Consider the following 71,633-nt stretch of genomic DNA (forward strand, 5'->3'; position numbering starts at 1 on the left):
GAACAACAGGCATTTTGTTGGAGTCTGTAGGCAGGTAGGACTTGAGGACACATATGGCTTTATGTGTCCTCAAAAGGTACAAAAAAAAAAAGCCAATACTGTGGAAGCCAGGTCGATCTACATGATGACCGCAATGACTCAGTTGAAAAAGAAAATATATTTTGTACCTTACGTGGAAAAGTAAGTATATTATTATATTTGAGATACACTTGTTATATATGTAGCATTATAATTAACATGGTTCGTATTTTGCAGTTATCATTGGACTCTAATTGTTTGCGCCCCTTTTGAAAACAAAGTCTACTAGTTCGATTCCCTCCGTGGAAGTCCAATCGAAGAAACCAAAGATGTCATTGAAACGTTAGTTTTATATATTTATTACATATAAAGTTTATAAAAATGTGTTCTAATGTTCTAATATTTGAATGTTCATAGGGCTTTTCCCACTTTCAATTTTATGACCAGGTATCAAAATATGCAACCACCAACATGGTTTCTCCCACAAGTATGTTGTTTTGAGCTAAATATGTAGTTATAAATCTTTTCAATCATCAAATTAGTTGATGCTTATAAATTTTTTATTTTTTCAGTATCGTTGTCAACCTGGGAAAATTGAATGCGGATATTATGTCATCCGTTATATCAATGACATTATTGAGACAGGGGTAACTGAAAAATTACACAAGGTAATTAAATATAACTTATGTTGCATGTAATTCTGCCCATTTTTTCACATTTTTAATCAAGTTGACTAATGAATCCATTTTTGATTTACAGGCATTCGAAAATGTTATGCCATACAGCATGGACGAGATCAATTTGATAAGAGACTCTTTGTCAACCACGTTGTTAGAGAATCTTTAAAATGTCAAGTATTAGGTCTCTTAGCTTCCTCGCATATTGGTTCATTTTTTGATTGTTAACTATAGTTGATGTTCATATATGGTAATATTCAAATAGTTTTGTTGAGATAATGCTTTGGTGTTCATCTGGTAATCTTCAAATGGTGCTGCATATATATTCTACCGATTTGGGTACCTAAACTACAGGGAGGTGGTAAAATATAAAATGACGAATGAAAAAAAAAATAGAACACTTAACGGCGGTTATTCAAAAAACCGCCATTAAATTAATTTATAACGGTGGTTTTATTAAAAACCGCCATGGAATATATTTTATAACGGCGGTTTATCAAGAAACCGCTGCGTAAAATTTGAATTTCCATGGCTGTTTTTAATAAAACCACTGTGGAAATTTTATTTTCAACGGCGGTTTTCAGTAAAATCGCCGTTGAAAGTTTATTTTCCACGGCGGTTAATAACCGCCGTGTTTTCTAATCCTTTTAACGTCGACTCTTTTTACTCTGATTCCAAAACCGCCGTTAAAAGCCACAATTAACCGCCTTTAAAAGTCATTTTTCTGGCAATACAATATACATTTGCACGTTGCTATATACAGCCACATTCATGCATAGTCGTTAAAACGGTTCATTATATATTATTTTATATTTACTTTTCTAACAAAATTTTAACTCGAACATGGTAAATACATTATTTTATATTCATTAATTGAAAATTACCCGTTTAATCAATATAATTAAGAAGAATACATTTGTCATGCATGTAATCCATGTCATTATTGGGGGAAAAAACATATACATGTATGGTGAAAAATATGAAAATTGTTATGAAATTAACTAACAAAGAAAGTAGATTAGAAAAGAGATGTGGACAAAGAAATGAGAGAATGATATTGTATTCCTTCACTTGCTTCACTTACATCACAATACAATGGCATGCCTTATTTATAAGTATAGTCTTACACATAAGTTACATTTGTATTTAAATGATAAATACTGGACAAAAAACCACATGAATATGAGTAGGGAGAGTTGCAAGATTAAAGGCATAGTGGAAAGATAATAGAGTAGTGGAAGATTAATGCCTAGTGAAAGTAGTGGGAGTTGATGAAGTTGAAGAGGAAGAGGAAGTGAAAGAAGAGGAGATGGACATCCACATGTTATAATATTTACAACACTCCCCTTTGGATGTCCATTATATAAGACATGTGCCTTATTAAAAAACTTCAACTAGGAAAAACCCTGTGGGACAAAAACCTGGCAGAAGAAAAAGAGTACACATTCATTGATAAACTATTTAGTGCTGCCTCATTAAAAACCTTGTTAGGAAAACCTAATGAAAAAAACCGTAGACAAGGAAAAAAGAGTACAGCGTGTATTAACTCCCCCTCTTGATAACATCAATTGATATTCCTGAGTCTATGGTACCCGATATCATGAACAAGCTTTTCAAATATTGTAATTGGAAGTGACTTGGTAAGTAAATCTGCTAGATTTCTATTTGAACAGATTTGCTAAATATATATTTCACCATCTCTTGAATATTATGAGATAAATACTCCATTTGAAATTACTAGCATGTGGATCATAAAGAATGTAGAATTTTATTCTAATGTCTTTGGTGAAGAACTATGTCTTAGTAATAAGTTAACAGCAAATGATATGTCAAGTCATGAGTAACTGATAAGATATGATATGGTACTTCTGGACCTATGATTTGGTACTTTTGGAGCAAGTAGGTATTCATCACCTTCTCGAAATATATAAGGTTCTTTATTCACCTTCACAAATCTCACAACCATTAAAGTACATAATGAATGTGATTTATCTATATAAAACACTTTTAGACCTTTCTTGTATCAATTATTTGATACACAAAAGTTTTCATTTCTCAAGTATTCAATTTGCAATCCGAGACAAAATTTTGTTCTTTCCGAGTTCTTCATTTCAAATTCTTTCTTTAAGCAATCTATAGCTTTGTAAGCTCTTCAAGAGTTTTAATAATATTTATGTTACCAACATAAACAACAATTATAGCAAACTTATTTTCAGATCTTTTCATAAAAATGTGTGGGCAAATTGGATCATTTTTATATTATTTCTTCAACTGGTATTTACTTAGTCGGTTATACCACATACACCTTGATCGCTTCAATTCTTATAGAAACTTATTTAGCTTAATTAAATATTGCTCTCAAGAACTTGAATTGTATGCTTCTGGCAAGTGAAATCCTTCGGGAAATTTCATATATTTTGATCCAGAACTATAAAATGAATGATACATACTGAAATTATTTTAATCTTCATAATATTTCATATACTGAAAGATTTTCTTATATATGCTCCTAGCATATTTTGGATCCTTCAAGGATAATCATGTAAATTTCACTATTTAATGATACTCATCCATGGGTCATAATAATATTTAATAGGCACATTTCATAACTGTCAGACTATTCAAATATGTAAAATTATATCCACCACAAAGTAATATGTCTCATTATAATTATTTGTGAAAATTTTTATTTTCATATAAACGTCCATATATTTTATAGAAACTTTATATTTCATGTGTTTGGACTGCAAGTCCATTTTTACATATCGAAATAATATTTTCATCATGTCTTTTCCTTTTTATTTTTGTTCTTGGCCAAACTTATGTCTACTTTATGTAATAAATCTATGTGCATGATCCTTTTTATCACATGATATTCTTATGAAAATCATTGTCGACAACTTTACCTTTTCGGTTCTATTTTTTCTTTTGTGACATAACTTGTTGAGATCTCTTTCTTCCTTTTCAGGTACCTGAATCTCTTCCGGGGTTTTACAATTAGTTATGTCTTAACACTCTTCTAGAGTATATGCCTCCTCAAATATAAGTTCTAAGTTGTATGCTCCTCTTTATTCAAGATATTTATATTGGAACCGATTAACCTCTCATGCTTCTGGTATGTCTTATTTTTATTTATACTAATTGGAGCATTTTCAGCTAGAATAAGAGATTTAAAAATTTTCATTTAGGTCAGTAAAATATTTTGTAGCATTTCATGAATGCAATTTCGATGAACTTCTGGTCCATACTAATATATTTGAGGATTTATATTTGATAGTAATAATGCGTTCCATGCTATCTCTTTTCCAGTTAGTCAATTTCTCCCCCTCATGTTAGGATTATGCAATATAAATCTCTTAAATTCATTTGCTTCTTTTAGGAACATAATTGTGTTCCATTTAGAGACAATCAAGAAGAAGGAGGTTCTTACCTAACATATGTCCAAACTGTTTTTTAAATATCCATCTATATGCAATGTGGTGGATTAGCAGGAATAAATATTGCATATTTCAAATTTTAGATGGAAAATATCTGGCTCCTAACCAAAAGCCAATTTTATTGGGAGAATTTTGTTGCCTTGATACGTATAAGTGCTGCAATATATTAAATTAAATATGCCAACACTAAAATGGAAAAAACTTGTTCTCATAAATATTGATCAAGCTGTTCACAGAGGCATTAACAAATAATTTTGCCAGATCAATTTGTTAAGCAGGCTTTTCAACATTAAAAGCCTTATATATAAATTCACTAGTATCTTTAAAATCAAGTTTTTAGGTTCACATAGTCCGAAAATATTTATCTAAACAATTTTACAAGCTTCAGGTTGCAAACTAATATTAGTCACACGTTACCATTTTATATAGATGCATCTATCAAATATTGAATACTTGTATGACTTATATGCTTCTAAATAGGCCCAATATATTTCCAAAAATGTAGTGATCCATTCTAAAACAAAACATAACTAGAGATATTTTATAATCAATTTTTTTTTTGAAAACAAGCAGCACATACGAATTCTTAAAAATGTTGGCTATTTGGAAGAATCTTCTAGTTTTTCAATGGATATCAACACATAATCTTTAATAATTTGTTGCATCATATAGTTTAAAATGATCAAACAAGTCATGTCAACAATAAATCTAATTATATGAATAAACGTCTGGTTTACTATACCATTTTTCGTTACCAATAATAAGCTTTTCAATATAATATATGATTGTTGACATATATTTATGAAATTGATATGAAAAATATATCCAATATCAACTCATACTTGTATTCCAACAAACTCCCCCTCAACATTGAGTCATTCAAACATGATTAATTTATTCATATATTTCATAAACAGTTACGAGCATATAATAGGCTAAGGTCAATAACCTGTCTTTTGCTTGGAAGCCTAAGTACTTCTTAGTTCATATATAGTTACAGACTTTAATCCAATTATACTATATCATTTACACTCTTTGGAGAATTAAAGTTGTGATGTAGATCTATGGGTCATATTTTTCATTATCAATACTTTGTTTGCTCATAAAGAAAAATCAGTATTAGTTCTTCTGGAACTATATTAATATTATTACATCTAGTTTTTCAGGAACTATATAATTTAAGAGGAATATGAAGCACAACTGTATTTCAATATATCATTAACATAATAACAAATAATTATGAGTATCACAGATTTAACTTGTAATACACATAGAGAACACCGAAATATAAAAGAACATTTAAAAATAAGCTTTTGAAAATAAAGTACAAATAAAAAATAACGTTCAAAACTTCTCAATATAGACATCTAAAATATTTAACACTAATATTGAATCAGATCATATTAATGAGATATAAATAAATAAAATATAACTAGTAACTTTTGGCTCTATTTGATCTATTTAGTTTTATATCACACACTTATCAATATCCTAATATCAAATTCTTATAACAATTTGTTTCTCACAAATCATATTAAATTTAAAGACTGATAAAAATTAAGCATTATCCATGGTCTTTTTGATTCCACAACCATTTTTTTTAACATTTGCTTTTTAATGAATTGATACATATTTATCTATATGATTTATGGTCATATTATAACAATTGTTCATAATTTTATCATATTGATCATAGAGCTATTACTGATTCTTCTATTATGATTCAATAGTCAAGCCCCAAGATTATTGCCTTTTTAGTTATCAGTTCCACTAATACAATGTGATCATATTCTTTATTACTCTTATGGATATATTCTTTGCTTTCAATAGCACACCATCATTTTTCTCAAATATTAGTCTTTCGGACTATAACAAAATTTTTAGAACTACGAAGTTCTTTTGTATCGTTTAATTTTTAAATCATCAATCTTCAGGATTTTGATATATTGACAATCTTATCATGTCATCTGTTACAACCACAAGATGATCTTTTATCAAAGAATCATTAAAATGTGATGTGGCTTCTAGTCATCTAATCACAAAATCAAGAGTACAATAGCTATTAGCTATTTATTTATATGTTTAACATTTTACTTTCTAATGCAATAATTAAGTAATATCGGAGATGATAATCATATATAGTAATATTATAGGTGAACATTAACCTCATAGTAAATCAAGAAGTATAAGGATAGTAGAATTATGAAAAAGTAAGAAATAAAAATAAAAATTTTCATATCTCAATATGATAAATAAAATATTTGGCTACCCATGAATTAATAAGGTTGATATACAAAACCACCATTTCCTCTAAATAAATTGAAGAAATCTTATCAAACTGTTCGGATCAAACTATCTTCATTCAACGAACAAAACATCAATGTGTATTAACTAGAAGCCATGAACTCTGATAGTAGAATATCATGCTGATAACGTGTTATGAAATTAGCCAACAAAGAAAATATATTAGAAAAGAGATGTGCACAAGAAAATGAGAGAATGATATTGTATTTTTTCACTTGCATCACAATACAATGGTATGTCTTATTTATAAACACAGTCTTACACATAGGTTACATTTGTACTTAAATAATAAATAGTGGACAATAAACCACATGAATATGAGTAGGGAGAGTTACAAGATTAAAAGCATAGTGGAAAGGTAATGGAGTAGTGGAAGATTAATGCTTAGTGAAAATAATGGGAGTTGATGAACTTGAAGAGAAAGAGAAAGAGGAAGAAGAGATAGACATCCACATGTTATAATATTTATAACAAAAATAATTCCACGATTGGACAAAATTATTTTTTTCTTTTTTAGACAATAACCTGATTACAAATTTTCCATATATATTGCATGCTATGGCATACAAATAATACGCCCAAGTTCCTCCTAAGTGCAAAATCGATCTTATACACCATAATTATTCCAAATTACATTGCCTTTTATTATGGCTCCAGCTGAAGAGAAAGTAAAAGTCCTTATGGTATCAATGGCCTTCCAAGGCCCCATGAACCCCATGCTCAACCTAGCCAAACTCCTCATTTCAAGGGGTCTTCGCGTCACTATCGCCGCCACTGAAATGGCTCGACATCACATAATAAACTCAAACCCTATTGCCCATAATTCTCAAATCCAGATCGAGTTTTTCTCTGATGGTCTTAGCCTTGACTTTGATCGCCTCAAGTATTCTGATGATTTCTTCGATTCTCTCAAAACAAACGGTCCCAAAAACTTATCAAGTCTCGTCATTACTTCGTCTCACCACTATTCTTGTTTAATTATCAATCCCTTCATGCCTTGGGCCATCGATGTAGCTCACGAGCATGGCATCGCTTGGGCAGTACTTTGGATTCAGGCGTCTTCTGTGTTTTCCATTTACTATCGTTACTAAAAAAATGTTTAACTTTTTTCCAAATCTTGGAGACCCCAATGGGATTTTGCACCTGCCGGGACTTCAACGTTAGAGATTAGAGATCTTCCAACCTTTATGCTTCCTTCCAGCTCTGCAGGTTCCTCCATCAAGAACATTCTTCAAGATCTTTTTCAATCTCTTGATAAAGCACAATGGGTTCTCGCCACTTCGTTTGACGAAATTGAGGAAGAGATTGTGAAGGCCATGGATTATCTAATCAAGAATCGGTCCATTGGACCGTTGGTGTCGCCATTTCTTGTGGGACAAAAAGAAACCGATGATCTCAGTATTAACCTGTGGAATAACGAAGATTCCTGCATGGGGTGGCTAGACGACAAGCCAGATTGCTCGGTAATATATATCTCATTTGGCAGTGTGATTGTCTTCACTCAAAAGCAGATAGATAATATAGTTATGGCTTTGAGAAATACCGAGAAATCGTTTCTTTGGGTGGTTAAGCCAGCTCGGAAACATTGCGAGGAAGATGATTCTGCAAAATTGCCAAATGAATTTCTGGAAGAAATGAAAAAGAAAGAGACAGGCTTGGTGGTCACGTGGTGTCCGCAAGAGAAAGTGCCAATGCACCGTTCTGTGGGTTGCTTCATGACTCATTGTGGATGGAACTCGACGGCGGAGACGGTGGTTGCCGGAGTGCCGGTGATTGCTTATCCAAAATGGTCGGATCAGCCAACAAATGCTAAGCTTTGTGGAAGTGTTTTCGAGAATAGCGTGAAGGTGAATTTTGAGGAAGATGGAAATGTTAGCGCAGAACAGTTGGAGAGATGCATCAGAAAAGTGATGGAGGATCCAGAGGGTAACAAGATGAAGAAGAAGGCATTGAAATTGAAAGACGCAGCAAGGAAGGTGTTGCAGGAAGGTGGCTCATCTCATAATAATGTTAATCAGTTCATTGGTGAATTAGTTCTTGCAAAGAACCAGGCTTCAGCTTAAACTTTCGCTGGGGGGAAAAAAAAAAAATCAACGGGCCTATTTTATTTTTACCTTGCAGAATAAATTTAATTACACATTTTGGAGTACTCTCCAGATTCTTCCCGCAAGCTAAGCTTGAACTTGGGAAGAAGTAGAGAGGCTGAAGGAGTTGTTTTCGAGGACTGAGGGGTTCTATGTTTTGGAATATCTCTTTCATGTCTTCATTATATCTTCTCTGCCCAATGTTACAGAAAATTTCAGTAATAATAGGGATACTGTTTTCCTTCGTTATATCAATTTATAATGTTTTATGCTTTTATATTACAAGTTTTAAATTTAAGCATATCAACAAATCTAAATTAAGGTAGTTTTTCCAACATGTTTTGCTCTCTCATAACGTTCAAACAATGAAATTATTAACCATAAACAATATTTTGACTCCCTTTCTCTCAAATCTAAAAATTTTAAATTAATTTGAAATAAAATGGACCATATATAAAAATCAATCTTTTAAATTAATGTCAGTGATTTTTCTGTTATTTAAATCACCATACATTAATTTTAAATCATATTACTGATAAACAGTAACGTACCCAGTAAATCATATATGATACTAATTACTAAACAATAAATTACCCTCAGGGTTTATTTCTTTAGGATAAGAAATAAAAAAGACCGTAAGTATTTGAAAAATCTTGAAATGTTTACTTATGGATTTAAGTTAAAGTAATAGGAAAATTGTAAATAGATCTTAGATAACAGACTTATTTCCAAATATGTCCAGCAAATTTGCTAAAATACAGTGGACGCTCCTATGTCCCGAATAATTGTCGTTTTTTTTACCCGTGCAAAGATCAGATTACTCTTTAACCAATCTATGAAGTTGACTTGTAGATCAAGAAAACTGACTTACTAAAAATTATTATTTTTTCTTTTTGTGTTATGACACATATATCTTTTTATTAGAAATAATCATGTTTAAGACATTGTTGGGTATGAGATGTGGGCATCTCTCCCAAAAGGTTTTGAATCTTTGTTTACTACATTATAGAATACTAACTCTTTTTACTAGACCAATCTCCTTTAATTGAGAGATTGGTTTATGAATAATGAATCTCTTGTTTAAAAATTATTCGTAATTTTTCCCAGCATAATTCAAGGACTTGCGGACTCAGGCCTATCAGGTACCCAAACGTCTGGATCACTTGCAAGTGCGCTGCTCAAGGACGAAATCTTATTACCTGGCCCACAGATAACCAACTTGGCCCAATTCACTATCTACAAAGTTTCAGAGAAATTCGATTCAGCCGTATCTTCATATTGTCCATGACTTCTTCTAGTTTTGTTATTCACTATTATACTTTCGCATAGCTAAATGTTATGTGCACAGTGTGTGTATGGAATGTGAAGAATAAATTATAGAGTAAAATACATCAACGTCCCTCCTATTCAATCTAAATTATAAAGACCTCCCTTTTATTTTGAAAACTTATATGGACCTCCCTTAAAATCAAAATATATATTACACAAACCTCCCTTTTAGTTTTGAGATTCAACTCCTATCCACCCGTCTGTCAGTTCACTGTTAGATTATAAGATTAACTCATTATTTTGACCAAATTGTCCCTTCTTAATACAAATATCACTTAATAATTATTATTTAATGACATTTCATACATCTTTATTTAAACTTAAAAAATAATTATAATAAATATTTTAATATTTTTTGTTATATGAATTGATTACCATAGTATAAATTTTATTAATTTTATAAATACAAATTTTTATTTTACAATAAATCTTGTTTATTTATTTAAACTTACTTGTGATGTAATTTTTTAAATATATATTAGTAAAAAGTGTTTTGTAATTGTATACATGTATTTTCAATAAAATTATAAAGTTATGTCTTAATTTATTAAATTTAGTAAAAATATTAAATAGATTATTAATAAATATTATATTAAAAGATAAACTACATATTTAAAATAATGAGGGGTTAAGTAGGAAACAAGGTTTATTCTAATATTTTTTTAATTAAAAAATATATATAAAGAATCTTTTCAAAATATTCCTTAACAGTGTTAATGGTTTGGGCTAAAATGTATGTTATCAAAATAGAGGGGATGTCCGTGTAATTAAGGCAAAATAGAAGGGAGGTCAGAGTATTTTACTCTAAATTATATTATTGCCAGTATATGAATAATGAACCTTACTATAGATTTTATTTTGATAATTGATTATATTTGACAAAAACTATTGTGATAAAGTGAGACTTATCTGAGATTCAAGTTTTTTTCTCGGTCAAAATCCAGTATTAGAGAATTAGGAATCGTGAAAAATCATATCGAAAAAGTTGATTTTATTTAACACTTGACCATCACAGTATTTGGAAATGTTTGATTCAAAGGGCATGGGCAACGGCGTAGAATGGTCCAATGCAAAGAGAAGAAAAGAAAGATGGTTGGTCTGTTGTGGAAGGAATCCCAAGTCCCAAAAAGTAGCCACCCCCCTTAACACACTTTCAGCACCCACACTATCCATTTATGTTTCTTTCTCTTTTTCTCTTTTCCTTGTAAGAAGCCGGAAATATTTTAATGGCCTCCAATACAAGCATTAAAGCGGGGAAAAAAGAACAAAAGGATGAAAGTTTTTATGAACCATAAAAAATTTGCCCAGATTCTACAAACCTCAATCTAATTAAAAAAAACAAAAGACACCGGCATTTGGAAACCACCGCCTGCAAGAGATTCTTGTTCTTTTGTTTTGTTTTGTTTTGAGCTCAAATAAATGCGCCATTGTGTCCATCGGTTATCAAAAGTGAAAAAGGAATAAGGTTTCTCACACCTCCACCTACCATTTCCCCCCACTCTTTTGACCACCCCCAAATTGGCCTTTTCATAAGCTATATGGTTAAAAACTCCCTCGATACCCTTCCTCATCAAATTTATTCTCCATCCTTAATAATAATAATAATAATTACTAACAGTAATAGTGTTTATATAACTAATTTTGACCATCCCAGTTTTATTCATACATTCCGTTTCATTGCCACAGAAAGGTGACACTTTTTTTTTTTGGAGAGAATCTTGCAATCTTTTTCGAATGAGAATGTGAAACCAGGTCAGTTTTGCATCTGGTATACCCAGTCTCTATTCAAAATATAGGCACTAGAGGCTTTGGAATGCTTGGATCCAGTGAGTTCCCAGAGTTAGCAAGTCATATTGTAAAGTCAAATTTTGGAGTTTCTTAATGGGAACACCAGAGCTGGGTGGGGGTGGCCATTACTGCGCCTGATTCTAATCCATTATCAAATGTTTCAGTCAACTACCCCCTTCCACAGGTCCCACTCTTTGAAAATCCCAATTTTAAAGTTCTTTATTATCATGTTCTCATATTAAATCTGCCACAGAGTGAATAACTCGATAGAAGGTTGGGTTAATCTAAGGATTAAGGGCTATATTTTTATATTAAAAGTATTCACAAAGGAATTATATGGGTATTGAGAAGTTTTTTTTTTTTAAAAAAAAAAAGCTTAATGTCATCTAGAAAGTATTAAAAAGGTAATCTTACCATAACCATTGAAAAAACTAGGTTTGATTATTAACATTTTCTAATGACAAGGGCAATATTGCTCTATTTTTATAACACTTCCAAAATAATATTGAATCGAAAAAATATTTCGAATACTTGTAATTCCTTTGCTAATACTTACATGGCAAAAATGACTCACAATCCTTAAATTAATAGTAATATCAAATTTAAGGGGATGTTTGGATAAGCCAACAAACACTTTTCGGAATCATTTTTTCACAAATCGAGATAAATTTCTTCATATATTTACTTCGTATACCGTAAAAACATTTCTGAAACTATGCCCCTTAAGTCCTACATATATAGCTATGTTAAGAATTTGTAGACATTGAGTAATTGGATAAAATTAAATATTCTTTTATTCCCGGGGGGGTGGGGGAGGAAAGAGAAATTGAGGGGGAGAAAAATCTCTCAGCACATGATGACCTCTCCACCGTCCATTTGCCCTCCGACCTGCTCCGTTTAGACGAATGTAAAAGAAGTCCCTATTTGCTTTGCATACTCTTTGGAGATTCTGAGCCATTCTTTTCACTCTCCACTACCACCCGTCTTTCTCTTGTATAAAACATTTCAACCATTTCATTCACCGTTAAGTTTTGTGAAACAATGAAGCTCTCCGTCGTGCTTGTGGTGGTTCTCACAGTGCTTCTCGTCACAAGGCCAGGAGTTGCAGAAAGCAGAGCATCTCCATCACAGACAAGCCTTAAGTTTCAGAACAGAGCTCTCGTGAAAGAGAAGACCAACCCTAGAGATGATCTCAGAAGGCGAGCTCTGATCCAGAATAAAGTCTACACGACGTTGTCTTCTGGGCCTAGCACAAAAGGTCCCGGCCATTAGCCACAACACAAAGCATCATATTGTCTCGAGTTTCATAATATTTCAGCTCTCTCACAGCTTTCTCTCTGTAATATCCTCTGGGTATATCATATACATTTTGCTTCATGACACATATAGCTGCTTTGTACATGAACTATACATATAGATAGGGTGATGTTTATCTACCAGAAGTTCAGCTTTTTAGATTCGTTATTATGTTTTCTCATAATTTCAAAGTTTGCGGGTTCTATGACAGTTTGCAAGTTTAAAAGCACGTAACCAGTGATTAGAAGGTGATTTTAAAATGTTAAAGTTGTTATATATTGAGATTATCATCAAGATGAAGATGAATGATATCAAATAACCCCCAAGGAGAAAAACAACAAAAAGGAAAAACAAAGGCGTAGATTAAGGTGAGTTTTGGGGACTTCAAGGTGGAGATTGGTACGTGCACAACAACGTTAAAATGGTTTTTTTTTTTTTTTCCAACTTCTGTACCATGAAGAGTCAGGTATGTAACAGTAATTTTAGGGTCTTGCAGTAAAGTTTCCTTCTGCCTTTACACTGGGGGGCTAATCTTTATTTAACCTGAAAAAAACCTTTGCACGCCTTTGTTACCTTAAAAGTGGCTTCCCCTTCTTGTTTTGCAAAAGGCAATATAAAGCACTTGTGTCTTTTTCTCCTTTTGTCTTCCGCAATTCGCATAGCACTGGTGGTTGTTTACCAACAAAATAAGAGGTAGTTGCAGACTTGCAGTGACATCCAATTAATTTTGTTAGGGAATCTGCAACGGTCTATGGCTGTGGACAAAAGTCAACCAAATATCTCCCCAGTAATAATTTATTTACATTCAAAAGTCAAAACAATAATTTGATTTGTGATATGGAATGGTAATTTTGTGTGTGTGTGTTTGTGTGTATATGTGTATTTTGCCATAGTTGATTTATGCGTGTGATCGTATTATTGATATCTATAAATTTGCAAAAAATTTTAAGTTGCTTATTTTATTTATATTGGCTACATACATAACTAGGTGAACTTCTGTGCTTCATAAAGTCTAGGTAGAAAATGTAAATGCCTTGCTACGAATTTATATATTTTAATGTTGTTGATTGATACCGATCCCTGAATAATTAATATATAAATCTGTTTCATCCAAACAAGTGTGATCACTAATAATTAAGGTCAGCTTTGATGATCAGAATAAAGCAGACTATAAACAAAAGTTAAAAGTTCAATTCCAACAAATATACGTGAGAAGGGGGAGATTACCTTCGCACAAAGTAGCATAACTATATTATTTATTTATTTACAAAAAAGAAAGTACAGTATATCATTTGATTTTAAAGAACGCGAGTCTATAAAGTATGCATCTATCCCATCATTTATTTTTACCATACGATTCAAGCTTAATTACTCTATAAATAAATTATACTACCTCCGATCCTAATTATAAGAGTTAGTTGACTAATTTGAGAAAATTAAAAAAAGAAGTTAAGTTAGTTATTTGTAATAAATAGTGTTATCTTTCTTAAAATATCCTTGCTAATCAAGTGTATTGGCTAGAACTACTATTGTTAGAAAGATTATCTTGGAAAGAAATACATAAATATGATAGACAAAGTAAATTAGGGTATTATATTTAGAACCAAAATAAAAATTAAACAAGTTCTTATATTAAGAATAGGAAGTAGTAAATTCTTTTTTTTTTTTGAAGAACAATTAAATATATACCCTAATGTCAAACTTGACCTAAAAGTAGAACTTCCTTTTCACATGACAACTTCTTAAAGAGTTGGACACCATTATGGCAAAATAATGAGTCTAGTTGAATGCTGTACTTTCAAACTCGCCCCGCTTTGACATGCCAGTGGATCAATCCCAATATTGACAGCACAATAGTCGTCAATCTTACAATTGCGTCCAGCACGGCAGCACTTAATCCCACTTTTCAGTGAGTATGGAATATTAACAATTTCAAAAAGAAACTCGCAAGGAAGAGAAATTAACTGAAGCCAACGATAATTATTGTAATTTGAGAGGCTTAAGCTAAGATTTGATCATACGGAACCATCAATATGCGACGGAGAGAAAACAGAATGGGCTGCACTATCATCGTTCAAAATTGACATGACTTCTGAGTCTGCTTGTGTTGACAGAGTAGGAAGACGCCTTACGTTGGACAGTTCAATTGATGCCGTAGCCCCACTTGAAGTGTCCTCTCGTGAGTTCCTCTGTCTGGCACCTCTCTGAAGTTGGAGCGAATACTCCAAGTCCCACAACACATCACTCATAGTTGGCCTGTCACACCCATCCTCCTGCAGACATTTTTCCACTGTCTCACTGAATTTTCTTAGTGAGTTTGGATCTATTTGGTACTTTATCGTCGGGTCTATCAGTTGTTCCAGTGTCCCTCTTTGCTTGCAGAACATTCCCCATTCAGCTAAGTTCACTTGGTTCCATGGAAGCGTAGGATCAAGTGCTGGTCTTGCACATAGCACTTCGAGAAGAACCACCCCAAATGAGTAAACATCAGATTTGTCTGTTAACTGTTGGGTTCTGAAATACTCAGGATCAAGATACCCAAATGTGCCTTTACACCTGTGGTGATAGATGGTTGTTGATCAAGAGGACCTGTCTTGGAAAGGCCAAAATCAGCAACTTTAGCAACATGGTTTTCGTCGAGCAATATGTTGGTGGACTTCACATCACGGTGAATGATTCCGCCAGCTGTTCCTTTATGAAGGTAATTCAGACCTCTTGCTGCTCCAATGCAGATTTCGAGCCTCAGTTTCCAAGGCAAGCTGGGGAGATCTGTATTGTACAAGTGATTTTTGAGTGTGCCTTTTTCCATGTACTCATAAACCAGTATCATCTCAGACCTCTCGTCACAATACCCAATTAAGGACACAAGATGACGATGGCGAATTCTGGACAAGACCATGATCTCAGTTTGAAATTCTGGGAATCCTTGTCCTGACCCTGGCTCACTTCTCTTCACAGCTACTTTCACACCATTCTCGAGAATTCCCTTGTACACATTGCCAAATCCACCCTTCCCAATAATCCGTTTTGTGTGGAAATTGTTTGTTGCGGATTGAATCTCTTTAAAAGAGACCTTGAGTCCCAGTTTTAAGTTACCAAGAGACGAGCCATGGCTGCTTCCCCATTTGCCGTGGGAACTTCCTCCTCCCCTAACTGAAAGTGGCGCCCAATCCAGAGTTCTAATAATCTTTGGTTTCCCATATTTCCGGATGAAACAGAGAACAATAACCGTAATGCAAATCAGGGCCGATGCTCCAACCCCCACGTCTAGAAGAAGATGCTTATGATTCTTCTTACATCCGTAGTTGGCCTCTGCAGATGGAGCTCGAGTTTTAATGATTTCCATCACTTCAAGACCATTCAGGAAAGCATTTTTAACAGTAGACGCTTCGTCAGGCCCAACGCTGATGCTCAATTTTCCAGATTCATCAGAATCGACAACAAAATCACGATAAAAAGGAACAGAAGCGGCCATGAATCGGCACGAACCGACCAATTGAAGAAGTTGTAGATATAAAAATTGAAGTATGTAAGGCCTTGGCCCATACTGATAACGTCACAAAAGTGAGCTCGAATGAAATAACTAGCATTCCTCTTCACCCGAAGCGTCCATGTTATGTTAAAAGATCTACCACGATTGCCTGAATCTGAAGCCATCGCTCTGGCTGTCTGGTAAACATTTTCTGGGGCTGTAACATTATTTGAAGCCAGACCATATTCTTCCGAACCATTATTATCTCCTCCTCCGTACTTAATACCAACGCCTTGAGTTAACGTCTCTCCGGTTTTAGTGTATTGATCATCTTTCGTCCATCTTCTCCGCAAGATATCGTTTTCCTCAGAGCCACCAACGTCAAGCATGGAGCTACCAACATCAAGCATGTAGCTCGTACGTAACACAGAGGAGAGAATGCCCTTGTAGTCACTGGCATTTCCTTTGCTAGTAACATGTGTTGTCATATTGGGGATAAAATTATCGGGGAGTCGAAACAGTTCTATGGCGTTTACAAATGCGAATTTCGATTCCACGGGGAAAAAATCGATTCGCAAGCTCATGCCGCTACCGATGTTCAGATAAAACTCTTTTACTATAGGAGAGTTTGTTTGATTTTCGGCGCTGAAATTACCCAACAACAAAAATCCCGCACTCCAAACATTGAATCGAGCCCTAGATAGATTTTCTGGAGACGAGAAAGCATAGAAATGGAGACGTACCACATAATACCCGCCTTCATTTTCGCCGATTTTGAACTTGTAACCAGATGGACCATGAAAGATTCTCGCGGTTTGATACAGGGAAGGTGTAGTTGACGATTTATTAAGTTCCTTCAAGGTGGAGCTGTGCTTCAAAAAGCAAACGGAAGCAGAAGAGTGGTCGCCAGAGAAAACCTGACGAGAGTCGCTTACGCTGGAATCGGACCCGCAATTGATGAAATACTTAGCGGGAACAGCGTAGGCTAGAGCCAAGGAGGAGAATTGAAGAAGGAAAAAGAAACGAAACATGGAGATACAAAGAACTTCCATGAAAGCAAAGCGGGGGCACTTCCAGAATCCGGCGATAAATAAAGTTGAGTTTAATTTGAAGGTGATGATGAAGGAGCTATGAACGGATAGATGAGTCGAAGGAACATGGAAGCTGCATAAAGTGGAAGACCTGAGAGTGGTCAACTATTAATGAACTCAAATGCAAGTATCTTTAAAAGGTGCGTGTGGAAATTTCGGAAGACGTCCGGGAAATTTCAACCTGTCACTGGCTCACTGAGAAAAGGAATTTGATTGAGCGTTGTGGAAGAAGGCCCCATGAAAGAAACGTTCTTGGCAGATGCCATGACAAGTCAAAGAATTACATCACTGAATAGTATATATACATAAACTAGCAGCACTACTACGTTGGAATTATTCGCTGTATACTTGAAGTTCCATTCACGGTCTGAAGTCTAACCCCGGTCTGTACGTTGGTTTTGATGTTCCAGCTAGCATAGAAGTTTTCTTCTGAGATTAATATCTCTCCCTTCTCTCTCTCTCTCTCTCTCTCTTGCCATTTCATTTCTATGGAAAAAGTGAACGGTGAAATTTAATGTTTTATAAAATCATTATCTTTCTATTTTCATTCGCAGATACTGTCAACTGTTCAAGTCATGTTTTAAAGTCTAAATTTAATTGCTTAATTTTTAATAAAAATGAAAATGAGAGAAATGATCCGGGGATTATGTAACAACTATTCTCTGAACTATGCAAAATACCATATAAAACTCGTTTGATTTTAAGGTCTCAAAAAAAGAGTTAACACTTAAAAACTCATCCTTTTAACGATTGTATCAAATAAACATGAGTAATAAAACCTATAATATAATTCGAATATAAATATCCAAGTCTGTAGTCTCAAAGTCTAATATACCAAAAACAGTGGGGGAAACATGAAATAAAGCTAAAGTCTATCAGTTCAAGAAATTAACAAAATAATGATTTATTGTCTAGGGTCATGACAAATAGTAAGTAATCAAATTAACTCAGTATGTACTTGAGAAGTGTAAGAGCTCACTCCTCTGGTACCTTCCCTTGCTCTCTATAAGAATTGTCACTTGAAAAATATTAAATAATTGATGTGAGCACAAACGTCTCAATAACCCAGAGTTCAACCATACAGATAAACCATTACCCAAACATTTTCATATTAGCTAGGCAAACAAATATTGTAACAGCTTAAATAATTATTAGCAAAATATGTAACTAATTTAATAATATACCATATTCATATGTAATGGATGCTTTCTCCTTATTACTCCATCCAACCTTATTTTGCTGACTGGAGCCATAGACTTATACATGGTTTGGCTCACACTCTAGACTAACCAAAACTACTATAATACTTAGGATATATCTGCCCAACTATGAATGAACTCAAATGTAAGTATCTTTAAAATAAAATGTGTGTGGAAATTTTGGAATTGGCTCACTGAGAAGAGGAATTTGATTGAGCATTGTGGAAGAAGGCCCCACGGAAGGGAACGTTCTTTCCACTTGCAATGACAAGTCAAAGAATTATATCACTGAATAGTATGTACACATACACCAGTACTACTATGTTGGAATTATTCATTGCATACTTAAAAGTTTTATTCACGGTCTGAAGTCTAACCCCGGTCTGGACGGCGGTTGCGATGCTCTTTTTTTTTTTTTAACAGCAGAGGCTTTGATATTCTAGCTAGCATCGAAGTTTTCTTTTGAGATTAATATCTCTCCCTACTCTCTCCCTCTCTCTCTCTCGCCATTTCATTTCTATGGACAAAGTGGATGGTTGAAATTTAATATTAATAAAATCATTATTTTCTATTTTCATTGGCATATAACTGTAAACTGTTCAAGTCATGTTTTAAAAGTTTAAATTCATTCGTTCATTTATTTATTATATAATATTATAAAAATAATTTCATAAGACATTAAATTTTAATTGTTTGATTTTTAATAAAAATGAGAATGAGAGAAATGATCCCGGGGGATTAGGTTCCAGATCCTTCCTTCATATGGCAATTTGCCTATTTTTTTCAGTTTCGGAATAGAATTTTGGGTTATCTCGTCTTCTTCACAAGTGGGGTTTAATTTGGGTAACCTCGTTTACTTAGAGTTCTTTAGATAGAAACTAAATCATGATTTTAAAAATATTTTTACGGTGTACGAAATAAATATGTAAAAGAGTTTGTCTCGTTTTATGAAAAATTATTTTTGAAAAGCACTTTTGGGTTAACTATTTAATTTAATCAATATCAATTACTTCTTCTTAATCAATTACTTCTTTGGAATGCTAAAAATGAAAAAAAAAGATTATTTAAGTAATAGAATTTTGGAGAAATTGCAAAAAAAGACTTTGGAATTGCAAAAACACAGATAGGGACCCTTGACAACTTTATTTTGGGTTTTGACAACTTCATGACATATTATTATTGTCAAAACCCAAAATGAAGTTGTTAAGGGTCCCTATCTGCGTTTTTGCAATTCCAAGGTCTTTTTTTACAATTTTTCCTAAAATTTTCGTGTGTTACTAAAGAAGATCTTATGCTTGCGTAGAATCTATAGACGCGTGCTGAACTCCCGGCAAAAACTTAGAGTTGATAATGTTAAGAAATAGAAGAAATGTGGAAAATTATACTAATAATTATTATAAAATATTAAATCTAAATGTGAAGGAAAAATGAGAAGAAGAGCACCCTGTTTTTATAGGGTTCCAGGACACATATAGGATGTGAGGTTTTTTTTTTTTCCTCCTAAAAAAAAAAAGACGCATATGAGATCATGTCCTTGTTACGATAACGCGAAAACAAGCGGATCTAGTTCATACATGGTTCTCATTCGGTGCTCATCACCTGATGAGCAATCTAGACCGTCCAAATTAGATCTGGACGGTCCAGATTTAATATTATTAAATAATTATTTTAAAATAGAAAAATTATATTTTAAAAAATAATAGTTAAGAAATTATTTTTATTTTTTATCCTATACCTATTAAAATAATTATTTTTTAAAAAAATAAAAATAAATCTAGACCGTCCAGATCTCCAGATCTAAATGTAAATCCAGTTCATGCAAAGTTTTCAACCCGTTTATTTAACAGTAATAGTTGTGATGTGTTTATTGTTGGCAACTTATTGTCAGTGCTTCTTTCGTGCCTCATTACAAGTTTTAATTTTTTGTATTTTTTTAATCCTTAATTACAAGTCTTATTACAAAGTTCTAGACATAATTAAAACGTTTTCACAAGATATCCCGTGTAAAAGATTAAAATCGCACATCTTATTTAATAAAAACATCTTTTGATGCGCTTTCTGATAGTGTCATTTAACTGAGGCCAAAACTAAAAAAGGGGAAAAATTTTACGTATAAAATAAATCTTAATGCTTTCTTCATACGTGTGTTTAGAGAAACTAAATCTTATAATTAGGACATCATAGGCTCCATCCATGAGTTAGTAAAGAATAATCCCTTGTTGAGCGTGAAATGTTTTTTAAATAAACCAACTAAACACATGGTCTTTGGTTACTTGTCCTAACCAAGCACGGCATGGAAAGAACCCACAACGGTCCATTTTGATTTACTTATTTTTTATTTGACTCTTAAAAAAGTTAGATTAGTAATATAATGAGAGACTTACAATAAAATCTCACAGAAGAGAAATAATTACTAAAAAGTTCCAATAACAATCTCAGCAGCCTATAATAACAAGCTCTATAGTGAGAACGACAATATCTTAGACTTGTTTTTCAATTATTTTCCTTGTTTGGGACCTCATTGTAATTCTCCCTAATATAATTTATGTTTGGATTGATTTTTATAAATAAGTCAGTTTACGAAAATAGAGTTATATGGATTATTATTGAAAAGGTAAGTTTAACTATAAAATAACAAAAAAAAACATAAATTTTATATATAATATATACTATTTTATTCTCTTTAGTTATATTTCTTCATATATTTTCTTATTATCTTTTATCTCATTTGTTATAAAGCCATATTTAAAATCAAAAGTACTTTCTCCTATATGTAATGTAAGTCACTTCTAAAAGAATAACTTGGTCCAAAATTTAAGTCACTTGAGGAGTAATTAATGCTTATTTGTGAATCTTGTCCCCTCAATGCTTAAATGTGACTCTTTATATTTTTCTCTTTCCTTCACAGTTTCATTTAATATAGGTGAAGTTGAAGAAAAAAAATTCAATTTGAAACATATTTAATGAATCTATTTTTTTTGACATTGACAAATTAATTAAAAAGATTTATATTATGGACAGGGGAATATATTTATAACCTATTTATTATTTTTAATTAATTTTAACTAATTTTTTTGTTATCCCTAAATTAATTATTTGAAACTCATAACAAGAATTAGATAGAGTAGTAAGTTAAAAGTGGAATTCAACTCTTTTTTAACTTTCTCTCTCTACTTTTCAAAAGCTAAATGTCATAGTGCCTGTTTAGATCAGTGATGGCAAAAATAGTTTATTTTTAATTTGACTTTTAAAAAATTAAATTGGATAAAAGTTAGATTGAATAATATGATTTATGTTTAAATTGATTTTTGAAAAAGTTAGATTGAGTAAAAGTAGAAGTTGTTTGGATTATGATTAAATAAGTAAGTTTAGTTTGTAAAATTACTAAAAAAGGTATGACTTTTATTACATGATATAAAATTAAAAATATCAATTTGTAGAATGTAATATTTAAATTATTTTACTTGGAAGAAGTTAAATATAATAAAAAAAATATTTAAATTAGAATATTTACAGAATATATTTTTTAACATGAAAACAATTTTCAGATTTAGCTTTAATTCAAATAAAGATTTCCCTATATACCGGAGAAGTAAGATACTAAAAGGGCAAAAAAAAAGAGGAAAGGAAAAAAATATCTCTACATAACTAGCTATTGTTAGCCAACCAACGTGTATAATTCCACTGCCTCTCATTTAATTATTTTTAATTCACAGCTTTTTTTAAAGACCACAGGTCTGTAATCTCTTTTTGTTCTTCATCTCCTTTCTCTCGCTCATTCATCTTGGCTGTGATGGTGGCAACTCACGTTATGTTTGAATTGGCGGTAGCAAAATTGACTTTTGTTTCATCTAACTTTAACAAATATTGAGCTAAGATAATAATCAATTAGTATAATATAATTTATGTTTGGATTGACATTGTAGAAAATTCAGTTTGACAAACTAAACTTGTTTGGATGAAATATAGAAAAGTAAATTCATATGTAAAATTACTAAAAAGGACTCAAATTTTGTTAACTAATTATATATATAATGTGATAATTTTTAAAAATATATTAAAATTAAAATTATAAAAAATATTAATATATTATTGAGAAAATTTGAATGTACTAAATATATGATTTTAATCCATTTTGTCTCCAATATTTATTTATTTTGTTCCCAAGTAATTCTTATAGTGAATATACATATTGAGAAGTTTTTATTAATGTGTAGTTTTAATGTATATAATTAACAAGAATATTTTAGGCAAGACAGTATCAATTTATTACAAATAACTAAATTAATTAATTTTATTAATATCTTCCAATTAGTTATCTAACTCTTATATTAAAAATATGTAGGATCAAATTATTGGATTGGCTAAGAGTAATTTTGTCTTTTTTCATTACCATCTTTTCTCTCTCCATGTTTGTGATGGCAAAAACTGAAAAAATTAGCTTTGGCTCCGTTTAGGTTAGTGATTGAAAAAGTAGTTTATTGTCAATCTGACTTTTAAAAAAGTAAGATTGGGTAAAAGTTAAATTGGGTGATGTGAATTATGTTTGGATTGGATTTTGTAAAAGTTAGTTTGTGAAAGTAAGTTGTTTGGATTATGATTAAATAAGTAGTTTTAGTTTGTAAAATTACTAAAATAAGTAAGACTTTTATTAAATAATAAAAATAAAAAATTATCAATTTACATAATATAATAATTTTAAATTATTTATAAGCTTATGTTAATCTCATATATTTTCTTTTATTTTTTTAATCATTTATTATAAGGGCATATTTGAAAATAAAAGTATATTTCTATAAGCATGTTTAAAAACAAAAGTATATTTCTAACTTATTTGTTACTTTCAACTAATTTTAGCTGCTTTTTCGTCATCTACAAATTAGTTATTTGAGGCTGAGGAGGTAATAAATTTATTAACTTTTTCTCTCTCCATATTTTAAAAGCTATGAGTCATAAGTAGCTAATTTTTACTTATAACTTATTGTAGCTTTTCATACAAAAGCCAGATTACTCAATCACTCATCCAAACACCACAAATTCTTCAACCGGGCTTATGCTTGAAAAAAAGCAGCTTATTGCCCTCCAAATGCTGAGGCAAACAGGCACTTTAGTGTTAGACTATCTTCTTACCCAAAAGCTCATTTACCAAAATGCTTACCCAAACATTTCTTTGAGCATTTATTTGCCAGTAACATGGGTTTGCGTCATTCCAATGCACATTTTCTGTTGAAAATGTTAATCCAAACATGGGCCCAGTTGGTGACAGGTTGGGAGTACTGGCCTGAGGGTGAGGATAGATCAGACAAGGTAGGAGGAGAGGAGTAGACGAAGGAGTAAGACAAGGAGACGGAACAAAGACCCAACACTAGATATGGCTTAGAGAGGAGATGCGATGGAGATTTCAAAGCGAAGAATAAAGAGAAGAGTGAGAAAATTTTTTTTGAGAATAATTATGTTTTAATAGTCCCTTACTAGCCACTCGTAAACACGATACATAAGTAATAAGTGGATATGAGGAGCTTATCAAATCAGGCTTATAAATTTGGCTTTTAGCTCTTAAGAAGGATTGGATAAAAACTCATATAAACAGGCTAAACTTTTCAAAACGTGCTTATAGGCTTTTTGGGGCCTTAGCACCCCGTTGTATTACCAACCCAGAGAACAATGCACATGATACAACAGCATTACCAGAATGCGCCAATTTTGTATTCCTAATTGGGCCTCTTATTTATAGGCCCATAAATGGAAGCCCATTTACTCCCAAAAGCACCCAAGAAACCAAAATCATCCGGCGCGGGTTAGCGGTTTTCCAGCCCCTTGTTTTATTTTCCACTGTGCCAGTCCTCTCTCTTCTCTCTCCATATATATATATATATATATATATATTGCTTTTTTCAGGAGGTTCGGTAGAGGAGAGAGACATTGAAGCGAACAGCACAATGGTGGCACAGTGGGCGGCGACGAAGCCAAGCAGGAGCGATGAGGTGTTGGATGCCGATGAACGACAGAGGATCGCTAATCAGATCAGAGAGCAGTTCGATTCCTTGGCCCCCAAGCGACCCGTTAAACCCAATCGAAGCGAACCGGACCCTGACGCTCAGCTCCGTCACTCCTCCACCGTCATCTCTCAGAACATTCCCGAGCTTCTCAAGTTTCAATCTTTTCAATCTCAACCTCACGTCCGCGACAATACCTCTCTGTTTCTTTCCTTTTTTTTCCCCCCGAATTTCTCAACCTGTCTCTCACGCTTGTTTCACCAAATCCCCAGGCTGTGTTCTCCGATGAGGGACCCAAGGATGCGCCGGACGAGTTTGTAGAGACCCGGTACTACGAAAAGCTTACCTCTATCGACAAACAGCACCACACGGTTCGTCATCTTTCTTCTTCTTGATCTGATCAAGTCTTTAAAACCTTTTGAATCAATTCTGGGTTCTGTTCTTTGTTTTCTGGAACAGACAGGAAGTGGGTTTATAAAGGTTGAGAGGATGGGAGGTGATGATCTTAAATTCCAGAACACCCAGATTATTAATGGTGGTGAAACGAAGTTGCCTGCATATAAAAGTAACCCGGCCACAAACGACTGGATTCCCAACATTGATGAACATCAGGTATTATTCTTTTTTTGAGCGTTTTCACCTTTTACAATAGTTGAATTGTCAGTAGAATGGAATCAGAATGTTGCTTGATGATGCGGTAATAGGTATTTGTGTCAACGAAGCCGAATCGGAGCGACAGTTCTTAGGAGGGATTCAGTTTGGTGGTTCTGGTTTTCCGGCCCCGATCATGTGTTAGGTGTGATTTTGGGGGTGAAGCTTTAAAATAAAACCTGTATTAGGTAATTCATATTTGGGTTTGGACTATTAGGAATGGGAAAGAAGAACCAGAATAAACAAATCTCTTGAAGGCTACTTTGTTCTTATCCATTGTGGCTGTTATGAATGATTAATTATTATAAATATACGAGTGAACTATGCAATTACCAATGTGATCATCCACTCTATGACCTGCCCAGTTAGTGGAATCGCCGCACTGGCTGAAGTTAGACCTTTCTAAAAGTTAGACACTTTTTAATATATATGTGTGTGTATCACTGGTCCTTGTTAATTGTTATTTATAATAGATTAAATGGGTGAAATTTTTTACTTTTAGCCATGGTATGGGGAACATTAAAAATTAATATATTTTCTCTTGCTCATTCTCTCTTCATCTTTATTATAATTAATAATAATGGAAATGAAAATGAAGCATAAAAAGAGTATAAGTTATAAATAAAAGTATCCAGCGCTTGGATCAATTAGTAAGAATCGGTAATGAGTTCGACTTTTTGGGAAACACAGCAGTGTTGATAGTGGGGTTGCGGTTCATATGGGTCTCACTTCTAATTAGTCTGATTTGGTTTTAATTCATTGAGAGGTCGGTCAGGACATTGGGTGTATATACTTCTAAAAAAAAAAAAAGTTACAAAATCACAGATAAAATGAACGGAAATCTCTTCCTCTAAGTAGAGAAACAGAGCGGCTGGTCAAAAAAGGTGGAGAAACAGAGTGGTATATGTGTATGTACATATATGGCCTTATTGGAAACGTGAGGGGATATCTCGGAGAAATTCAACTGAGAAGCCTCGGAATTCGTTGGAAGAACGCAATCCAAACGAACGCTATGACCATGGGTGTGTTTGCATTCACGGTTTGACACCAAAACATGCGATTCAAATGGTAAACGGTGTTTTTTCAGAAAATATAGTGTTTGGTATAATATTTATACAATCTGATTTTTGGATCTCAAACGGACTTATGAAAGAAACTAATCAATCCTGCTTTTACCGGTAAAAAGTTAACAATGCGGTGGAAAGGTCGTATTTTTTAATTTCTTCCTGATAATAAATTAATTTTTTATTTTAAATTATTTTATTTTCAATATTTTTTTACAATTGTCATATTATATACATTTAATATTAAATATGTACTACTTCCGGTCTTTAATATAAGAGCTAGTTAATTAATTTGAAAAGATCAAGAAAGTTAGTTAAATTAGTTATTTATAATAAATAGTTGTTGTTTTATATTTAGAATCAAATTTAATACCAAACTAACTCTTATATTAAAGATTGGAAGTAGTATTACTTAATAAAATTCATATCTTTTTGTTCATTTTACATATAAACTAACTTTTTCATTAGTTATCCAAACAAGTTTTAATTTTTCAAACTAATTTTTATACAAAATTCAGCCTAGACATAAATCACATTATCTTATCTGACTTTTGTAAAAGTCAGATTGAAAAACACACCCGTATTAAGGATATTGAATTAGAATTGATCTTGCATGTTTGATGATATTTTATTTAAGTAGATGCTTTTTCATGAACTATTATTATTATTATTACTAGTATTATTATATTAGTTGAATTGTTAAATTACTCGCATGTCTTGTATTTTAGCCAACCAACCTATTTAGTCTCTTGACAGTTTATTAAAAAAAATTCGTCTTCATCACGGCTAAATAAGCAATTAAGCATACATTGATAAGTGTGTAGCGTGCCTTTTTATTTATATTAATAATAATAATATCACGTGAATCTCTGCTCAAATGGTGGAGTTAAGATATGTATAAATTGGAATTCAAGACTCTTAAAGTGGTGCTCAAAAGCACCCAAAAAAGCTTCTTAGAAGCACTTTTTTTATAAAATAAGATATTTTTTACATATTTACTTTGTATACTGTAAAAGTATTTTTAAAACTGTGGTTTAGTTTCTATCTAAACATTCCTCGACTAATCAACATCTGTGTGCGTACAATTGAAACCACTCTACGGCGGAAAAAAATCAAAATCACTAGGTACCTTTTTTACCAAAAACCCCAAGGCCGTAGCCCAAACTTAAATAATATTTGTAAGATTCTTAAAAAAAAAATACTCTATTTGATTAAGATTATGAAAAATGCTGTATTTAATTAATTTTGAAATTAAATCATGTAATTTTCATTTTAAAAAGAATTTTATAAGATTCTAATAGAATACTCCTCCAATCCTTAATATAGGACCCAATTATTAAGTTGGTTTTGGTCCTAAATATAAGACTCATTTATCATATTTATCAATTTTTTTTAAATTATCCATATGGATACTCCCTTAACCATAATCAAGTAAAAGAGAAAGAGGAGGTATTAAGAAAGTTGATTATGGTATTTTAAGAAAAATGTGTCATATTTCTTATAACTAACTAACTTACCTAATTTTTTTAATCTAATCAAATTAATTAAATAAGTCTTATATTAAAGACAGAAAGAATAGTAATTAGACCTCGATGCCTTTTACTTCGGCTTCTTTTCTTTTGACACTGCAATGAGTTTGAACTATCAAAATGCTCCAAATAATTATTTAAAAACAAAAAAAAGAAGACCACCGGACAGGAGGATCCAGGGATGCAAACCGCAACACAGATACTAGGTGAAGCTTAAAAAGAAAACCAGATATTTGGTGGGTTTAAAATAAAGAGTACCAGCAAGAAGCCCATGTATCACGGTACAAAAGTTGGGCCTCTAGTTTTACGGCCCATTTACTGAAACCCAATCGAAGAGAACCCAATATCACAAAGAGTTTGCCTCCATTGACTAATAGCATCTTACAAGTCTTTAAAATACTACTTCCCGTCTTAATTATAACACATCATTTTAGTATTTTTTTAATTTCTTTCTAGTAATAAATTAATTTTTTTTATTTTAAATGATTTTATTTTCAATATTTTTTTTACAATTGTCACTTATATACATTTAATATTGAATATGTACTACCTCCGCTCTTTAATATAAGAACTAGTTAGTTAATTTGAAAAGACCAAGAAAGTTAGTTAAATTATTTATTTATAATAAATAGTTATTGTTTTATATTTAGAATCAAATTTAATATCAAACTACTCCTCCGGTCCTTATTATAAGACCCAATTTGACTTTTTATTTGGTCCTAATTATAAGACCCAATCCATTTTCTCTCTTATATTTATACATTTTTTTTCAAGATAATCCTTCTAATAATGATAGTTTTAGCCAATATACTTAATTAGCAAGGATATTTTAGGAATAACAACACTTATTTATTATAAATAACCAATTTAACTTACTTCCTTGATCTCTTCAAATAAGTCAATTGGGTCTTATAATTAGGACCGGAGGAGTAGTTCTTATATTAAGGACTGGAAGTAGTATTACTTAATAAAATTCATATTATTTTTGTTCATTTTACATGTAAACTAACTTTTCATTAGTTATCCAAAAAAGTTTTAATTCTCAAACTGACTTTTTTACAAAATCTAATCTAAACATATATCATATTATCTTATCTGACTTTTATTCAACCTCATTTTTGTAAAAGTCATATTGAAAAACACACCCCTATTAAGGATATTGAATTAGAATGGATCGTGCATGTTTGATGATATTTTATTTAAGTAGATGCTTTTTCACGAACTATTATTATTATATTAGTTGAATTGTTAAATTACTCGCATGTCTTGTATTTTAGCCAACCAACCTATTCAGTCTCTTGACAGTTTATTAAAAAAAATCCGTCTTCCTCGCGGCTAAATAAGCAATTAAGCATACATTGATAAGTGTGTAGTGTGCCTTTTTATTTATAATAATAATAATAATAATATCACGTGAATCTCCGCTCAAATTGTGGAGTTAAGATATGTATAAATTAGAATTCAAGACTAAAAAGTGCTTGGAAGCACTCAAAAGAGCTTTTTAGAAACATTTTTTTTTACAAAATAAGATAAATTTTTTTATATATTTACTTCGTATACTATAAAAAGTACTTTTAAAATTATAATTTAGTTTCTATCTAAATATCCCCTAATTAATCAACATGTGTGTGCGTAGAATTGAAGCCACTGTTCGGCGGAAAAAAATTAAAATCACTAGGTACCTTAAATAATATTTGTAAGATTCTTAAAAAAAAAAAAACTCTATTTGATTAAGATTATGAAAAATGCTGTATTTGATTAATTTTGAAATTAAATCATGTAATTTTCATTTTAAAAAGAATTTTATAAGATTCTAATAGAATACTCCTCTGATCCTTAATATAGGACCCGATTGTTGGGTTGGTTTTAGTCCTAAATATAAGATTCATTTCTCATATTTATCAATTTTCTCTAAATTACTCATATGGATACTTCATCAACTATAATTAAGTAAAAGAGGAAGAAGGGGTATTAAGAAAGATGATTATGGTATTTTAGGAAAAACGTGTCACATTTCTTATAATTAACTAACTTATCTAATTTTCTTAATCTAATTAAATTAGTTAAATAGGTCTTATATGAAGGAACATAAGAGTAGTAATTAAACCTCGATGCCTTTTTTTTTTGTTTTTGGTAAAACCTCGATGCCTTTTACTTCGGCTTCTTTTCTTTTGGCACTGCAATGAGTTTGAACTATCAAAATGCTCCAAATAATCATTTTTGTTTTAAAAAAAAAAAGACTAGCGCACAGGAGGATACTGGGATGCAAACCGCAACACAGATACTAGGCGAAGCTTAAAAAAAAAACCAGAGATTTGGTGGGTTTAAAATAGAGAGTACCAGCAAGAAGCCCATGTATCACGGTACAAAATTTGGGCCTCTAGTTTTACGGCCCATTTGCTGAAACCCAATCGAAGTGAACCCAATATCACAGAGTTTGCCTCTATTGACCAATAGCATCTTACAAGTCTTTAAAATTAATTATAAAACATTATTTTAGTTTACAAATGATGTTTTATAATTAAAATCAGAGATAATACTTTTTAGAACAATTATGGGTTTGGCTCTATGTTTCATTTTCTTTTATTAATTTCTTGGAACAGAATGGAAGTTGTTTGATTGAACCTGCAGCTTGCGGCAACCTGCTACAACAAGTACTCGTAAGTGACAAAATTATATAGGATTAAGTCAGCAAAAGAAATTATTTAAAATTGTATGGAGTAAATATTCGTTTTCCTAAGTCAAATTCGGGGGTGTTTTGGCAGCCCTCAAAAGTGCTTCTCAGAAGGAATTTTTCGCAAAACGAAACAAATTCCTTTATATATTTATTTCGTAAACCGTAAAAATACTTCTAAAACTATGATTTGGTTACCATCCAAATACCGTGTCTAATAAATAAGCCTAACCCAAACTATTGAAGTTGGCCGGTGCATGCTCCTAAATTACTAAAAAACCGGTTCGAATCCAAATGACCGAGCAACAAGAAAAACTAGAAAATTGATATTAATGCGCATGGGAACTAGCACCCACGCATATGTGTAAACACTGAATGAAGCGAACGCCTCATTTTACATTTGGCATTATGAATTTCCATTAGTGCCATTTGAATTTTTTTAAAAAAATTCAAAAATTGTACTTGATTTAAGTATCTAAGTTGATTGGTTACAATTTATTATAGTTATTATTTTAAAAGTTACATTTAAAAGACTATTTTATTTTTTAACCCACATATTTCAAAGTAGAATTTTTTTTTCAAATGATGTATATAACTCGAATTGCGTAAATCATATCATCTTTATTATCACAAAAGTTTTATTATTCAAACAACAACATAAATCTTGTTGGCCAAAAAAAAAACAACAATAACATAAATCCAATTTCACGCCCTTCAACAATAATCTACAATATTTTAACTTGAAGCTTGAAGAATCATATTAAAGAATGCCAATATATTGCTGGTCAAAAAAGAATGCCAATATATTTTCTTTTTAAGAAAACAGTGAGTGAGGAAGACAGGAAAAAAAAAAATTGTCGGATAATTGAATAATACAAATTTTACTACAACAAAATTACTAAACCAGAAAATCATGACATCACGTATGCTTTTCAATAATTAAAAATTAAATTATAATGGCATAAATAAATAAATAAAAATCACAATTTCAGGATAACTCACTTAACGAACCTAACTTCAAGAGCTTGCCTCTTGCTGTTGAATTGAATTTGGATGTCTGGGCGAGCCGTCACCACCACTTTGATCCATGGCGGTGGTCTCGCTTCTGTAGCATTTAAAAATTGATCCTTGTGTGTGTTTCTATTTGACTACTCTTGACTCTGCTTCTTCGAGACCACAGAACACTTCTTTTACTTGGGCACAATGATACTTTCTCGGATATCAGGAAGGAACCTCAAAGGTAGCTTGAATGCATGTCGATGGTTTCTTTGTAGTCGAGACCAGAAACATCAATTTCTTTTCTCGTATTACAATCACTCACCTGGAGGCTCTATGGACAAGGTAACTTCCCTTCTGAGTTTTCTATGTAGGGTATCTATATTTGAGCTGCTTATTTCAGTAAGGTTATGGATATGTTCATGGAATTCCCATTAGTTAGTTGTTCTGAGATCCAAAGCCCCAGAGTTTGTTCCTTTTGATTTGAGCAATATGTCATGTGGGATCATTACTTTCAGATTTCTATCAACTGATTTGGTTCCTTGAAGGATGACGTGTCATAATGCAGTACTTAGGCAATTGCTTGGATCATTACTTTCAAATTTCTATCAACTGATTTGGTTCCTTGAAGGATGACGTGTCATAATGCAGTACTTAGGCAATTGCTTGGAGTTGCGGATTCAATTTTATATTGGGATTTTAGGTCATTGGTTAATAAGTTTGGCAAATTCCTGATTAATGATGGCTCATTTGTAAATAGTTGATTGTGTTGTTAGTTGTTGCATACTTTGGAAGTTGTATGAAGTATGAGTCTGCAATGGCGGATGCTGAGTAGTGGGATATTTAATGTTACCGATGAAACTGTGCTCAGTGGTTCATTAGACAAGGATTGTTTCTTGTGCTTCCTTCAATTATGAAGTCAGGAGAGACAATCGTGACGAAAACAATGCCAAATAATAATAACTTGTTATCCATTTGGTGAGTTTCAGGTTCAGAGAAGTTTAATTTTTTCAAACGGTATTCCAAAATTTGTTGATGCTGGTCGTCAAATCCATTGTCAGACCAGCTCTATTGTTGAGGTTAGTTTTTTATGTTCTTTTCTCCTCTTCTTTTATCTGGTTTGAATCATCACCTTTAAAAGATGATTCTGCTGCTAGATGCATAGGGTGATAGCATGTAATACTCCTCCGGTCCTTAATATAGGATCTAATTATTAAATTAATTTTAGTCCTAAATATAAGACTTATTTCTCATATTTATCAATTTTTTCTAAATTATCCCTATGGATACTCCCTTAGCCATAATCAAATAAGTGAGGGAAGGAGGACATTAAGAAAGATAATTTTAGTGTTTTAGGAAAAACATGTCATATTTCTTATAATTAACTAACTTACCTTAACTTCCTTAATATAATCAAATTAGTTAAATAGGTCTTATATTAAAGACCAGAGGAGTATTTCGTTTTGTGTTTTACCCATAGCTGTGGAACAACATATTTACTGACAACCTACGGATGCCAAAAGTAGAAAAATATCCCCTAATATTCTGCCACTTCACTGCTTTTCATATTTACCTTTCAATCAAAAGAAAATGAGTAATATATTACTGGGATATTTCAGTCTGCATCATTTAATTAGATATCCATAAAATGTTCTCTGGACTGTCAACTGTTACACAAAGTTTTATCCCCAAACATTTGTGCATCGTTTTTATTCAGAAAGTAGCATATTCTATTTCAATGGCTAGCAGCTAGATAATCACGGTTAGAGTAATTGGTACTGTGGCAGATGTTGAGCCTGTTCAAGGACTTTAGAGAACTTTTACATTTTATTTCAGATATTTAGAAGCAAAGCAACTTCAGTTGCCATCAACAAGCACAAATAGATTTATTCAAAATAAAAATTTATGAATTACATTCATCTATTGAGATAAATATACTGTTTCAGGATCAACTAGACCCATTTTCTCTGGTTGCCGATGAACTATCAGTTATTGCTAACAGGCTGCGAGCAATGGTAGTTGCTGAGGTATTAGAGTGCTCTTCAATTTGTTTTAACACACGTCTGATTGGAAGCAACCAAGTCCAATTAATGTTCTGCATAGAAGTCAAATATAATAAACAGGAAAAATTGGGAATTGTGCCGCAGGTTCCTCAGCTTGCTTCAGCTGCTGAGTACTTCTTCAAAATGGGGGTCGAAGGAAAAAGATTTCGCCCTACGGTAAGATCCAAGTCTCCGTTATGTAAAACATTCACTCCTAAGGCATATTAGCATGATCCTACAAGATCACATGGTCACCTCATGCTTCTACCAACAACAATAGGCCTCATGTTTTTACCATTGTGTGAAATTTGCTGGGGAACACAAAGTCAGGTCAAGTGACCACATGTGAAAAATAGAAACACTAGGCAATGAACCCAGGACATCTGATTGTATTGTTTGGCTAGCTCATAGTTTAGCGCACCATACCACCAGGACAGCAGAGTTTCTTAATTCTATAAGGTCTACTGCCTAGTCTGGTTGTGCTCCCTCTCTGTAAATATTTGTTTTCAATATATTTCCCCTTTACCAAAAAAACAAAAAGAAAAGAAAAAAAGAAAAACACAAGGTGATCATAAAATCTGGTTTTTCTTCTACTCATCCTAAAATTCAATATCCGACCATGATACCTGGGCACATGATTCAATGCACCTACGACTTGACTGTATATTTTACACTACAATGTCAAAGTGTTGGTGTCGTTTACTTATTTTCCTGATTTTGAAACGGCAACTTGTCCTTTGAATGGAGAGTATATGTATCTTGCACATGCATCTTCTTATGTCTATCATGAGCTCTTGAACTTGAAATGTAGCTTATGGCATATGTACCTAAAATGGTTGCCAGATTTTCCGAAGGATAGAATATTTGAGAAATAAAATTCACATATAACTTCTTTTTCTTTTTCTTTTCCTTGTTCGAATACTTTTCTGTGCCCCTTTATTATTTAATTGTTGTTTATTGGCTTAGTTCTTCATTATATGATGCCAATCAACTATAACTTAACTTTATTTCCAGGTATTTATCTGTCTGAGAGAGTGTATAGTTTATCTGTTTATGATTCTTCTTGTATGCAGTACTCATGATTTTGCCTGGCATACACAATTCATAACAGGATATGATTTAATATATGGGTGTTCATTCAGGTTTTGTTGTTGATGTCAACAGCGTTAAATCTACCGCTTCCTCCTAATGAGTTGGCAGGCACTTTGACAACAGAACTACGTTTAAGACAGCAAAGACTAGCTGAAATAACAGAGATGATTCATGTCAGTGCTTCAAAATTCTTCTGCTCTTAAGCAAATAGTGATTGCATAATGCCCCTGATAAAATCATTTTAAAGACAAAATGTGTACAAGAGAGTTTTTATATGGGAAAATAATTCATCTTTAGGACAAATTTTTGATGTTTTAATTTGGTTCTGTGAGAAAGAATTCTCGAAAGATAACTGAGGTAGAAGGTAAGAGCATATGGGAAAATAATTCATGGATGAAACTATTCGGGTTATATAGTTGAGACAGTTTCAACTATGCAGTTCCTAATCTAGTTTTGCATTGTGATAGGGACCAAGAGCAGGAACAGCAATATGCAAATGATGAAACAGTAAATGGATCTAACAGTGGAATAATACTCTGAATACGATTAAGCAATGACAATCTTCCTACTCAGTGGGAGATAGGAAGTTACAAAAAATAGTTCACACACTCACAGTTCATACAATGAACCTGACGTTTGAGAGGTCAGCTCTCTCCTCACCATACTCTCATGCAAAAACGTCTTGCCTCCCTCAATCTACAACGGCTAATATATTCAAAAGTAAGCAGCACAGTCTCCCAAAATACAATAATCTAGTACACAGACCTAAAGGACATTAGAGTATGCTACTTTCTCCGAAAAGGTAGGAATTAGAAGTCAACTCCCTGGTTGCTTAGAAAGGACTGTTGCCTTTTGCTTGCTTCTATGCTTATTCTGACTTGTTCATATGAGTTGACCATTTGCTTTACGTCTTCTTTGATTGGACAAGGACTTCTTCTTCTTCTTCTTCTTCTAAATTTTGTTTTTTCTAATGATGCCACTGTGTGGCTAATCATATCCTTTTCTTAGACAGCATTCTGGAAAAGTTCTGCTGACATTACTGAACCACTCCTTTCTTTGTTCATACCTAGTATTTATGTTTTCATTTTTATGGCTGCTGCTTCCACAAAACAAAAAAAAGGTTCTCAATTCCGTGAACAAGCTAATATTTTTGTATTGTCACAGGTGGCTAGCCTGCTTCATGATGATGTGCTGGATGATGCAGATACAAGACGTGGTATTGGTTCATTAAATTTTGTAATGGGCAATAAGGTAGGTGCATAATGTGAGATCTATTGGTTGCTTATCATTTGCTTTGTTCGTTAGTGATCCATGATATATTCTACAGTTAACTTGTTATGAGTTGGTTATTTGGCTATATTCTTGTTACTTTTTGATGCAGATGGCAGTGTTAGCTGGAAATTTTTTGCTTTCCCGAGCTACTGTTACTCTGGCTTCTTTGAAACACAATGAGGTAGGCCGGTATCTTTTTCATGTACAGATGCATCCTAGTGATGTTTAACATGTTAACATCAAGAAAACATAATGTTTGAACATCAAATCAGTTCAATAAATTCATCTAATTTTGATTCTTAGCTGAATTGTATTCTCAAGACCTATAGTAGATCATAGTCACTGAGGGTTATTATATACTTTACACTGTTACTTCAGAGAATCTATTTTTTCAGTCCATCAGTTTGATCTTTCCATGCCATCCCATGGCAGCTTCCAAGCCACGTTTGTCCTCTTGACAGCTGTTTTACATTCAACGTACCTATTTTCTACATTTGGTTCTCCCTGAAAACCCCAAATTTTCAGTATAAGAATTCTAACCCCTTCTTCTCCTAAATCACCTCGTTCCATTGATAGTGCATATTATTGTATAACTTCTGCTTAAAAATTCTAATCTGCCCAAGATTGTGTGTGTGCAGGTTGTATCTTTGATGGCAAAAGCTGTAGAGCATCTTGTAAGAGGGGAGACCAAGCAGATGACTACGACATCTGATCAACAGTGTAGGTATGCTTATAAATCATATTTCTACCAAGTACACATCTACTTTTTCATGCAGCTAGTTCTATAAATGTAAGACGGTAGCCTTAAATTTGGATTTGTATATCAATGTTTGTGATTTACTATAGCAATTCTCATTGATTTTGTTAATAGATAAATATTACTCATATGAACTTCACAGGAAACACGCAATAGATAAACCTTAAGATTGCATTGAATCTTTCGGACCAAAAAAACAAATGCATTAAATCTGAGGAGATATATCAGGTATTTTTTTTCCTTCTTTGACAATTGTTTATATACGCAGCATGGAATATTATATGCAAAAGACATACTACAAGACTGCATCATTAATTTCAAATAGCTGCAAGGCAATCGCATTGCTTGCAGGACAAACATCAGAGGTTGCAACGTTGGCTTTTGAGTACGGGAAAAATCTGGTTTGTATATTCTTAGTTCTGTTAAATTATGATGTTAAACTTATCAGTGGCCAAGAAAAATAAATTACAATATAATGGGTAACTAGGTGGGATGTTAAACCTGAACCCAAAAACTAGCTATTGAGGTGGGAGATTCGACTCTCTTAAATACCCTATTAAGTATCCTATGCTGCTCAATGTGGGACTTAACATCCCATGCTACCAAGCCTCCATGGAAAGTTGACATCCCGGTGCCTGTACTTCATAACACTTCAATGGACCCCCTTACCGTTCAAAACCCTCCATGGATAGTTTTCTCTGGAATTGCCAACAACCTAGTTCTAGCACCAATTGGTGGGCCCCTAAGTAGGGTAGGGAACCTTGCCTCAAAAGCTAGCTGGGGAGGTGGGAGAACTAACCCACTTAAATATATCTCATACTACTCAATGTGGGATTTAATACCCCATACTACCAAGTCTCCATCAGTGTTAAAATTGTGTAGTGCACTGATATCTCATAATACTTCTAAATATCGTCCATCTCTTATTGTCTAGTGCTTAATTCTGTGCCATCTGATTAAGTGGCAAACATATGTCTATATTCTTTGAATGACATAATTTAATACAGTGTCGAATTTTGCAGGGACTGGCATATCAATTGATAGATGATGTGCTTGATTTCACAGGCACATCAGCTTCTCTTGGGAAGGGCTCTTTATCAGACATTCGCCATGTAATTTCATAATTTTTTGTTTCCCGATTTGTAGTTTTATCCATCCTGATTTTGATGTTATAGTTACTGTCAGGCACTGCTGAAAGATTTCTAAATCGCATTTTCTTATTGTTGTGAAAATGCAATGTCCCGAGAAAGTTTCATAGTACTCAATTTATCTTTCCCTCATAACAGTGTTTAATTGTTTCGACTGCTAGCAGTGCAGTGTTTAAGGTTACATCCCTCATTTACCAAATTTACACTTTTCTGTGATACTAAGTGTAACTGAGACATTATTTTGTTATATGTCCCATTATGACATTTTGTAAGAGACATCTGCCTTCCCGTCAATTTTACTGTTGACCTAAAAAATTATTGCAGGGCATTGTAACAGCTCCACTATTGTTTGCGATGGAGGAATTCCCCCAGTTGCGTACAGTTATTGAAAAGGGCTTTGACAACCCTGCCAATGTTGATCTTGTAAGTTAATGTGATGTACTTGCATTCTGTGTTCAGTTTAAATCTTCCTTCTTTTTTTTTTGGCGTTCAGTTTAAATCTTCCTAAACAAAGGTAGAAACCGTTTTGAGGGATTATAGGCATCGATGTGCCTTGTGAGGATGGCAATTAGATTTGATCATCGATAGGCTCCCCATCCACTAACAGCAACAGCACTGAAATAGCCAAAAAGGTTCTGTAATGACAGTAGCACTACATGGAATAACTGGAATATAGTACCAAAAAGCCATGAACTAGTTAATAACGAAATCGTACCTGGATTTTTAAAAGCAAAAGGTCAGCAAGAGTAAATGTTTTCAACACCAAATGTAAGGTAAAGAGGAAATGCAGGCTTGTTAGACTGATAACGTTTTCAACACTTAAACACCGCACTCACCATATTATTCAACTTGTTAGACTTGTTTGTTTATATGCGTAATGCATGTTGGAAATGCAGGCTCTGGATTATCTTGCAAAGAGCCGGGGTATGCAGAGGACAAGGGAGTTAGCCTTGAAGCATGTTACGCTTGCAGCATCAGCAATTGATTCCCTGCCTGCGAATGATGAAGATGATGTCAGAAAATCAAGGAAAGCTTTGGTTGATCTTACTCACAGAATCATTACAAGATCCAAATGAAAAGGAACACTCTTACAGTTAAATGCATAAGTTGTAATAATTCTGCTGCCATTCTTCAACTAGTTGAAGGGCAAATCCACTGTTAGCAGGATTTATTTTGGTAATTGGATAGTGAGCTCATGCTTTCCATAAAGTCTCCGTCATTTGATGCTGTTTGAACTGGAGCTTTTGATGTTGTAACTCTTCTGATTCTGCGTCATTGTTGCTAGAATGGCAGGCGAAATGCGCTTTCTTATATTTATGTCCATGTTTCCATCTCCTTGTTAAGTACGCCCTTCTCTTTTTATCATTCAACCAACCAATGCATCCATTTATCTACCAGTATTGACCAAGTAATGATGCAAACATTAGATGTAATCTTTCGAAGTGTAGGTTTCTTACGACTGATGTATAAGCTTTTTTTCATGGACCAGAAACTGATTCATGAACTTATTAGTATGTGTTTATTTTTAATACTTTTTATTTATTATATGAGATAAGTTACATTATTTATATAGCACGTATTGGAAGGTCTTATGTGATATATTTGTATTTTTTAAAAATAAATTGTGAAATTTTATAAACAATTACATAAAATAATAGATTTCCTAGTCCTTTTTTTTATTCGATTAAAATTTAACTGAAATCCTGAAAGAGAGGCGGAGTACAGTGGCCCAATATCTAAGAGAAATTAGATCGGGTTCTGGTGATCACAGCAAAACTTTTTAACTGATTGTTTCTATTTGCGGACCTTCGAGATTTTCTGACTGTATAAATCGGGCGATTCGTATCAAGCCGGATACATCATAAGGAGTCAAAGATTGATTGAAGAAGGGGCCCCAAAAGAAGAAATGTTTTAGGGAAAAGCCATATGAGCTGAAGAAGGAACATGATCATGCGCTAGTTGGCGGGGCTTCACAAGAGCAAAAATGACATTGATCAATTGATGCTCAAGCAATAATGGAGCCTTATGTCAGATACTCTACTCCACAATACTGCCATAAAAGACATTGTTTAGAAAAAAAAATTATAGTTCAAGATATAAGATATTATCAAGATAATTAATATGATCTTTTTATTTTTGCCTTTATTAAATATAGAAGAGAGAGGTGAGAGATAATAAAAACATAATATTAAAGACGACCTTATAATTTTTTGGAGGTGAAACTCTATCATTTTAAGACAAATTTAATAATCAAAACTTTTATTTCTTGATATGTAAGACAAGTTAATCAACTTATGGACGAGAGGGGTAGTTAACATGGGTGATGATATATACAAGAGCTTATTATGAATAAGCTTACAGGAAAATAATGACGTATTAAAGAATACTCTTCTGATTTTATTTATACTCTTACAGATAAGGGTCTTATATTTAGGACTGAAGGAGTAAAATATAAAAAAAATGTTTTATTTGGTTGCCGTCAGAGTGTTTAATCTCGCTCAATCATTTATGCCGCAGCCTGTAGATGATATGTGAGAGATAAATGACACTCTCCAACTTCAATTTTGGATACAACTAGGGAGAAATCAAGGTCATTTTCATGCTTCTTCGGTGGCACTTACTTTTTCTCATATATGGATGGCTTTGAGATGGCATGCATGTGCAAGGCCTGGTCCTGCGTGCTTCCTATGAGACTGCCACGCCTGCAACGCCTTGCATGATATGTTCCTTTCATTCTTATCCCCCGCACGTCAACTTAATCACTACACATTTATTTAATTAATTACACTACTCACCTACCCTCAATATATCACTTAAACTAACAATGTAATTTATTGTAAAATTGACATTTTTATATTCATTTTAACTGTTTGAACAAAATTGTATCATGTCCTAAGTGATTTCAACGCCATATCTCAACACAAAACTTTACGGTGAAATATAGATTTGTAAGTTCTCTTTATTTATGTACCTTTTTTTAACTCATTTTTATTGGATACTACCTCTACTTCTTACTATAAAAATCAGTTGAAGATTAAATTTAACCTTAAATATAAGATTTTAATTTATTTTGTCTATCCAATTTTTAATTTATTCTCTAAGGTATCACATGTCAAATGATTGCTAATCCAGAGATAGTTATAATTATAAATAGTACTTTAATAAAATCAACTCGTGATTATTATAAATAGCATAATTAATTTTATTAATCTACTCAAATAGTTAAATAGTTTTTATATTAAGTACAAGGTAGTATGAGAATTTTTAACACGTTCAACTATTTGTTACTTATACATGTTTCTTATTCAGTCCAGCTTCAACAAATTTTTCTTCTTTCTTGTCACGCTATTTCGAGTGTGATTTTTTTAAAAAAATCTCCGATTGTTACGTAAAAGAGGGTATAAATCCTAATCTTTTTTCACGCCTAAACCTTAAACCTTTGTCGCTGTTAATTACTCTTTTTGATCCCTATCATAAGCTTTGAATAACCAATTTATGTATAAGTAAAAATAAGTTAAAAATAATAAATAGATAAGAAACATATGTTTATTTCTAAATATGCCTTTATAACAAAAAAAGCAAAAGGGATAAAAGAAAATATACAGGAAACTGTAATGAAAAAGAGTGTGGTAAATAGAAAAGAATAAATAATTCAGGACAATAGAATAAAAACACTTTAAATGCTTAAACAAACCCAAATAAAAGTTTATATAATAAATCATACTTTTTTTTTAATTTTAAACTTATAAATAAGATGGGAGGGAGTAGTTGGCAAACTAACTCTTACAAGATAATCAGCACAATGAATAGCTTCATGCGGTGCATATTTGAGTTCAATATCTCATTCAAAATATAAAAAACCTCTATATTCATTGATCTCAATTCTCAACCGGTGATCATGTTCCCTGTGAATCCACTGATGTCACATAAATTTCCCAATTGTCAAGTTTTTTTTTAAAAAATAAATATACTCTTTAAATATTAAAATAACCTAACCAAAGAATAACTCATCATCCTAATTAGGATTTAATATTCTGTAATTATTATTCATAAACACCAATCTCAAGTTTATCTCAACATCCAAGAATTGTTGAAGAGGAATAAGAGAGACTGAGGGAGGCCAATTCCATTAATAAAACTTTGAACTGTCAGCAAATATTTTTATTAAATCATATGCCATTATAGCGACTAATGAAAAGTCATGCGATCATTTTTTTATTTTTTTTATCAGCAAATATTTTGATTAACCAATCAATGATATATTTTTTAAAAAACTAACAAATATATAAATATATATCAAATATTTCAATTTTTTGAATGAGCACGTAATTGAAAAAAAAACTAAATTCTTTATATTAAAATAGTAAATTTTAATTAATAATCATTACACTGCATTTGAGACTTGAGAGATTTTGTTTTGAAAGCATTGCATTTGCACGTGATTAGAAAATTTGAAAGCCACACATAATTTTTTTCCCCGCCAAGCTGTCTATAATTTGGGAGTGACGCATTATTTGAAAAAACTGTGGGAGATTCTTAACATTTACACTTTTAAAAAAAATATGCGGAATTTAAAATTTTCAAAGTTAATTTAATACACACAATCGTCAAGCTTTTATAAGATACAAAATTTATTATGTACAGGAAGTAGGTTTGAGTTGATGACATACAAATATTAGACTGATGGCAAAAGATTAATTTTTTTTTTGGCAAATATAAACTACTCCTCCGGTCCTTAATATAGGACTTAATTATTAAGTTAATTTTGATCTTAAATATAAGATTTATTTCTCATATTTGTTAATTTTTTTAAATTACCTCTATAGATACTCCGTCAACCATAATTAAGTAAAAAAGAGAGAGAAGATATTAAGAAATATGATTACAGTATTTTAGAAAAAACATGTCATATTTCTTATAATTAACTAACTTGTTTAACTTCTTTAATTTAATCAAATTAATTAGATACGTCTTATGTTAAACAACAATGAGTGTTAGATTAGATCAAACCAGGTCCCAGTGCCTTAATATAGAATTTTAAAAAAAAAAAAGATAAAAGAGATTTGGAGTCCGGCCACCACAGTTTTGTCTCGTGGGGAAAACATAAAAATAATTTCCGACAGCAGAAAATTTTAACGGTCATTTATTTTTTTATGCACCAACGGTCATTTATTAATTATTCACGTTAATATTGATGTATTGATTTGATGCATAGTAGTTGGCAATTAAAAAAAATGATATTTGAAAATAAGTTAATATTAATATTTTAACAAAACTATGCATTGATTTTAGATGAAACGATCGGCGTGTGACGACTGACGACTTACGACCAATAAATAAAATCACCCCAAAACAGAAGAGGCGAAGCAATAAGTACACTAACGAAAAAGGGCAAAACGGAACCCACCCTGACTCGCGTGACGAGCGTTTGTAAAATCCCTCTGTTTAGCTGCCACCATTAACGACGCTTTTCCTCTTTCCTCCTCCTCCTCCTCCCCCTATCAAAAGCTGCCCGTTCTTTCTGCCCCTGACCGTCGTTTCTACTCTACTGTCTCCCTTTCCGGCCATTCTTGCTTCATCTCTGCGGCTCAGACGCATGGTTTCTTGAGCCTTCTTGAAGGCCATTGAAGCCGCTTGCTCCGAGAACATGAACTCCATCACCTCCGTGGAGCTCAATTACCTCGTCTTCCGCTACCTTCAAGAATCAGGTTTGTTTGCTTTCTTCCTGCGCTCTTTATTTTATGCCCGTCCTTCAGAATTCGTCTTTATGTTTTGTCGGTTTTTTGTTTCCGCTCATTCTTGATTCCCTCTTTGCTTCCGCTTGATGTTAGAAGTCTAGGGTTTGGACACGGATTACGTTGTGGATGGTTTAGGCTTTAGAGCAGTGGAGTTCAAGTTTTGTTCAACCATGTTAGGGTTAGTCTCATGCTGAGAAATTACGTACTTCTTTACTTTGGAAATTTGGAAGAATTTTAGGCCGGAAGGTGGGTCTTTTTGGTTGTGGCTAGGGATAGGAGGGGAGGAAGTTGTCAGATCTGTTATTTGGGGTTGATACTTCAATCTCAAAGTTCTGAAATTTGTTTTCCTTGCTAGTTTTGCACTGAGTATACAACTATTGCTTCAGGCTTGCTTAGTTGGTTTCATTGATGAAGCGATTAGTTTTAAATCCATGTTATCGGGATTCCTATAGCCAAAAAGGGGGGGGGGGGAATCTTGGCTTAGACCATTTCTGTTTAGGTCCTTCTAACCACCCGACTCCACTCGCCCAAGGAAAAAAAAAAACTACCGTAAAGAAAGAAATGCGACAATTCCAATGTATAAAGATGTTACTTTTGTGAGTTTTCATGTCTCAGATCAGGTTTATGAATTTGTGCTTCAAAGACGAGATAATTTGAAAGGAATGGTAAAAAAAAATGGAAGCAGGCATTCGGGGACCAGTTGGAATACTGGTTTTATCTTTTTACCTCCCTATTCATCAAAGCAATCCTAAGTTGTAATGGTGTACTATCTTTGGTATGCTCCATTTTGTATGTAGTAAAATGTTTGTAAGTTGATGGTTATTCGCATGCTATATGTAGAAACATGGAGTATAAACTGAGATGTCTGTTAAATATGCATCTTAGTGTCCAAACTCCAAAGCCATAGAGGAATTTGCATTCATTGTGCAGTAGAATTACCTTCTTCTGTGCTGTCTATTCTAAATATTAATCACCCTTTTGTTTCAAAAAAGGAAAAAAATAGTTGCATTTCTTTGGTTTTGGTGTGCATTAAAGCAGCTTATCAATGTTAATATGTTTAGCATATCCAAAGTTTCGCGTTTTGTTAATGTGAAAAGTTTAGTATGACCATTTGAGAAACATTAAATATGTCTGTAAAAAGATGAGACATATTGTATGAAGAGAACCAGACCAAGTGCCCATTTTGGCCACAAGAAACGGGCCCTCATGGAATTGGAAACAAGAAGGATTCCACCAAATTGTCAGGTTTTGTTTGCAGATTATTGTCTGTTATAGAAAGCTCATTTTGAAAAATGCAGTAGTGTCTGTTCCTATGGGAGGAAGAATGATGACTCCCATGATACAATCAAGGTCAGATCCCAAAAGCACCTTCACCATGTCTGGTTTGGGATCTCCTCCATGTCCTTATTCGATGATCATAGATGGTTTCCATGTCACATCCCTTTTTGTGTTTTAGTGCCTCTGTTGCATGCATCTGCCATATATCGCCCTCCCTTACAACACCAAGTGACTCTCCCTTCGTCCATTTCATGCCTTTGTCTTCATCATGCTGCCTTTGAGATGGCTTTACAATAGGTTTTGTCTTTCATTTTTTATTGGAACTTTCTGTTCCTGAGAGGACAGGGACTGAATTCAGAATAAGTAGTAGCAATAATGATGGTGGTGGGGAATGGTTGAAGCAGGTGGCCATGAAGGTGGGTCTGCAATGTAAGTATTGCGATCAGGAAGGCAAAGAAGAATGAGACTGGGAGGAGAAGGAGAGGAGGAAGGGAAGGGAAAACATTATTTGAGGGCATTTAATTCTTTTGAATTTTCATTTTGTTTTTACTTGATTGAATGATTGAACTAATATCATTACTTAATATTATTTAATGTAAGATCTATATAAGAATTTCCCCTTGACTACAGTTATTTATAATTTATACTTAGAACTTTCGTATGTGCTTAAGATATTAATGCTAACGGCCTAACACCAATTTTTCATCTAAGGACTTGGATGTATGAAGATTTTGTGTAATGATATTGACTAAGAATCATGGCCTGTAATAGTCCTAGAGTAATGATATTGACTAAGAATCAGTGTCTAATGATAAAGAACAATATATATCATCTTCATTGGCTTTTCTACTATTTTACATGAAATTGCAGGCTTCACCCATGCTGCTTTTGCTTTTGGATATGAGGCGGGGATAAACAAATGTCCAATTGATGGAAATTTGGTGCCCCCGGGTGCTCTTATTACATTTGTTCAGAAAGGGCTACAATACTTGGAAATGGAAGCGAACTTGAGTAATGTTAGCACTCTTCAATTGTTATCATCGAATTTCAGTAAAAGAGAATGCTTCAGATTTTTATTTCTTTTTCTGCCTATTAGGATAAGGTTCAATTTATTTGAGTAGACATTTTTGAAGCTTTCATACCTGAGGTTTCATGTTGATCAGTGTTTGTTTTAAGCCTGCCAGTGTGATACAGACATAGATGAAGATTTTTCATTCTTACAACCTTTGGATCTTATCACAAAAGATGTGCATGAACTAAGGCAAATGATTATTGAAAGAAGGAAAAAACTACAGAAGGAAAAAAGTAAGGGCCTTGAGAAGGAAAATGAAGTTGAACGTGGACGAGTGAGAGAAAAGGAAAGACATGAAAAGGAGAAAGTATGCGAAAAGGACCGAGAGAAGGTTGAAAATGACAGAGAAAGAGAATCACATCATGAACATAAGACCGACAGAATGGATACAGATCAAGAAGATAAACCTACTGTTAAGCAAGAAGAAAATGGCACTTTCAGAGGTAATCATCAGTGTAATGAAGTCTCTCTGGTGCAGATCAAATGTGTTTAATGTGATGTGGAAATGCTGCAAGTTCCTATTAGACAATTTGTCCCTAGTCAGTCTCAAATAAGTCTATATTTTTCTACCACCGTTACTTCATCTCTCTTTCTCCTTTGGTCCTGGATTTTGTAATGTCTATTCATGCAAATTTGTGGTTGGCATATGGATTTTTATTACAAATGAATTTAGAAGTTATACATGATGTTGTAGTTGGCTAGCTAATCTGAAATTCGTGCTTCATCAAATACCTGATTCGTCTCCATTCTGTGTTGATCATACTATTCTAAAGACATGGATTTAAAAATTAGTATAGTTCTGCAATAGCTGTTATTTGGATGCCATCCTTCGCATTTCTGATCCAAGTATTGCTAACCTCTTCTTTGTGCGGTTAAAATTAGAAATGACCTCTTTCAGTAAATACACTGTACCAATTGTTTATCCTAGAAAAAAATTTGCATTTACTTTATCCCCTCCTTTTTTCTTCTCCCTTTGGGATTTTCATGGGTAAACCACCAATTGTAATTGCAAAGATTTGTTGCACCAATTGAACCTCCTTCCGGAACCCTCTGTGAGACAGTGTGTCATTGTGGCACACAAGCATGCAATATGGCATGAGTTAATATTTCAATGGAATTTAATATTTCAATAGAATTCATTCCTTCGAATATGTGTGAAGAAAGCTTATTTGTTTACTCAGGACCAGAACCCATGGATATCTCTACAACTTCAACATCTCAACCAAGTGAAATCCTGAGTTCTGATGTGACTATTTTGGAGGGGCATACGTCGGAGGTTAAGTTTATTTTGTAAAATTCTTGGATTTTCTTCTCTCAACTTCTTCTGTGAAACTCCATATTGATAGCTTTTCTACCATTTATTTAGGTCTGTGCTTGTGCATGGAGTCCTACAGGGTCTCTTCTTGCATCAGGGTATGTATCTCCTTCACAAATGCTATATTTTTGCACACTGCCCAGTCAAATGCAATGGATTTCTGGAAAGAATTGAAATGAAACTATGGAGAAATGCAATTGCTCTGCTAAGGCTATTCTGCAGAGGATCCCTCTAAAGCTCTATCTTTTTGTGATGTTTCTTCTTCTGGTATTTTTTTTTGACCCATTTGTCCCCTTAAAAGACTGAGATATGAAAACCGTCTCAAATTCTGTTTTAATATACTTATTTATAAATGTAAAATGTACGTGTTATGCATGTTCCTCCCCACCATTTGCAGTTGGACGGGTAATGAATGTTTGTGATTGATGTGATTAACAAGCTGATCTAAATGTAACATTTATGAATATCATTAATACCATGAATAATGTGATTTATTGCTATGCATGGAAATAACAGGAATTTTCATTGGATGGAGAATCACAATTTCTGACTGCTCTACATTTGTGTTCTTCCAGCCATTTGTTAACAATCACGAGAAAATTAGTTTTATTGAACAAATAAAGTGACAACATAAACAGGTCCTGAATTTGTAAGAAATAGGTTCACGAGATGCATATCAATGTAGGTGCATTTGATAACTATCTTAATGATATTCAATTCTGATTATGCACTTCATAGCTATCTATTTCAACACATGGAATGTTGGATTGCATTTGCTTGCTAAGGTTTTTCTTTTGTATTTTTCCTTGTTTTTCTGTTCCGATGGAGAATTATGTATTTTTCCTTGCTAAGGTTAATTATCTTCAACTCTGAAATGAATTCTCTAGGATTTTTATCTTCCGTGACAGTTCTTTGCTTTGGAAAGCGAATCCTTGTGAAAAAGATTGAAAAAGGGGCCAGTAATTGGCTTTTAATAAAATTCATTTACTTTATTGTCATCCTTCCAACGTTTAGGTCTGGGGACTCAACAGCTCGCATTTGGACAATAGCAGAAGGCAGAAGTAAATCTGGTTCGCAGAATGGCCCTTTGAATGTCTTGGTGTTGAAGCATGTTAGAGGCAGAACTAATGAAAAGAGTAAAGACGTAACTACACTCGATTGGAATGTGAGTTTTAGTGCTGATTCTGATTTAAATCCAAGATAACTGCTACTGTCTGCATGTTCGAACTTGGGATCAAAAGCTGTTATTTGCTTTGGTGCTAGTAGCCTGAATTAGTTCTGATTTGTAATCCACTGCTACCGTCTGGGAGCAAAGTCTTGCTCCTTGACCATGAAGAGCATGACAGTTATCCCTGCTTTGAAATTGTTTATGATTCAAATCTGATCTTTTAAATCAAATCGAATCTGCAATGCCATGGATACTTGTTCTATTAAATATCTTGTTCTGATAAGTATGCTTGTTCTTAAAATTTTTTTTTACATAGAATTGTGTGGGTGCCTACTCTATAAGGTCATCTTACTTATGCATTTGATCATTGGATCATATATTGTCTAAACTGTGAATGTTTCACTCAATGTTTATTCCATATGAGATAGTTACAATATATAGGGTTCGGACTGTGAGAATAATCCGGCTAGAATCAATCAAAAATAAATTACAATCAATTAGAGATGTGATAGCACACAATCAGGAATTTTTTTCTCATGCATAATGATAGGCGAGTATCATGGGCTTTCTGGCTAAAGGTTTGGTCATAATGTCAACAATCTGATCAATCGAGCGCACATAGCTCAAGTTGATGATACCACCTTCTACCTTTTCTTTGATAAAGTGCCGATCAATGTCGACATGCTTTGTTCGGTCATGATACACTGGATTATTTGTCATTTCAATACTGGCTTGGTTGTCACACCAGAGGTTCACTGGACCTTCATAGGGAATTCTCAATTCCTTCAGGAGTCTAATCACCCACATTCCTTCACACACCCCTAGAGCTATAGCTCTTAGCTTAGCTTTAGCACTGCTCCTTGAGACTACGGTCTGTTTCTTGCTTCGTGGTTTCCCCAAACATAGGTGCAGTAACCTGTGATAGATCTCCTGTTAGCTATAGCTCTCCCATGATCTGCATCAGTATAGACCTCTATGTTTCTTGTATTCCCCTTTTTAAAGAATATTCCTCTTCCAGGATTGAGTTTAAGGTAGGTCAAGATTCTATACACAGCCTCCATATGTTCTTCCTGAGGTTGGTGCATAAATTGGCTTACCACCCCAACTGCATAGCTAATGTCAGGTCGTGTATGGGTCAAGTAGATCAGTTTACTCAAGTTTTCTGTACCTTTCTGAGTCAACTGGTACCCTTTTTGGTTTAATCTCCAGATTGCATGACTCTTCTATAGGTGTTTCATTCGGTTTAGCCCCAAGTATTCCTGTTTCATGGAGTAAATCAAGTGTGTATTTCCGTTGGGACACACTTATACCCTTTTTGGATCTAGCAACCTCCATTCCGAGAAAGTACCTCATTTGTCCTAGGTCCTTCACTTGGAATTCCCTAGCCAGGGCTTTCTTGAGTTGAGAGATAGAAGCTTCATCATCACCAGTTATGACTATATCATCCACATACACAATTAGGATCGTTACCTTTCCATCATTGTGTTTGACAAAAAGAGTGTGATCAGCTTGTCCTTGGTTGTAACCAAACCTGTTGATTGTTTTGGCAAACCTATCAAACCATGCTCGTGAAGACTGTTTCAGGCCATATAATGACTTCTTCAGTTTGCAAACCAAATTAGGTAGAGCTATTACTCCATCTGGAACTTGCATGTATACTTCCTCTTCTAAATCTCCATTTAGGAAAGCATTCTTTACATCCAGTTGATGTAGGGACCAGTCAAGATTAGCAGCTAAGGATAGAAGTACTTGGATGGTATTGAACTTTGCCACGGGTGCAAACGTTTCTTGATAATCAATCTTATAAGTTTGAGTGTACCCTTTTGCAACTAATCTCCCTTTGTACTTGTTGATGCTTCCGTTAGGGTTGAATTTCGGTGTGAAGATCCACCTGCAACCCACTGTTTTCTTGCCGTTAGGGAGTGTGGTAATATCCCACGTGTTATTCTCCTCCAAGGCTTTCAACTCTTTGTATGCTGCATGCTTCTAATTCAGATCTTTCATGGCCTGTTGAAATGTTTCTGGAATTTTCACCTGTGAGCTATTCACCAGAAAGGTTTGTATTCTAGCAGATAGATTGTCATAAGAGACAAATCTTTGTATAGGATGCTGATTACACGACCTTACCCCTTTTCCAAGTGCAATAGGCCATCCTAGTTCTTCAGGATCCAACTCCGGATTGGAATCATGTTGCTGCCTTGGAATGGAAGGAACCCCGCTAATACTGTTTTGTTCACCTGATTGAGATCTTGAGTGCTCTGTTACCCCTACATCAATTTCAGCATTTGTTTCCATTGTGTGAGGATCGTTTGTGGGGGGTTTTGGGTTCTGGTTGAGGTGTAGGTTTGGGGGTTTCCGGTTCAGGTTTAGGGATTTCTTCATGTGGTATATAGGGTTTAGGAGGGCGGTTAGGAGGTGCGTTGGTCTCAGGTTCAGGTGTAATTAGTCATTCTACTCCATAATTCTCCCCCTGAATGGGTAATTTGGGATAGTATGCATCATCCTCATAAAAAACTGTCTTTGGAGATTATGAGTTTTCTAGTAGAGGGACAGTAACACTTATAGCCTTTGTGGGTTGAGGAATACCTGAGAAAAAGATATTTTTCTGCTCTAGCATCTAGTTTTCCCCCATCATGTTTATGGACAAAGACAACACATCCAAGGACTTTTTGTGGGATGGTATTGATGATAGGTGAGGTGGGGTAGGTCTCAAGGAGTTTTTGAATAGGAGTTTAGAAATTGAGAATTTTGGAGGCCATTCGGTTAATAAGATAGGCTGTCGTTAGCACAGCATCTCCCTAAAACAGGCTTGGAACATTTCTTTCCGTCATAATGGCTCGGGTTACTTCCAAAAGGTGCCTATTTTTCTGCTCGGCAACTCCATTTTGTTGTGGGGTATAGACACACAAGGTTTGGTGATGGATTCCCTGTTGCTCAAGAAATTCCCTAAAGGCTCCACTCACATACTCTTTGGTATTGTTACTTCTCAGTACTTTGATGGGAGTTTGAAATTGGGTTTTCACAAAAGAGTGAAAGTTTTTGAAAATTTGTAAGGTTTCGGATTTCTCTTTCATAAGATAAACCCATGTAACCCGGGTATGATCATTGATGAATGTGATAAACCACCTTGTGCCCGTTCGGATTTTGGTTTTGGCAGGTCCCCAAATGTCGGCGTGGATCATTGTAAAAGGGGTAGTGGGTTTGTAAATATGTTTGGGATAAGAGGTGTGAGTTTGTTTGGCAATTTGACAAGTTTCGCATTGGAAAGGAGAAGAATTTTTATTGAATAATGTTGGAAACACCTGCTTCATATAATCAAAGCCGGGGTGGCCTAATCTTTGATGCCACAACATTATATTTTTATTTTGAGAATTGGAGCTAACCATAGCTTTCCTTGCTCCTTTTGTCTTCATATCCTTTCCTTCAAAGTAGTAAAGTCCATCCCATTCCTTAGCAGTTAAAATCTTCCTCCCCGAAATCGAATCTTGAAAAACACAGTTAACATCATTAAAGAACACCCAACATACTTGTCCTTTAGTCAGTTTGCTTATAGATATAAGATTGCAAGTGAGAGCAGGAACAAACAAAACATTATGAATTTCCAGATCATCAGAGAGGGCCATAGTGCCGACACCCTCAACTTTAGTACATAGTCCAGTTGCCACTTTTACTCTGAGGTTCTCATGGCAATATTTGAGAGTTTTGAAGAGGGTCTTATTACCAGTCATGTGGTTTGTAGCACCAGAGTCAACAATCCATGTCTCATCACTAGTGACCATTGCATTAAGGGCAATAATAGAATTACCTGACTGAATCAAGTTCACATTGGGAACCTTTTTTGATGTGTTTTGCTTTTCAAGCATCTTACGGAGCATTTGAAGCTCTTTTCTGGTTAAGCGGTCTCCATCATCACCTCTTTCCTCGGAGGAGGTGTGGTGGCTCTTTCCATCTTGACGTTGTTTCTGTTTCCTATGGGTTGGCTTTCCATGTAGTTTTCAACATTCATCTCTGGTGTGGCCTTTCTTGTTACAATGATTGCACCACTTGTTCCCTTTTCTTTCAGAGCTCTATGATGTCTGAGAACTCCTTGTGACCAAAGCTGAGCCATCAACTGGAGTTTTGTTACCCTAGGTGAGGTGTCTCCAACTTTCTTCGAACTTAACCATACTGAAGACTTCAAATAGGAATGGAAGAGGCTTTAGACCCATAATTCTGCCTCTTCTTCAAAAACATCATTTAGGCCCAACAGAAAATCATATATTCGTCCTTTTTCAACTAGCTGTCTGTAGTAATTAGCGTCATCAATATTCTTCCAAGAATGTACTTCAAAGAGATCCAATTGCTGCCATATCTTTGTCAGAGTACTGTAGTACTATGTTACAGTCAAGTTTCCTTGCTTCAGTTCTTTGAGTTGCCTCCTTAGGTCCAACAAAGCAGCAGTGTTGTCTAATGTAGAGTAATTGCGCTTAGCAGCATCCCAGATCTCCTTGGCTGTGCTTGCAAGAAGGTATCCCTCACTGATTTCGAGAGTTATTGAGTTGCATTCACCTGATTATTTTCAGCGAACCAGGTGTCAAAATTAGGATCATTGTGTGCTGGTTGTTTTGCTTCTCCATTCATATATTCTCCTTACGCTTCCCATAGATGCATCATACACTTTGGGACCATTGGAGATAGTTGCTGCCATTCAGTTTTTGGGCCACCATCATAGCTTGTTATTCAGTAGCTATTATCAAATCCGACACCGAATCAGAGGTTTTAGAAGGGGCTATTGGTGAAGAAGGCGTACCTTGAGTATTTGAGGATGTGCCGGACATAAAGGCCATTGGAATGGTGCCTTTTTGGCAGGCATATTGCGAACAGACCCAAAAAGTGGTGGAAAGTTTGATGGATTCATCTTCTAGACGAAGTAGGGTACTGGGATGGTTCTGGCGACAGCGTGTAGGCTTCAAGCGCGGAGGTTTGTGACGGCGTGTGGGCTTCACGCGCAGAGGCTTGTGACGGCGCATGGGCTTCACGTGCTGCTCCGTTGGACACCGGCTTCTGGGGATGCACCGATCAGAGGATTCCGGTAAGGATTGGAGGGGTAGTGTCGGTCACGTCCTGCTCTGGCCTTTAGATCTGAGGGTGCCGACGCCTCACTCTCTCTCCTCACTCTCTCTGTTCACGACAGGGGCCCAGGACTAGGGGTGGAAACAGGCCAGGCCAGGCCAGCCTTCGCTCTTAACAGGCCAGGCCTGTGACGAAGCTTGTTGGCCTGTAGCCTGTGAAAGGCTTTTTATTCGGCTTAAGCTTGGCCTGTAATCAAGCCTGGCTTGGCCTGAAGCCTGTTAAGAGGCCTGTATTTTAACAAATTTCAAACATACATAAATCAATGTAAAATTACAATAACTCGATCCACATTATCTAAAATACAAAAATAAAATATGAAATAATCAAATCATCAAACCAAATATATGCTAGAGAGATCAAGACCAACAAACTCATCAAAAGTAACTTTGTTATTTTTTATTTCAGACAAGACTGCTTGAGAAATGAATATCTAAAATAAAGGAAGAACACAACTTGAACAATTTAGATAATGCATATTATGAAAACATGTAGAAAAAAAATGGTATTAAGCAAATAAACCACACGCTTTTCTGAAATGACTAAGAATCCTTCACATTTAGCTTGGTTATTCAGTTACAAACCACACACATATTAAGCAAATAAACAAGACCCATACTTCACTTTCTACGAATTCCTGCTGCAATACGAACGATATAATGTATTTCCTAAAAATGCAGGCGCACAGTTCCAGCCGTATCACATCAAAGTGTGAGATATGAACAAATGTCCAGCTCAATTTCACATTAGACTCAAATAGATTAGTTTGACGACGTGACTGCACTCGTATAGGTCCAAATAGGCAGAAACGGAAAAGAAATCAACTCAATTGATGTGAATGCTGTGGTCCAACGGGGAACACAAGGGCGTGCCAAAACTAAATGAATTAATAGCACAGCCTCCATATATACCCAAAAATAGATAAGAAGTCAATAAGACTTAAAGGGAAAGAAACTAAAACAAATATATCAGATGAAGTATCAATGTATCATCTATCTTTTTCACACTCTTGGGTCGAACTTAAAGCGATTGGCAAAGCATGACCATATATATGAACAGGAGTCACATACCTGACAATGGAGGTCGGAGACGGAGTGTCGTAGGCTCGCAGCGTTAGTGATGGCGTGAAGAATGGAAGAATCAAAGAGGCAGAGCATGGTCACAGACGATAGACAACGAAGAATGAAATGGAAGAAGCAATAAACAGAACACAAGCGAAGAATCAAAGAATGGAATAATGGAAGAAGCGAACAAGAAGGTTGCACCTGCGATGCGATTTCATGAAGTATGTGTGCCGTCTAGGATGCGATTTGGTGAAGTGTGTGAGCAGCGTGCAAAGTGAAGAATGGAAGAAGCCAAGAGGAAGAGGGAAAGCAGCGGCAGTGTGGCACCTAGGTTAAAATCCTTCCATTACTTTGATGAGTTAGATCAAATTTACAATTTTAACCTTCAAAAATAACAGGCCCAGGCCGCCTGACAGGCTTAATAGGCTTATTAGGAAGCCTGAGCCTGGTTTGATAACATAAACAGGCCTGAGCCTGCTCTTGTGTTTAAATAGGCCAGGCCATAGGCCCCTGACAGGCCGCCTGGCCTATTTCCATCCCTACCCAGGACGGATCCGAACCCACAGCTCTGATACCATGTCTATAAACTGTGAATGTTTCACTCAATGTTTATTCCATATGAGATAGTTACAATATATAGGGTCCGGACGGTGAGATGAGAATAATCCGGTTAGAATCAATCAAAAATAAATTACAATCAATTAGAGATATGACAGCACACAATTAGGAATTTTATTCTCATGCATAATGATAGGCGAGTATCATGGGCTTTCTGACATATATTTTTTCACACGATTTTTTCTCCTTCATTTTCTACACCTTTCATTGAATTGTATTTATCTTTGGACCTTTGGTGTTATTTTTCAAAATATAGGTCAACTCAATTTTTTTTGTTTGTAATTTTTTACATTTTATGTGGAGGTTGACCCTAGCGGAACGTTTTACAGGGTGAGGGGACAATGCTTGCAACTGGTTCATATGATGGGCAAGCAAGAATTTGGACCACCAATGGTACGGTATCGTTTCTACAGTTATTGAGTAATTAATAACTAGACTTTTGAAGAGTTATATTGGATGGGATGGAAAGTGCTCAATTTGCTTTGATTTTATAACTTGCTGTGTGTATTTTGTCTGCTGTTAACTTATTTCGGTGCTAGTAAAAAAATATTTCGTTGGAAGATTAATAACTATGAATACAATGTTATCCTGCAACAAGTTTAAAGGCTAAGAAACAATTTTGAAGATGTGAGCGTTCTCCTCCAATCAGACAAACTTTGCAATGCCACATTATAGACTAACTCTTATTGCTAGACCCTTTAAAACAAGGCTTAGATTTTAAAAAAAGCAGGTTGGAAGAATGGATCCAAGATAGTAGGTAGGACAGATCCAGGCCCTCCAAAAAAACCGAAGAGCCAATTCCAAATGGGACTCACTGTTGGGAAATGAAGAAATGGATGGGTTAGAGTTTCTGAACGAGATATACTTGTGCATGTCAGGTGAAATAGCTATATAGGGTCCTGTAAGCTATAATGTACAAATATTTTCAATTGCTATAGTTTCTTTTTTCCTTAATCACCCTCTGGGGAGTTTCGCTCTGAGCATGTTTCTAAATGTGTTACTGGAAGTTTCAGCAGGTGCTTGAGAGATTTTTACTATGGGTTTAGGTTCCTGTCTTCAGCCTTCTGATCCAACCTCTTCCTCCTTGTTCTAGTTGTGAACATTTGTCATATTATTGTACCAAAAACAAAGCATTGTAAAATCATGGATAAGAATTCTTGTAACTTGAGTTTCATTTTCTCTGCCCCCTCTATAATTTTATTGTTGCTAGTTATGGTATAAGTATTTAGGTGTGCATGTAATTTTGCATTGTTAGGGTTTTCAATGTTCTATATGTATGCCACGATACATTTGTTACTATTTATTTTTATCTTTCACATGCAATGGTTGATAAATGGAATAATTGCATGGAAACTGGAGTTGTTGTCATGTGTACAAATGCTGTTGTCTTATGTTCTTCAGGTGTTGAGTTCATTGTTAGTTAATTGTCTGGTAGTGATGAAGCTGTGTTTGGTTGAGTGTGAATCAAGGAATACTATGTACAGGAGGGGTTGTCTTATTCCTTCGAGAAGGGATGAAAAATAGAGAAGCATTTCTCCCCTGAGGAAAGCGATGGGAAGAAAAGTTGGAGGAAAGAAAATGAGAGGAGAGAAAATAATGAGGAGGGAAAATTGGAGAGAAAATGTTATCATCCCTCTTGCTTGGATAGATGAGAAAAAATAGGGAGGATAGAAAATGAGCAAATATCTAAATGACTAGAACATCCTTATCAAAATATATCATATTTAAAATGAACTCAAATTAAATATTGCAATAGGAAAATTTTACTAACATTAACATCATCAAATAATTTAAAATCAAGTTATTTGGTTTATATAAATTTTCAGATTATTATACTTTAAAACCAAATTATTATTTTTAAAAAAATTGTTTTAAGATGAAAAAATAAGAAGTGAATAACTTTTTAAATATATAAAAATAAATAAATATAGAGAGAAATAACTCAAATAGGCGGAGAGGATGGGTAGCCATGGAAATCTGGTTTTCCTCTCCAAATCTTTTCATCTACAACAACAACAAAAAACCTTATCATACTAGGTGGGGTCGGTTATATGAATTGCACGACGTCATTGTGCTCTATCAACAACCAAGTCCTTAGATATGTTGTTGACCAAAAAGTCTTGTTCAACCAAGTCCAAATCTCTCTGTATATGAAGAGAAAATTTGGAGAGAAAACAAGGCTGTCTTATTTTCGCTCCCACTTTTCCTTCCACCCGTATTTTCTCTCCTATCCAGGTAGGGGAAAACTTATTTCTCCTCCTATACTTCTCTTTGGTTTTCTCTCCTCCGTAATTTTCCTCCCTAATTTTCTCTCCATCCAAGCAGAAGGTACAAGATAACTGTTACTAATAGTTTTCAGCATTTAATTATGTACTGATTTTTAGGCAATAAAGACTATTATACCTCTTTTTCTTTTTTTGGGGACATGTAAGAAATCCTTAGCCTGCATTTGTGATGTAAATGGCGATATTTTCTGTCTGATTTATCTAGTTGCATTCATCCTATAGGTTATACATCAAATTTCTATATTGATCTCTTTACACAGGTAATTTTCTGTAGGTGAATATTTTTAACTTGTTCTTAGGACTCTAGAAATATATATCTGTTTTGATAAAATGATTATAGATCTGTTTTGATAAAATGAAGGTGTCTTGGACCAGGTGAACTGAGGAGTACATTAAGCAAACACAAGGGACCCATATTCTCTCTGAAGTGGAACAAGAAAGGCGATTATCTTCTTACTGGAAGCTGTGATAAAACTGCAATTGTGTGGGATGTTAAGGCAGAGGAATGGAAACAGCAATTTGAATTTCATTCAGGTGGAGATTTTGATGGTATTTTAAGGCAACTATATTTATGAATAGGTTGTTTATTTTCTTTTTGATATGTTGTTTAGGTCCAACTCTTGATGTTGACTGGCGTAACAATGTATCATTTGCAACAAGCTCCACTGACAATATGATATATGTCTGCAAGATTGGTGAAAACCGGCCTATAAAAACTTTTGCTGGCCACCAGGTTTGTACTGATGATCTCATTTATTGTATTATAATATAGAATAATTCTTTTAAGACTGTAACTGTTACTTCTTGGAATTGGGGGGTGGGTTGATCTTAAACTTGAATTTGTTTTTGATTTAAAGTTAAAATGGTTGGCATGGTTGACAAACTCAATAGACTGGTGGGCTGCTGCTTTCAAGATGGGTTGTGCTGGCGTTCCTTTTTATTTTATGCTTATTGGTTACAGTCCCATGATAGCCTTGCATTTTTGCAGTTTCTCATCATGGTTGACTGAGATTGATTTGATATAAATGTGCTGTTGATTTTTCACAACACAATATGTCAATTTAATCGTTTAGGTGCAATATAGAGTTTGGATAAGATCTTCCTGATAATGGATTTTCCGCAATAACAGGGTGAAGTTAATTGTGTAAAATGGGATCCCACTGGTTCATTGCTGGCCTCCTGTTCTGATGATATTACTGCAAAGGTAATTTTTGGCCACTTATTTGAGGGAATGATCTGTTTATCATGTCCCGAGTTTTTGTTTTGGGTTCTATAAGCTGGCATTTTTAACTAACTGTTCATTTTTTGTAATGTTATTTTTGAAACGCAAAGTCTGCCATTTTGCATGAATATTTGAAATTTATTGTGTTAGTTTCTTCATTTGTTGATACGTGATAATAATCCAAGATTGTCATGTAGATATGGAGTTTGAAGCAGGACACATATCTCTATGATTTAAAGGAGCATTCCAAGGTATTGTGAGCTTTCGATTTTTTTTTTTTTTTTAATTTTCTAATGATATTTCTTTTCCTCCGACATTGTGGGTTTTTATGGAATAACGTCTATGTTTCTTTTTTTTTTGGCAGGAGATATATACAATCAGATGGAGCCCAACTGGTCCTGGTACAAGTAACCCTAACCAAAAATTGGTGTTGGCTAGGTAAGTCTGCTGCTTTGTTGTTATTTATTATGTGCAGTTCTTCTAAATATAATTTATTTAAAACGTGGTATTTCAGACTCCAAGAGTCTTGGTTGATAAATGACCGCTTCAATTCTATGTGAACTTTTTAGTACTGTGTGGGCACAGTGCTGCAAAATGATGTCCTCTATGTTGGGTTTGATTCCAACTAATTATAATTTTCCTTACACTGTTCTGACGCTGAACTTTTAAATTGGTTTCCACAGCATTTTAATGTTTCAGAATCAAAATCCATTTTTATCCTTATATACTATTTTTAGTACAGTGGGTTTTCTAATATAGCTGCTGCTCTTTAGATTCTCTTGATGCAATGTTTTCATCCTACAGTTTCCCTAGGAGCATCACTTACTCCATATTCTTTTTTTTTTTTGGGGGGGGTTATCAGAAGTATGTGCTTGATGTTAAGTATTTTGTGGTTACCTTGCAGTGCATCATTTGACTCGACTGTAAAGCTGTGGGATGTTGAAGTCGGGAAACTTATCTGTAGCTTGAATGGACACAGGTATTGTTTTATAATATGTGAAGAGCAGTCCTCTCTCTTTCACTCTCCTTGCCCTTATCTTCCTGTTCCACTGTATGGAATTTACTATGATTCTTACATGCTATATTTGGTTACAGGGATCCTGTGTATTCTGTAGCATTCAGCCCCAATGGTGAGTATTTAGCCAGTGGATCTCTTGACAAATCCATGCACATTTGGTCATTGAAAGAAGGGAAGATTGTGAAAACATACACGGGCGAAGGAGGCATTTTTGAGGTCTGCTGGAATAAGGAGGGTGACAAAATCGCGGCATGTTTTGCTAATAACACAGTTTGTGTTTTGGATTTCAGAATGTAGCCGTGAGGAAGCCCAATGTTATCCATAACCCCAGAGTTAGATATTGCCTGTGAAATTAAATTCGTTCTCCTCCCTGTAGGCTAGATTGGTGCAAGTGTATTTTTATGTGGGTAGGTTTTCATTTTATCGTAATTGTAATCATAACTCGGATATTCCTGTAAACATTGCTCTAAATCATAGTGAAATAACTTTAGCATGAGTAGTCACATCTTGATCAATGTGCATTTCCTTTGTCGAGAGTGTCATGGATGATAATCCTTGATTCCTTGTCTTTTGACAAATCCGTTGACTGCTTTAAGATGTACCTATTTGTGTGAGTGGAACGCTGAGCTGCATTCAGGTCAACTGCTTGTGATGCTGGGGATATATTTAGGGCTGCGTAATTGGTTATTCAGTTTGGGTAGGTTCATTAGCTGAAATGCGCATATTTTAAACACTAAACTGAAACTGAACATTAGCTGCTAACAGAACTGAATTATCTGAAATAATTTGGTTTACTAGGTTTCAGGGCTTTATATATTGTAATAAACTTTGTTAGTTATTCATTATATTACGAGTTTAAATTAAAAGTATCACTGGAAACAATAGCAGTTCAACTAATATTGGGTTTTTTAATTGCTCCAGCAAAGGAAACACCTGCCGAAAGTACTATCATATAAAAATTCAATAATTACATGTACGTGTGCAGCTTCAATATTAAAATCCTGGAACAAAATCAAATATATATTCAAGGCTAGATCTCAAGGATTTACGGAGAGATGAATCTTGAGACGTGGCCGCAAGCTTAACCAAATGTGGAATGTGAGGAGATGGAGAGAAGAGCAGAGACAGTGATGTGGTGAAGAATTTAATTAGATTGAAGGAGAGGACTGCGATGTGAGGCAATGACTGATGAGGAAGGGGATGTGGGTGCCATATCATGAAAGATGATATGGAATCTTACCTTAGCTTCTAGGGTTTAAGATATATTAGGCTGGGTTTAGATATATGTTTGGGCCTATGAGAATATCACTTAGTTTCATGTTCTATGTGCAGACATGTAAATATGTATATGTATAATATTATATATGTTGACAAAACACATTATATATACTTATAATTTCGGTTTTTTGGCTTGAAACCGAATTTTTTTTAATTAACCAAATCAATAACCAAATACCGAAATTTAATAAATAAAAACCAAACAAAAACTGAACACCAAAATAACCGAATCGAAAAATTGAAAATACATTTAGGTTTGGTGATAGGTTAAGGTTCGGTTTTATTTTTCTTTAGATACTCCTCCGATCCTTAATATAAGATCTATTTAACTAATTTGATTAGATTAAGGAAGTTAGGTTAAGTTAGTTAATTATAAGAAATATGACACGTTTTTCTTAAAATACTATAATCATCTTTTTTAATACCCCATTTCTTCTTCTACTTGATTATGGTTGAGCGAGTATCTATAGGGGTAATTTAGAAAAAATTAATAAATATGAAAAATGTGTCTTATCTTTATAACCAAAATCAATGAAAAATGGGTCTTATCTTTAGAATCAAAATCAACTCAATAATTAGGTCATATATTAAAAACCAGAGGAATATATTCTTTCAATTGCTACAGGTGCTCGGTTACCAGACCTGCTATGGACACGGTTTTTGTGATACAATTTCCGGTCCAACAAAAGGGGTTTCCTTCTAGGGAGAATTTTATGAGAAGCATGCCATTATCTTTGGAAAATGTAGAAAAACTTCAATGATCCAAAGTGTTGGCTATTTACACGTTGTATAAGTTTTCGTCCTACTCAAAGGTAGGAATTGGCGTTTGGGCGCTGATGCTGAGTGTTTGAAACTTGGATTAGCGGCTCTAAGTCGAAGCATAAATCATAGAGACCGGTTTCCAAAAAAAAAAATTTCTAAATTGTAGGGACTAACTTTAAAATTTGGTGAAATTATAGATACTAAAGACTAAACTTATGAGCATAACTTTACAACTCAAAAGGCCTGTTAAATGTGAAATAGTTCAAACATAAATGATAAATTTCATGAACGTAAGAGGGAAAATAAATCATAAGAATTGAGACATGAGAAATATATTAACATCCACATGCATATTACTACAAAATGAGTTTTACGTTTAGAACAGGAAGAGTATATTCATAACTAATACTCTTCCGATCCTTAATATAAAATCTATTTAATTAATTTGATTAGATTAAAGAAGTTAGGTAAGTTAGTTAATTGTAAAAAATATGACATGGTTTTTCTTAAAATATCATAATCATCTTCCTTAATATTCTCTCTCCCTCTTCTACTTGATTATAGTTGAGGGAATATCTACAAAGATAATTTAGAGAAAATTGATAAATATGAGAAATAGGTCTAATGTTTAGGACAAAAATTAACTCAACAATTAGGTTCTATATTAAAGAAGGGAGGAGTAGCTAATAATGCATGATAAATTAGATTATTTTAATACAAAACAAAAGTAAGAAAAAATTTCAATAAAAAAGGTAAGAAAATAATCATACTTCCCCTTTAAAATATTACTACTTCCGTTCCTTATTATAAGAGCTTGTTTGACTTTTAATTTGATCCTAGATATAAGATTCCAATCCACTTTGTCTTTCATATTTATTCATTTTTTCCAAAGTAGTCCTTGAAATAGTTGCTCATATAAAATGTTTCATATAATGGTAACTTTAGTTAATATATATGATTAGCAAAGGTGTTTTAGTAAAGAGAACACCTATTTATAACAAGTAACTAATTTAACTAATTTTCTTAATCTGTCCAAATTAGTCAACCAGATCTTATAATAAGAACTAGAGGTAGTAGTTATGATAATTATCTTGAATCCTTATACCCGTCATTTTAAACACATGTATATGAAAAAACTGAAAAGTGATAGCGTTAGTTTTAAAACATTGATAGTGGTTCTTATCTCGAAGAATCAAACTTTTAGCAAAACATTGGACTTAATCCTCGTTATCTTCTTCATGCAGGGTAGGCCATACAGCAATAGATAATCCAGTTCAATGGGCCAATTTTGTGCCCTGCCAGAAGGGTTTAGTTTCTTGACCAAAACCCCTGGTTCGTTTCTCTCTCTGTTGCGCGTTGCAGGGTGAGTGAGCAGCGCGTAGAAATGGCTCTACGTGGCGGATCTCTTTCAAGGTCTCTGATCACCGCCGCCAGAACCTTCTCAAATCATTCGTCGCCGCCGTCTATCTCTCGCATCCGCACATCTCCACTTGGATCTTATCTTCTCGACTCTCGCCGCCCCTTCACTGCAGTTCCAAGGTGCTTTCCCTTTTATATCTAAGAAGGAAGTGAAAACCTTGCTCTCTGAATTTTTGATTTAATTTATCTCTTTTCGTTTTTCAAGGACTATGGGGCTGTTGGGGTGCACGCAGTCGCTCTTGCCTCTGCACAGTGCTATTGGTGATGCTCGTCTTACTTCCCATATCTCTATCGAATCTCGTGCTTGCTGCGAGTTGTCTCAAGGTAATTGCTTCTTCCCTCTTCTCTTTTTGTGGCCATTGAACCAACTAAATCACTGTATGAATCATATAATATATAACTTTGAGTGCCATTGTTCGTATTGCATGTTCGTAATTAAGATAAATTTAGTGAAATTTAACTCTAAATTTTTTTTGGTAATAAATTTAACTCTAAATCTAATCATTCTTCTCTGCTGAGACCTCCGGGGCTTCCGTATGTCTTTATGCATTTGCAATTCTATGTTACCAATAGTGGTGTGTATGTAATTCTTGCCTCGTGTCCGCATTGAAATTTTAGAAGCCAAATGATTAGCGTTTAAACTTGATTAGAGTTCCTTGGCAGTTTGTTGCAAGGCTCTAATAAAAACCTAACATGTGGCGACGAACTTTTTGAAGGAATTACTTATGGGATGTTAAGTTGTAAATAGTATTCAAATGTCAATTTTTATTGAATACTAGTAATACTTACGCCGTATTGATGCTGCCTAGGGGGTGAGACTCACTCTTAACTTTGATCAGATGAGCAACCAAGCTACTTACTAAAGTCCTTCTCCGTCGTCTTTTGTTCCTCACAATAAAATATCTTTGATGGTTCTATATAAAGTGGTTTAAGGGAAATGCCCAGATCCATTATAAGACACGGATTTCAGGTAGTGAGAGAACCGAGCTGGGCCGAGCAAGTCCTCACTCGAAGAAGTGGCCTTAAGGCAAATTGAAGTCGACCTTCTCCAGATTATTTTATGTTGCCCTGATCATCAAAACTAGTTTACAGATGTTTGTTCAAATGCCTTTAAGCCTAACTCTAATTGAATTTCGCCTTTTTTTTAATGTACTTCTGATTGAATTTCACTTGTGAGCATATTTATTGGATCAATCCTCTAGCTTACTGGTGTTTGCCTTCGGGTGTACAGGTACTTGAGTAGATTATACAATTGGATGGAGTTGCCCACATTTCTATAGCCAGAAAAAGAATTTATGGCCGATGCCATGAAACAGGAAGCTTGTTGTTCTTTCTCAATCATTTGGTTCGTTGCAGTTTCATTCTTCCTGATATAATTGGAGGTTTAGGCATTACATTTGAGAGAAATTTTGAGCACATGTATTCTTCTGCATAGAAATCTTTCAAATCTGGTTGAAGGGCATAGACTTGTTTTTTCTATGAAAAATTATGCCCAGAAAGCAAAATCGCGAGCATAGATACTTATATGGTAATACTAAAATGCTTATCAGGAATCTAGTTTTCATGTATTATTTGTTTGGGTGATGAACTCTCTCTTTCTCTGAGTTTGTTAACTGCGCGCGCTTTTGTTGTACCCCTCAAGTAAGTTCCTTTCATGATTGCAAATGGGCTCAACCATACTAAATCACCCGGAAGCCATTGAAAGTTGTGGAGGGAGAGCCAGTCAGTCGCGACTGAATTTCGCCATTGTACAGCCTCATCTCAAGACATGATTTGTGCCTTCCAATTAGAACCAGAACAACTTGAATATACTGGACCTAGGGTGCAATGTTGACAGAGGGAGGAGGTCAACAACTCATGCAACAAATTGCACTCGTGTCTTGTCTTATACTACCTCCGTTCTTTATTATAAGAGACGAATAACCGAATTACGTGATAAAAAAACAGTTAAAATTTGTTAAGAACAATCAATATATAAAAGATATAATTTTTTTTTCAAAAAGGCCCTCATTAATAAGGAGAGAGAACTGAGAGAGAACAATGATAAATTATTCAAAGAAAGAGAAGTGGGAAGGAGAGAGAGTGTGAGTTGAGACAATAATATAGGTAAAATAGAAATCACACACAAAAATACAGACAATTTTTAAGTGTCTCTTATATATAAGAACAGTTATAACATCAAATGTTTTTTATAAGGAATGGAGGGAGTACTCCTCAATGGGGGACTCGATATTTCTTGCCACCAAATCACCATTGGGTTGTTTATCAAGTTAGGTGTCAATGACCTGGGGCAAAAATTTAAAAAACAAAGCAAAACAAAACAAAAAACAAAAAGAATGTTGTTATCGTGAGTTCAATATGGAACTTGTTACAACTGAACCCAAGTGTTGATTAAACTCTTCTTTTTGGAGTAAATGAAGTATAATTAAATACTTATTTGTTATAGCTTATAAATAATTTTTTAATCATGATTTGCTAAATACAAGACAAGTATGTAAAAAGAGTTTTATTTTGACTTACATAAAACGTGTTTATAAGTGATTTTAAACGTGATGACAAATAGAGTCTAAATTCGGAGGTTTTATTGGTCACAAGATGCATAATGCTTTTAACAGATGCTTGAACTCGGTATCCAAGTGATTTCATGAACATGCTACCTTCAAAATAATTGGCGTACAAGTTGTGGGAAACTTGTAGATTATTGAATAACCTTGGTTATGGATATTAAGCGGTTTAATTATGATACATTAAGATTCTTCATTAAACATACGATTGTTAACATTTGAAACTGTAATGTTTTCAAGTGTGACATGTAGCAAGATTGCTGTTCTTTTTATTATTTTTATGCATCTGTTGTCAAATATGACTCATTTCCAATTGCTACAGTGTTTAGCACATCACATCCTGGTGTTAAAACTTGCCCCAGCCTTCTGCCCCACTCCAGGATAGCCTTCAGAGTCTGGTCTCCCTCTCTGTTTTCTTCTTGTGGTTTCTGCATTAAATGGATTGTGGGATTTGTCAGTGTCTGTATGCAACAAATATCTGTGCTGTGCTGGGAAAACCCTTCTTTTTTTTGGTTCTAGAATTATTGAACATTAAATTCAAACCCAGTTATGTGAATGGTGGTTAGTTTGATACTTCTCTTGCTAGCTAGTATAAGCATTATTTTCAAAATATTTAAAAAAAAAAAAAACAACCATCTTTCAATGAGTGTTTAGGTTCACCCATTGCCTATATTCATTTATAACGGGAGCAATAATCATCATACTGGCGGAATCTTTGTGATAGGGATTGCTCATGTCCCAGAATGAAATATTGAAATAATTTATGACCAAGTTGATTGATGTTGGAGCTTCGTAGACTCCTTATGATAATATGATGCTTTCACAATACACATCTTTTGGAATTCCCGAGAAGAAAAACAAAACAAAAACTTTTTGATGGGACCTTGCGTTATTACTAGCATCAGCCACATGGCTAGAAATTCAAGTTCCACGGGAACAAAAATGCTCAAAAAAGTAGCATTGAGGCTTATGTTAGGTCGGTACACATTATGAAATCCTTCATATTCCTTCAGATCCAAATTAAGTAACCCCCAAAGAATATGTCAGAATAAGCCGACCCAAGTTAACTGGTAGATTCTGCTAAACTAATTTGGAGCCAACAATCGTTACTTGCTTGTTGGATCCTTATCAGAAAATGCTTCTAGTTGATACCCCAATAAGATTCCAACACGATATGAACATTGCTTCGTCACCCCATTACCGGCTAGATCATGAACTTTTTCTAAGGAAGTATTAGAGGAAAATTTCGATTTTTTTCTTATTTTTTAAAATAAGCACAGGTGGCTCTATATATCCCTTTATACGTTGCCGACTTACAACAAGATAAGCTCAAAACCATTATCATATTTAGAGAGAGAAACTGAGTAAGAACCCACAGTTTATCCATCTTTCCTCCTCACTTTTTTTTGCCTCCACCACTATTGGCAGTTTCTTGTGCCCTATAGCTTCATGGTTATAAAAAAACATTATGCAAAACTTTCCTGCATTCCACTATCTTTAGTGAACTTGTTCATTCCCTAATTTGGAGCATTGAAATGCTTCTCTGTTCATTGATAACGTGTCCTCTTTCTATTGCCTGCCACGCCTCGCCTTATCTTGCCTGACCAATATGAACAACGACTGTATCTATCATTTACCTTAACATGTTTGACCTTCTAAACCATTATCTTTTCATATCAAACTTGTGGCCCTTAAGAAACCAAGACCAATTGGTACAGTAAGCTAACAAGTTGTCCACAGAATTCTCAGAATCTAGCATGGGAGCCTATAACTGCAGAATGGGGTTAAATCCCCCTCTTGATTGGGAATTGAGACAAAGTATAATGCCCATGTGGAACTTCTCTCGTCCTTTAATAAGGGGGTGTTTGGATGAAACCAAACCATGGTTTGGAGAATAACTTCTAGAAAATAGATTTTTGAGAGAATAGATTTTGTGAAAAATAAATTTTGTGAAAAAGTGATTCTGATAAAATGAGAGTGTTTGGATAACTGTTATCAAAAGCACTTTTTATATGTACTAATCACTAAAAAAGACATAAATTAATATGATAATTATATAAAAAATAGATTTTATGATATATTTTAATTTGAAAGAATAAAATTATTAATGATATATTTTTTACCAACATAATTAATGACATATAAGATAATATAATTAATAAATAATCAATATGTATATATATTTATAAAATATAAGATTAAATATGTTTATAAAAAAAATAATTGAGGGGTGTCAAAGTCATATTATCGTTGAGATCTACTTTGACAGGCATAATCATACTTTCCAATTTGAGCAAGAAACAAAATGGATTCACTTTTTTTGAAACCATAGTTTTGGCCCCAAACCATAGTTTGTTAATTTTGTCCCCTGTTTGGCAACTTTTTTATCCAAACCATGGTTTGGAATGTTATCCAAACAGGCCCTAAAGAATGGACACCAGCATTATTTCTTGGTTTTTCTTGACGCGTGGGGTATAAAATTGTAGTCTTGATCTAACAGTACAAGACACTTCCAATAGTGGAAGGGTCTATTTTTAATCCATCAAGGAACAAAACTTATTTAGATGCTACGAGAAGAGTAAAGCTTAAGAGAAGCAAGCATCTTAAGACAAATTGCCAGCACCATAAAATGACAGAACAGGAGCATTGTCTTCTTCGAAAGTACATGCACCACTAAGTGGGAACACAGGATATAGCAGAGAGGTAATACAAGATAACATTTTTATCAAATGATAATATTCATTTCCCACTACCTCTCTTTTCTTTATTTTTATTTGGGAGAGCAACTCCCAAATGGTTATATCTTAAAACTATTCTGATCTGAAAGAAGCGAGAAGAAGCTATGACTTTCTGCAAAGAGGAAGAAGAAGTGGCGGATAAGGTATCTGTTGCAGTATCATCAGGATCAATGAACAAAGAAGAAGAAGTTGCATCAGAGGGAATAGGACAGTGGTTGAGTTTAGGACTCAACGGATCTGACAAAGCTCAGGAATTGGAAGACTCTGAAATATCAAAATCATTCCGGAATAATAATAAGGTATTCTCATGCAATTTCTGCATGAGGAAGTTTTACAGTTCACAAGCCTTGGGGGGTCACCAGAATGCACACAAGAGGGAAAGAGGAGAAGCAAGAAGGAACCAATCTCATAGAATGATGATGGTGGCGTCAAGGTCACTCGGTGTCCAGCCACACTCACCTGTGCGCAAGCCAAACAGAGAAGGGTCAGGCATGGTGGCTCGACTCAGTGGTGTTAATCATGGGTTTCAAACGGCATATTGGACGCCATTTCTGGTAGAACAAGCTATGGATTTGAGTTGGCCAGGAAGTTTTCATGTGGATTTGCCAAAACAAGAATCCGATGTAAATAAGCTTGACTTAGATCTTCGGCTCTAATACACTTCGCTGCTTTCTTGATTATTAATCTTCATATGTAATATGTTACACATGCTAGTAGAATATCAAATAAAACGCCAATTCATGTACTTCTAAGTTTTTTTTTTTTGAGTTTTGTTTGCCTTCTCATAGTTGTTAGAAGTTAGAATTTGTGGCCCAACGAACAATATTGTGGCAGAAAACAAGGTAAGTATGATTACAAAGTAGAGAATGTGTTCATCGTAAAGAAGTTCTGAAGAATCTAAAGATTTTTTCAACAAGACTGGACTTAATCCTAGTTCCTTGTGAGAGATATGTTTTGAGGAGTCCCCGAAGCAGACTCTGCCTCAACCAAAATATGCGTGAAGCATGCAGGGTTACTCTAGATCCATTTTATATCCAAAAGGCAAACTCATGAGACTCCCTTCATGAGGGCATATACAAACAAACATAGACTGCCAGTTGTGAACTTATACTCACTCCTCCTACATAGTTTCCATAATAAGTTTACTCGTGTTTTTTTTTTTTGGTTTTCTTTTTTGAATTAGAAGAGTGGACACTAACAGCTTGATATTACAAAACGATATTAAACATGCAACCTCTGTTTATAGAAATTTTACATGTTACGAGGCCACAAAGTCACTGGTTAAATTTACTTGGTTTAGACAAGATGAAAAGTGATGGCGTCTCACGTTAGTTTTGCACCTTGATGGTTGACAAGTTTCATTTTGTCACAACTTGAAAGGTCCCCATCTTTCACAGCTTGGGCTTATTTTTGGATCAATGTACAGACACCCTTCTGAGTTAATTTGCGTTGAAAACTTGGGCTGCTCGTATAAATTAGGAATGGTCCACTGCTCCATCCGCAGCCCATTTTCTTCTTAGTGGGCCACAATTTCCCACTATAATTCAAGTTAGATACTATATTACTATTGCATGCTTAGTTAGTTTTTTTTTCCCTGAAACACGACAAAATGGCATGCTTAATTAGTTAATTATACACTACAAGATTCTCTCGCTCCCACACACAGAAATTAGGATTAATGTTTCATATTCTTCAGACGGAGGGTTTTGTTCACTTTAATTTATATAAAACTTAGTCAAGAAACTTGGGTTTTCATAACTTGTTCACTGACGAGATTTTTAAAAATAATGCTTTAAATTGTTTCAACATACTCCTCTGATCCTTAATATATGACTCAATTATTGAGTTAGTTTTAGTCCTAAATATAAGATCCATTTATTATATTTATCAATTTTCTCAAATTACCCCATATACTTTCTCAAACATAATCAAGTAGAAGAGGAAGATGGGATATTAAGAAAGATAATTATAGTATTTGAAGAAAAACGTATCATATCTTATAATTAACTAATATACATAATATCGTTAATATAATCAAATTAGTTAAATAGATCTTATATTAATGACCGAAATAGTGCATACAATATGAATCGTCCTATCTTCAAACTTGACCGTGGACTTGGGGACATTCAATCGGCAAGTTTATTAAACAAATAAGTCTAGGCAAACACGCACGCATCTTCTATGTTATTGACGTAGTACCATCCAAAAACAAGAAACACAGAAAAATGATATTCGGCTATGACGATGCTTGTCAAGTGGAATATTATCTTGTTCTTGCGGTCTGAAAGCTCTGTAAACGTGTCAGTTCTACATACAGTGATAATGAAAGTTTTCTTTTCTGCTTTATATTAATCTAACGGTATTATCAGGAAAGCAGAAAAAGAGATTCGTATAGAATTTAACAAAGATCACGAAACGGAAACAAATAATCATGGTATAGATACTTTAGGTTTGGGGAAGCCTAGGAGACAAGAAATCAATAGTTTGGTAGCCCAGAGCAGAACTGGGCTTTCATTTCCGGAAGACATGGAACGGGAACAGACACAGATCTAATAGTACATAACCTAGGAAAAAAGCACGCATGCCCTACAAATTCAGGCATGTGACACATGCATATGACTTACTAATACATATAAAGTACTACTATAGCTGTTCCCCTACAACATGATCAGTAAGCCATGTGATTTGTGACGTTCATACGTTAACGAGCGTCGAAATTTCAAAGGTAGGTCTTATAGAGCTTTCAGGGTTCAAAGGATCTTACCCATAAAACTGTCACTCTTCGTCGTCCTCCCATTAGAATTTCATTTCAACACTGCAATGAAAACTCGTATCTGTCCTTTTATCTCTCTGTGTTTTGAAAACTTCTTAGAGAATCCAGATTTATTCTGCAGAATATCTGCTCTTAGTCTTAGCTGCATAATTTAACCACTACCACCTGCCTGTAACCGCATGATCAAACAAATGATGATGCTTTTTGATTTTGAGTGTAGCTTCTGTCCCTTCATCAACTTCACTAGATTAGGATCCAGACTTTAAAGGCTCCTCAATTATGTTGTTTGCCAT

General features: G+C 34.1%; 6 protein-coding genes and 1 pseudogene across 7 annotated transcripts; 6 read left to right on the forward strand and 1 right to left on the reverse strand.

Annotated features, from left to right (window-relative positions):
• The first annotated feature begins 7,125 nt into the window (after positions 1-7,125).
• On the forward strand, positions 7,126-8,499 carry LOC114719235 (UDP-glycosyltransferase 84B2-like). The gene is made up of 2 exons (XM_028904704.1): positions 7,126-7,357; positions 7,646-8,499. The coding sequence occupies exons 1-2, from the start codon at positions 7,126-7,128 to the stop codon at positions 8,497-8,499; spliced, it is 1,086 nt and encodes a 361-aa protein (XP_028760537.1).
• Positions 8,500-14,826: 6,327 nt separating this feature from the next.
• On the reverse strand, positions 14,827-17,436 carry LOC114719236 (probable receptor-like protein kinase At2g23200; annotated as a pseudogene).
• A 7,186-nt stretch (positions 17,437-24,622) lies between these two features.
• On the forward strand, positions 24,623-25,681 carry LOC114719239 (uncharacterized). The gene is made up of 4 exons (XM_028904708.1): positions 24,623-24,874; positions 24,964-25,062; positions 25,151-25,303; positions 25,396-25,681. Exons 1-4 carry the CDS (start codon positions 24,635-24,637, stop codon positions 25,435-25,437), a joined length of 534 nt encoding a protein of 177 aa, XP_028760541.1. The 5' UTR covers positions 24,623-24,634; the 3' UTR covers positions 25,438-25,681.
• Positions 25,682-31,632: 5,951 nt separating this feature from the next.
• LOC114719238 (solanesyl diphosphate synthase 3, chloroplastic/mitochondrial-like) lies at positions 31,633-39,383 on the forward strand. 2 transcript variants are annotated; one of them, XM_028904706.1, is made up of 12 exons: positions 31,633-31,950; positions 32,595-32,684; positions 33,552-33,632; positions 33,753-33,824; positions 34,790-34,912; positions 35,904-35,990; positions 36,121-36,192; positions 36,650-36,735; positions 37,037-37,169; positions 37,791-37,880; positions 38,241-38,339; positions 38,813-39,383. In XM_028904706.1, the coding sequence occupies exons 1-12, from the start codon at positions 31,813-31,815 to the stop codon at positions 38,990-38,992; spliced, it is 1,251 nt and encodes a 416-aa protein (XP_028760539.1). In that variant the 5' UTR covers positions 31,633-31,812; the 3' UTR covers positions 38,993-39,383. The 2 variants fall into 2 exon arrangements, with proteins under 2 accessions (XP_028760539.1, XP_028760540.1); XM_028904707.1 differs by lacking the exon at positions 34,790-34,912.
• Positions 39,384-43,323: 3,940 nt separating this feature from the next.
• Positions 43,324-60,318, forward strand: LOC114719233 (WD40 repeat-containing protein HOS15-like). Its single transcript, XM_028904701.1, has 14 exons — positions 43,324-43,624; positions 45,803-45,948; positions 46,117-46,447; positions 47,186-47,280; positions 47,371-47,417; positions 48,334-48,484; positions 55,608-55,671; positions 57,939-58,097; positions 58,175-58,296; positions 58,693-58,767; positions 58,983-59,036; positions 59,150-59,223; positions 59,690-59,764; positions 59,881-60,318. The coding sequence occupies exons 1-14, from the start codon at positions 43,564-43,566 to the stop codon at positions 60,098-60,100; spliced, it is 1,674 nt and encodes a 557-aa protein (XP_028760534.1). The 5' UTR covers positions 43,324-43,563; the 3' UTR covers positions 60,101-60,318.
• Positions 60,319-63,080: 2,762 nt separating this feature from the next.
• On the forward strand, positions 63,081-64,843 carry LOC114719252 (uncharacterized). The gene is made up of 3 exons (XM_028904721.1): positions 63,081-63,382; positions 63,468-63,586; positions 64,494-64,843. The coding sequence occupies exons 1-3, from the start codon at positions 63,228-63,230 to the stop codon at positions 64,499-64,501; spliced, it is 282 nt and encodes a 93-aa protein (XP_028760554.1). The 5' UTR covers positions 63,081-63,227; the 3' UTR covers positions 64,502-64,843.
• A 3,785-nt stretch (positions 64,844-68,628) lies between these two features.
• On the forward strand, positions 68,629-69,220 carry LOC114719237 (zinc finger protein 7-like). The gene has a single exon (XM_028904705.1). It carries the CDS (start codon positions 68,669-68,671, stop codon positions 69,218-69,220), a length of 552 nt encoding a protein of 183 aa, XP_028760538.1. The 5' UTR covers positions 68,629-68,668.
• The last annotated feature ends 2,413 nt before the right edge of the window (positions 69,221-71,633 follow it).

Source organism: Neltuma alba, unplaced genomic scaffold, assembly GCF_004799145.2.
Source record: "Neltuma alba isolate B1F8T4 unplaced genomic scaffold, ASM479914v2 tig00011899_pilon, whole genome shotgun sequence".
Taxonomy (NCBI): domain Eukaryota; kingdom Viridiplantae; phylum Streptophyta; class Magnoliopsida; order Fabales; family Fabaceae; genus Neltuma; species Neltuma alba.

What these genes read in the sequence shown, in the direction of transcription:
- LOC114719235 (XM_028904704.1), top strand. Translation starts at nt 7,126, where the DNA reads ATGGCCTTCCAAGGCCCCATGAACCCCATGCTCAACCTAGCCAAACTC. An exon ending in CGATTCTCTCAAAACAAACG is followed by an intron (nt 7,358 to 7,645) that starts GTCCCAAAAACT and finishes CCAGCTCTGCAG; the next exon opens with GTTCCTCCATCAAGAACATT.
- LOC114719239 (XM_028904708.1), top strand. Translation starts at nt 24,635, where the DNA reads ATGGTGGCACAGTGGGCGGCGACGAAGCCAAGCAGGAGCGATGAGGTG. An exon ending in TCGACAAACAGCACCACACG is followed by an intron (nt 25,063 to 25,150) that starts GTTCGTCATCTT and finishes TTTCTGGAACAG; the next exon opens with ACAGGAAGTGGGTTTATAAA. An exon ending in CCAACATTGATGAACATCAG is followed by an intron (nt 25,304 to 25,395) that starts GTATTATTCTTT and finishes ATGCGGTAATAG; the next exon opens with GTATTTGTGTCAACGAAGCC.
- LOC114719238 (XM_028904706.1), top strand. Translation starts at nt 31,813, where the DNA reads ATGATACTTTCTCGGATATCAGGAAGGAACCTCAAAGGTAGCTTGAAT. An exon ending in GAAAAAGATTTCGCCCTACG is followed by an intron (nt 33,825 to 34,789) that starts GTAAGATCCAAG and finishes GTGTTCATTCAG; the next exon opens with GTTTTGTTGTTGATGTCAAC. An exon ending in ACCCTGCCAATGTTGATCTT is followed by an intron (nt 38,340 to 38,812) that starts GTAAGTTAATGT and finishes TTGGAAATGCAG; the next exon opens with GCTCTGGATTATCTTGCAAA.
- LOC114719233 (XM_028904701.1), top strand. Translation starts at nt 43,564, where the DNA reads ATGAACTCCATCACCTCCGTGGAGCTCAATTACCTCGTCTTCCGCTAC. An exon ending in CCGCTACCTTCAAGAATCAG is followed by an intron (nt 43,625 to 45,802) that starts GTTTGTTTGCTT and finishes ATGAAATTGCAG; the next exon opens with GCTTCACCCATGCTGCTTTT. An exon ending in AAACTTTTGCTGGCCACCAG is followed by an intron (nt 58,297 to 58,692) that starts GTTTGTACTGAT and finishes CCGCAATAACAG; the next exon opens with GGTGAAGTTAATTGTGTAAA.
- LOC114719252 (XM_028904721.1), top strand. Translation starts at nt 63,228, where the DNA reads ATGGCTCTACGTGGCGGATCTCTTTCAAGGTCTCTGATCACCGCCGCC. An exon ending in CCCTTCACTGCAGTTCCAAG is followed by an intron (nt 63,383 to 63,467) that starts GTGCTTTCCCTT and finishes TCGTTTTTCAAG; the next exon opens with GACTATGGGGCTGTTGGGGT.
- LOC114719237 (XM_028904705.1), top strand. Translation starts at nt 68,669, where the DNA reads ATGACTTTCTGCAAAGAGGAAGAAGAAGTGGCGGATAAGGTATCTGTT.